This window comes from Onychomys torridus, chromosome 13 (assembly GCF_903995425.1).
Source record: "Onychomys torridus chromosome 13, mOncTor1.1, whole genome shotgun sequence".
In the NCBI taxonomy this organism is placed as follows: domain Eukaryota; kingdom Metazoa; phylum Chordata; class Mammalia; order Rodentia; family Cricetidae; genus Onychomys; species Onychomys torridus.
The window spans coordinates 31,121,430-31,179,227 of record NC_050455.1 but is presented as its reverse complement, the minus strand read 5'-3'; the positions used below and the strand labels follow the sequence as shown (position 1 = coordinate 31,179,227).

Here is a 57,798-nt window from a genome sequence, read left to right as displayed (position 1 = left end):
TTTATAAGAATTCATTATTGGGATCTCTTCCTGCACATGCCCCCTGCTCAGCTGTCTCTTTTCCAGGCATATGCAACAATGTTCAGCTTCTTTGTGGGGCCCAGAGCCTCTAAGCTCCCTGACTTATTTATTTGGCTTTGGGCTGGAAGAGAAGAACCTTGTATATTATAGGACTAGGGAAACATGGAAAGCGGATGTTCCATGATGAATCTGCCTCAACCTAGCCCAAGAACAGATTCTTCATTCCTAGGAAGCAAGCCTTAGGACCATAAGATAAGGAAATAGTTCACCCTGGGGTGATGTAGCAATGGTAGCTCACAGCCCATGGTGGCAAATGTAAGGTGGAACCAGGTAGATGGCACTGGGCCCAGTGGCGCTGTGAGAACAGAAGAGAACCATTTCCAGGGGTTGAGACCCCCAAGAAAGAGCACACAGGCAGGAAGCCGGTGGTGTAACAAATGCCAGAGATGGAGGACAAGGTAATTCTGATGGGAACTTATGGACAGGAGGCAAATACTGATGCAGAACACGAGGCACTTGTTCCTGAGGCAGAAGTCAGTAACACAGAGGGAGGCTGAAAATGCACAGGTTGGAGAAGGTGTTAGGATATCCACCAAAGCAGCTAAAGCAGTTGTGTAGGGCTGGGTCTGTGGCAGTCCTCCAGAGCCACTGGGTGTTCCCAGTACCCTGGACATCTGCTCTTAGGACAGAGGTGATCTCTGCCACCTGTGATGAAGGATGTGAGGACTTTCAGCTCTCCTTCCACAGAACTCTTTGAAGAATGCAAGACAGGGTGTGTCCAAATACATTTTCTCCATCAGGGCCATGCAGGATTTCTTTGGAAAGGAAAGAGCATGCACGCTTCCAGGGTTAGGAAGCAGTGGTAATCTTCAGATGAATTCGCTGATTGCTTTACTTGGGCAGGAGACAGAAGTTCACCCTCAGCTCTTTTACTTTTGTGCATGGAAGCTGCTGGCCAGTCATTTGCTCCCTCATCTGAAAGACAAGGGCAAAACTGCTTGCCTCACCTTCAGATAGGCAACAGAAACCTTTTGTAGGCCATGGCGTTCTATTCATGGAACTGAGGCAAGGGTTTTGGCATGATTGATGGTGAGGGACAGTGGCTCTCAACCTAGGGTGTCCCTCACTGTGGCAAAACGTGGATGGTGGGGATGTGTCTGTCTTGAGACATATTGGGTGCTCACAACCCATCCCTGAGGTTGGTCCACAGATGTGAGCTCATCAGAAAGTATCACTGGGCCAGTCCAGAGAAAGCCTCTCTTTTCTCCACACCACTGAGGTCTCTGGTGTTTCTTTTAGGCTGTGACCTTCTCTATCAAGGACTATCGTGTCCTCCCAGAAAGGGACTAGATACCTACAGATGCACCCTTGGTGCCTGCATGGTGGCTCACTGGGAGGGTACCTTTGTCTTGGGATTGTGGTCTTGTCAATATTTTGCACATTTGATCTCATTCTCAGAACTCTACTCTTTCTGGGATGTCCTTATTATGACCCACAGCTCTGGGGAGATGGGAGACAGAAGTTCAAGCCTGTGGATCTAAAACACAGGAGAATCTGAAACAGAGAAATCAGAACTGCTTTTTCCCCTGAGCTGATCGTGCCTTGACGATCAGACAGGAGATGGGGACTAGTGGTGGGTGGGAATAATGAATGGGCAAATCCTCTGGGGAATTTGACTGCCTTGACACAGCAATGCTGTTCTGTGTCTTGAAAGTAGATGCGGACTCTTGGGGATGCCCATCCTGGAAATACCTGCTTTTTTTTTTTTTTCTTCAAAAAGGGCCAGGCATCTACAGAATAAATCTCATTGTTAACAGTGTCATGTGATTCTACTATGATTCTAAACTCAGACAAGTTGATCTGAAGTTGCTTCCATAACCTTTTAGGTATAACAAGGACACTGGCCACGGCTACTGTGATGATGGCAATTGGGGTGATGACGAACCTGAGTGAGTCTCCTGAGGGCTGGCAATGACATCTGTGTATCTCTTCCAATATTGTGTAGATATGGAAAGAGGTTCAGAAGGGCCGAAGGACTTCTCCAGGGTCACTTTAACTTGCACCCGGCTCACCTCTAGGTCTGGCAGCTACCTCTGCATTCCTTTCTGCATGCCCCCCCCCCCCATCTTCTACTCTTTGAAAATATAAGATGGGCTTATGATGAATTGTACTGAAGTGTCTAAGCAGTTCAGATCAAGCCCTTCAAAGCACAGGGGTGCTTCTGTGACAAGGAACCATCCCTCCTCCCCTCCCTTCAAGGGTTTTCTCATAGACTCCCTCACGATTCAACCCGGGGGCCGGTAAAGAAAATGGGGCAATAAACAATGAAATAAGAGAAAGCAAAAGACCCCCAAGGCCTATCACCAACTATCAGTAAAGCAAGCTCCTCCAGCCTGGGAAAATGTCCATCTGGTGCTCTTAGTTTCAAAAGCTCTAGCTTCACGCGGCATCAATTTTCCCTAATAATGAGGTTTTTTTTCATTCCCACTCTAATGCCACGGCCTTGACTTGAGGGTTCTTACCACATCGATTGCTCATCCATGATGACAGCTACACAGAGAGAGCATTTGTCACTCACCTTCCCTTCTCTTCCTTTCTGTCACACATGACTCCCACTCCAGCACACACGGGAACTGTGTGTAGTGCCCTGCCTCCGCCCCATGCCTCCCACACAGCCAGGAGCAGCTTTTGGAGTTCTCCACAAAGAATCACCTGCTCCCCCATGAGTAAGCTTGTCTCTTTTTACCCCTTGACAGTATCTTTCTGCCCCTCTTCATGGTGACTTCCATGTCCGTGTGCTGTGAGTGTTTCCACGCAATTTTGACAACTTGTACATTTGTGTAAATATTTATCTTGCTTTCATTCTGTCCAAGTCACACACTGAGGGCTTTGAGTAGACACTCTCATTCCCTAATGGATGGCAAGGGAGCTTGTTGGAACTCCATGGTCAAATGAAGAAACTGAGGCACAAAGAGATGCTAGAAGTTGTACAGTCTTCTAGTATCTGGATTCTAGACCTGATCTTTTCTCCTCTTAAAAATAATTAAAATATGCTGGGTGTAGTGGCACACATCTTTAATCCCAGCACTTGGGAGGCAGAGACAGGTGGACTTCTATGAGTTTGAGTCCAGCCTGGTCTATATAGTGAGTTCCAGGACAACCACAGCTACGTAATGAGACCCTGTCTCAAAAAAAATCAATAATGATAATAACATTACATTAAATTACATTTTCCTTTTCCTCCCTCCAATCATTCCTATGCACACCCTCCCCCACAGCTGTTCTTCTTAACCAGCATATTTGAAATCTTTCTGGAATTTTCTGTGTGAAGTTGGGGAAGTTGAGAGTAATTTTGGTTTCTGAAGTTTTCAGCTCAAAGGACCCTACAGAATCAAGCTACATAATAATTTGGGAAGCGGTTGAGCCAAGCGACCATAATAACAGGGGGGCTGGGGGCAGGAGGTGGGGCTCCCAGGGCATTTGGACTGTCTACTACAACTAAAATGCTGGATGATACCAGCGTCTTAGGAAGCAGAGTAGGTCATAAGTTCAAGACCAGCCTGGGAAAAATAATGAGATCCTAACACAAAAACCAAATCAAAGAATAACTACAGAACATGACCTTTCCCTTTGAGGGTAGGAGTGAGTGACCTGCCCTTGAGATTATCTTCAGTATGTGTTTTCACTGCCCACCTCCTGCAGACATTCCTCCAGGTCATTGTGTATTCCTGACATGTCTTTCTCATGTGCTTTTCATGGAGACTTGAGGATCCTGGAGGACAGTTGTTTCCCAAGGTCAGCATCCCTGTCGACTCCATCCTGAAGACCTCTCCTAGAAGTCTCAATCCAGTGGTCTAGGACAGGCACCCAGTAGTTTTCATTCTTACCAGACATTTCAGGTCACCCTAGTGCAAGTTCCTGGGCCACTGCTTAAAGTTACCGCTGCTCTTCCGAGTAGAGCACCAGGAAAAGGATGCAAGCAGCACCAGTGGGGCAGTGGCTGACTTTGCCTCAGACAGCCGCAGGTGGTGGGTAGCATCATTGCAGACCTGTGACCCTACTGTCCCCCCACTTCAGTCACCGTACTTTAGGACTCTGCTCCCGGCCAGTGACGCTAGGGAACCAGCCGTTCCTTCCTACCCTCTCCTGTTTATTGCAGAAGCTCAATAACCTTTGCTTTTCATTTTTAATTTCCAAGTGATGATGGAGACTTGTATCGTCTGCTCTAAGATCTCCTTACCAGGGGGGTCCTTAGAAGACCACGTGAACGGAGGAGAGAGAGGGGGAAGGAAGACAAACCGCACGAAGGGCGGGTTAGAAAAATCGGCTGCCTGTGTAGGCGGCATCTCCAAGCTCCGTCTCCTCTGAATAAATCATGTGGGAAGTCCCTACTTTGCAAGAAGAGGAGTGGCCATCCTCCCCCCTCTTGCGATAAGATCTCCTTAGCAACCTTCCCTGCTGGTTGTGCTCATATTTCAACCACGTAGACACATCACATTGCTTTGAACCCAGCCAGTTCCATCAATTCCTAACATGTCACCAATCTGCAATTAGCCATTTGATTTTCTATGGTCCTTCCTTAGGATGCTTCTGAAGCCCGAGCGCTTCTGACATCTACACGGGCTGGAACCTCTCTGAGGGAAGCAAATGACTCTCTCACAAGTAGGCTTCTTAGTGCCTGATACACGGAAAGTGCCAGGAAGCGTTTGTTCATTGTAATTCCATGAATCCATCTTGGGTCGTTAAGGTCATGCTCCCTAAATGAGCATCTGTGGGCTGGACCACTATATCTCCACATGAAGATTCCCTCAGATAAAATGACAAAATTCAAAAAGCCATATTTATACTTGATGTGAAGGTCTAAGCCTGTCTGTCTGCGTTTGGGAGTATTGGAAAACAACCTGTATCTTACGAGGTGCTAGTAACTGGCCTGTGATGACTAGGTAGACACCACCTGTCCTGTAGGCCCTCACCTCTACCCTGGATGATAGAAGTCACTCCTGAAAATGCCGCTTGCCTTGTCTGCATCCATGCCTGCTCTCCTCTTTGCCAGGACTGGTTGTTCTAGATGAAAGGATTGGATTTGGGCTGAAATGGCATTTCCTCCAGTATCGGGAGGCTATCCAGAAAGGTGCACCCTGACATCCGTGAGCATGACCATGCCATCCTGAAGTGGATCCTGGAACAGGAAAAGGACATTACAAAAACAGGTAAAGTCAGGTTAGCTGTTGAGGCCACACTAATGCGGCCACTCCAATGTCTTGGCTGTGACGAGGGTCACCGTGAGAGTTGTTAGCAGCAGGGGAGGTTTAGGAAGTGTCTGGTCCATTTGGTCACGTTCCTATTAATCTTAAATTATTCCAAAGTGAAGTTTAATATTTAAAGAGACAGACACTGTCAATATGTATGTTCAATAGTCCATATTTAATGTGGCCAGAGTTGTCTTTTAAAGATATAATCCAAGTCTGTCATTGCTGGGCTGGGTCTAACTCAGTGGCAGCAGCAGAGGCTTGCTTACAACATTCAGGGCCCCCAAGTTCCATTCTCAAAAAAACAAAAAACATTCTCAAAAAACAAACAAAAAAACAACAACCCAAAAAACAAAAACCAAGGACATATCAGCTTCCTGTTTTAGATGCGGCATTGAACTCAGGTCCGCACTCATGCTAGGTAAGTTACTCTGCCATTAAGCTTTCCTCACACTATTTATTACAACTGATGCTTGTTCTATTTCAGAAAGTCTTGATCCTCTTCTCAAGAGCCAAATGAGAAGGGTGCAGAGATTTGGAAGGAAGGAGCAGACAGACCCATGATCTCATGACGTGACATTTATTGGGACTTACAGACCGAATAGCAGCCAAGACACATAGATACCAAACTCTGGGCAGGAGGAAGAGGCTCAGCTAGCCAAAGTGAGCTGTGGCTAACCAGAAAAAAAAAAAAAAAAGCTATCAGGTTGGAGAGATGCTCAGGGGTTGAGTGCTTGCTGCTCTTGTAAAGGACTGGAGTTCGATTCCCAGCATTTATATTACACAGCTGTCTGTTACTCCAGCTCCAGGGAATGCCACGCTCCTTTCTGACCTCTGCAGATTTCTGTGAAAACACACACACACACACACACACACACACACACACACACACACACAAATAAATAAATAAAACCAAACCAAAACATAAAACCACTATTAGCCGAACTAACATCAGTCAACAAAGAGCCTGGGAGTCAGTGACTAGCATATCACACTTGGCTGATTCTTTTGATGACTTGGGATGGGAGGAGACTGGGTCACCTACCAGGTAAAATGGTCACAGCTCTGTTGAGTCATCTGTGTGAGTGTGTGTGTGTGTGTGTGTGTGTGTGTGTGTGTGTGTTCCTCTGATTAGACTGCAGGTAGGAAGTTCAGCTTCACATCTCTGCTGTATTCCAGATATAGCAAGGTGGGCAATATAGAGCTGGCATATATATGTGATAATAATTTTGCCATGATTATCACTTCTGGTTATTGGCAGTGAGAAAATTATTAGAAAGAAGGAAAAGGAAAATATCAGGGTGATCAGGTCCTCTTTCTTGAATGAAAAGGGTAAGAGATCAAGCCGTGATGCGGGTAGGGGCGGGATGAGAGACACAGGCACACGCTTTATTAATTGTCAGTGTGTGATCAACACTGAGTTTGAAAAGACTGTTCCTAGGACGTCTCTTCTACCCTAGCCTGCTCAAATACTTCCGATTTTAGTAGTGAATTTATCTGGCATTTCCTCACTAGAATTTCATTATTAAAACTAACTTGCCCGAGAACTCTGCTTGCAGGTATAGCACGGTTGGGACAAAATGAACTCCCATGTATCATGTGAGTCCCAATATTGGCTCAGCCACAGCGTGACAGTGAGAATGAATGGCTATCCTTCTAAGGCTCACAGTGAATGCTGGCCGTTGGGAGAGGAAAGACCCAGGCTGACCACACAGTATGTTAGTCTTGTATATTAGCCAGGGGTCTCTAGGGGAACAGAACTGATAGAATGTATATGAATATGGGATTTATTAGAGTGTCTTACAGGCTGTGGTCCAGCTAGTCCAATAATGGCTGTGTATTAATGCAAAGTCCAAGAATCCGGGAGTTGTTCAGTCCACGAGGCTGGATGTCTCAGCTGGTCTTCAGTATATGCCAGAAGCCCAAAGACGTAGCTCTAATGCCAGTGAAGGAATGGACCTGCCAGTGAGAACAAGTAGGCAAAGAGCAAGAGCTTTCTTCTTCCTTTATATAGGCTGCCAGCAGAAGCCTCCTCACCTTCCCACCTCAAAAGATTGGCATTAAAAGTGGGTCTTCCCACTTCATTTAATTTAATTTAAAAAATCTCTCATGGGTATACCCAGCTGCTTGAGTTTAGTTAAGTCCAGATGTAGTCAGGTAGATAAGCAAGCACAGCCACCACACCTTATAAATTAATGTGCCTGTGAGAGAGGAATGGCTGGGGGAGGGAGAGGAAAGCAGGGATATTTCCCCCAACTCTTCCCCACTTTGTCAATGGAGCTAAAACATAACGTTAATGAATAGGGTTTATAGGAGAAATTCTGTGAGGGCACAGTGCAGAAGCTCGGATTGGTGCTGTGAGGGCTCATTAATTGAACACCTACTTACGTGGTGACCTGGAGTCAGAGCAGAGATGGAGCCACATTTCTTGTTTGAAAAATGCCAAAGTTATACAAACTCTTCTAGTGGGACATCTGTGGTAACCAAATGAGCAAGCCCTGCAATAAAATCCGTAAAGAAAGAAAAATGGAGTCACAGAGAGATGCTGTAGACAGTAGGCTGCCAATCAAGATAGACTTTCCTGAGAGGGTGGCTGGCTGGATATTTGGATGGAGGCAGTTGCATAGAGACAGAAGTTAAGAGCATCTCAGCTAAGGAAGAGAATGGCTGCCTGAAACGAAGACAGCATTAGAGGAAGCCTCTAAGATCTCTGTCCTCTCCTCATCCCCTACAATCACCACTCCCATATGCCTTGCTACTTACTGGTCATGTTTGTTATTTATTAGCAACGTGACCCTGAGCAGCATGTACCATCATTCTAATAAGATAGCTGTAACATGGCAATATGTGTGACCCCAACCTAGCAGCCTTGTTATGAAAAGCACATGGCCTAGCAATGAATAGGAATAATTGCCAGGGAGTGTTTATTGTGTAATGGGGACAACATTGTCTTTAGTTAATCTGATGATCTCTTTTACAAGAGGTGGTAAGCGTTATTGCAGATGAAGGTACTAAGTGGATAGCAGATGAAGATGCTAAGTGGGTGGCTGAGCACCTTGCTTTAGGGCACGGGGTGGTAGAGATGGCATTTGAATCCAGGCACTCTCCTTCCTAAAGTCCTCAGCTTCACCCACACACCACCCCGATGGAGAAGCTGCAGATCCGTGCCTGTGGCGGCTCTAACCCACTGCCTGCACGTGATACCCTCAGGTGTTTCTGCATCTATCATTATTAGGCCTATTTCCTTTCTCTCACTTTACAATTTTGAGTGATTTTTAGAAACTGTAGTTTAGAATGATGCCCAGAAGTCAGAAATCTGCCACTGACTGGAGCTAGAAGCCACATTTCCTGATTTTAAATTCCCAGGTCTTTCTCCTGTAATGTGCCTCCTGGAGTTTTGCTTATTATAATTAAGCGTATTTTGAAAGGAGCCCTCAGAAGTGCTCACTGAATTTGCTCCAGTAGATCCAGCTGTTTGCAAAACAATAGGTCCAATTTTCTTCTTTAATACTGCTTCTATTAACATTTAAAAGATTTTTCCATATTCATTGTTCCTATTTTAAGCAAAAGATCCTCCGAGCATTTCAGTACTCCTCGTCATCTGACGGAACCCACAGGGTTCTGGATCTGCACCCCCTCTGCCACCTGTCAGCCCCGCTAACTGTCTGCACCTGTCTTGTGCCTCCTCATGCCTGTCCTCAGGATTTCTGGGTTATCTGGAGGCTTTGGAAGTGGGGAAGAGTCTTTGTTCTTGGAGAGCTTGTTGGCTTGCATTCTGCCATCCTCATCACATTGGATACCTGGAGTTGAACTTTAACGTTAAACATTAAAAACAGCCGGGCAGTGGTGGCACACACCTTTAATCCCAGCACTCGGGAGGCAGAGCCAGGTGGATCTCTGTGAGTTCGAGGCCAGCCTGGTCTACAGAGTGAGATCCAGGACAGGCACCAAAACAACACAGAGAAACCCTGTGGGGGGAGGGGAGAGACAAAACAAAACAAAACAACAACAAAAAACAACTTTCCTTGCCTGGGATGGTTGGAATTGAGAATCAACCTCTGAGGCAAGAGGAAAAGGCCCAGGGCCTCAGGGCCCTGCAAGGTGATCACAGATGCATGTGGAGAAAGGAGTTTGCGCTAGGGAAGAGGTAGCAGTAAGAACTCCCCAGGCTACTCTGATCTTTCCCTGGGGTTGGTGCAGGCTTAGAGCTAGAGTCCTGGCTGCATGGCGGTGGCACACGCCTTTGATCCCAGCACTTGGGAGGCAGAGACAGGCGGATCTCTGTGAGTTCGAAACCAGCCTGGTCTCTAGAGTTCTAGGACCGTCAGGGCTAAATGGAGAAACCTTGTCTCAAAAAAAAAAAAAAAAAAAAAAAAAAAAAAAGAGGAGGAGAAGGAGGAGGAGCAGCAGAAGAGAACAAAGAGAGTTCTTTTTGACTTCTCTTTGGGCATGAGGTTCTGATATTCAAACACCTACCCTGTGTCTCCTTCTTACAAGTCTAACAGGGGTTTCAAACCCAGCGCAATAAAAACGAACTCCTGACCTTCACTCCCAAATTTGCTCATCTTGCTCGTCTTTACAGTGACAACTTTATCCTTGAAGATGCTCCCATGAAAATGGAGCCTTCCCTAAATGCTTCTCTTTCCCTTACCTGTGCGATCCCATGTTTCATTCATTGGTGTTACCTGTTAGCCAGTACCTTCCCAGTAGATTCTAAGGCTGACTGTTCTCACCACCTTTAATGTTGCTAGCCCCCCCCCCCCCCCCCCCACTTCTGAGGTCTCCTCTAAGTGTCCTGGATCTTCACTCCTGTCAAGAGTGATCCTCCAATGCTTTGGAATACATGTCTTCTATCAAAGCTCTCCAATGGCTTTGTGATTCTCAAGGTGAAAGGTCATTGGGGGGACAGGCATTGAGTACTTTTGAGACTGAGTAGCCTTATATTCTCTATGTAGGTGAGGATGGACTTCAACTTCTGATTCCCCTGCCTTCACCACCTGTGTGCTGGGATTACAGGTGTGCAGCAGCACCCCCAGTTTATAAGAATTAGACCCAGTGATTCGTGTATATTTGGCAAGCACGAAACTACACCTTCAGCCTGAAAGTTCTTTTTTTTTTGAGACAGGGTTTCTCTGTGTAGCTTTGGTGCCTGTCCTGGATCTCACTCTGTAGACCAGGCTGTCCTCGAACTCACAGAGATCCACCTGGCTCTGCTTCCCGAGTGCTGGGATGAAAGGCGTGCACCACCACTGCCTGGCGAAAGTTCAACTTTTTAAAGCTTATTTTTACTTTATTTGATTGTATGAATGTTTGCCTGAACCACCTGTGAGGCCAGAAGAGGGCACTGTTTCCCCTGGAACTGGGGTTACAGATGACTGTGAGCCTCCATGTAGGTGTTGGGAACTGAACCTAGATATTCTGCAACAACAAGCGCTCTTAACCACCCCACTGAGCAGTCTCTCCAGCTTCAAAAGGTCAGTTTTTAACGTGGCCTCCGGGATGCCTGCCCTTCCCCATTGTTCCTCTCATCTAGCTGATCTCACAGACCACTGAACCTCAGCCACCTGGTCTCCTTGCTGCTCCTCTGCCTGTCAGTTGGAATCCTGTCTTGGGAAAGAAGGTTCCTTTGTCAGGAAAGCTTTGGTCCCAGTCATGATGGACTGACTCCCTTAGCAACAGCAAGTTCCTGCTCAGTCAAGCCTCCGCACATCCCAGCCTCAGCTCCCAGTCCCCACTCACCCCGTTTTGTTCTCTGAGAACATATTATCACCCTTTGAGACATTATGTAGTTCACTTAATTAGTTCTGTTCATTGCCTCACGCCACAGCTCCCCACTGGAATGTAAGCTCCAGGGTGCAGAGGTCTCTGCTCTCCTGTGTATTTTCGGTGCCTTGATCAGCACCTGCCACTGAAATATATTTGTTAGAGAAATGAATGCTAGGCATCAACACAGTGCCCGACTATATTTAGCTAGAATCATTCCATTGCAAAAAGACAGGAAACCAATCTGAGTGGAGGAGAAATGTGACTGGATCACTTCCAAGACTCCTGGAAATCCAAGGGCACCTCCATCCAGGAATGTAAATGAAGCCATCAGACCCTGGCCCGAATGCCTGCTGTCTTTGCATCCTCCCTGGTGGCTTCATTCTCAGGCAGGTTTTCATTGCCACCACGGACTGCAGGTGGGACTAAAAGGAGAAGTCGTCTAGAAGCGCACAGGCTGCGGTTCTTCCAGTTAGGTGGGATTGGAGTGTGTTGTGGGTGGAGAAAGTACTGCTCTAACACTTCCCTCTCATCCTATGAGTCTTCTTACCAGCCTGCCTCAAGTCAGGTACCAGGACCAACCACTGTGATCCATTGGGTTGAAATGCTCCCAGTGGCCAAGATGGATCAGCTGGCCATCTCTGGAGTAGAGTGGGAAAGTCAAGGCATCAGGTCCATGAGGGCTCCATGGGTTGAGAGAAAAGGCAGGCGGTGTGTGTGTGTGTGGGGGGGGATGTACTTATGTAAAGAGAGATGTAGACATCACGGTCAGGTTCACTGCTCATTCATCACACCAGAGTGATCTTTGCAGGACATGGTTCTGGTTGGTGCCTATTAACAGCTGACAGAAAGTGACTTAAGGGAGACAGGAACTACTTTGGCTTCCCAGTTTATTATAGCGGGGAAGGCATGATGGGGTGACTTGGTCGGAAGTTTATGGTGAAAGCTTGTTGCTTGATGGAGGACCAAGACACAGGGGCTGGAAAGGAGCACCACAGCCCTCAAAGGCCTGCCTTCAGGAACCTGCTTCTGACAGCTGTGTCTCCCACACCTAAGTTTCCATAACCTCTCAAATAGTGCCACCTGCTGAGGACCAACTATTCCAACACAAGAAGAACCTGTGGGGTAACATTTCACAATCAAACCACAACAGGTTCCTTATCAGCATAGATATCAAAATCCCTGGTCTGGCAGCCGAGCGCCAGATTTAGGAAGCCTGAATCTCTTCTTCTGGCTTTGCCTCTCTACCTCCTCTTTTGTTCTCTTTGCCCAGAAACACCAGGGCAACGTTTAGCACCAGAGCTGCCATTTGTTCGTTCGTGAATCTATACACAACACTAAGCACTTCCTATGTGCCTCCAAGCTTTTCTTCATTTAGTGGCTACTCCCCTGGAGGCTCTGTGCCTTCTTTCCCTGTGAAAGCCAACATGTTCTCCACGGCCCAAGGTAATTCTCCCTCTCTCTATGTCCTTCAGAATGATGCCATCTCTCTGTCTTACTCCATGACATTTTACCTATTCTCTTGGAACCACTTTGGTTGGGTGTTCTTGGATTCATGTTACAGTTGTGCATACAGATTTCTCCATTGGGGTCTCCGTTCTTTGAGGGCTTGGGAATTACTTCTTACACATCCAGGCAGTTAGAGGATGTTATACACGTAGTAGGAGTCTAATAAAAGCTTGTGAAATGAACAAATAGAAGACTGAAGGGATTGGGAGATGGAGTTTCATTCCTTTGTCAGTCTGTGACATGTGTTTTGTGCAGGACACTGGGTTTGTAAAGTCATGGGTGTTATTGATTTTGCTTTATGGTAATCTGAACTGGGCATTAACTCTACTTTCAGAATCTCTGAGAAGTCAACTAACTTTTTGGCTGTGCAGGAAATAAAGTGGCAACCGTATGAATGAAGGTCCCATACCGAGTCTGTTAGTTACAGATATTTGGTGGCAGGTGACATCAACTCAAATTAACAGGCACAAAAAGGAAATTATTACTCAATTACTGGGCAAGCCCCAACGAAATTTATTTCACTATTAGGATAAGAGTTTTTACTGCATCAAGTTGATAATAGAAAAATAAATAAATAAGTAAAAATGGGGGAAAAAAAAGAATCAAATTGCAATCATATATCTTGACACATACCCATAAGCCCGGGACTTGGGAGAGAGAGGAAGAAGTTCAAGAGTTCAAGCTACAAAGCAAGTTCAAGATCAGCCTTGGGAGCTACGTGAGACCTTTGCTCCCAGGCACCCAACACCTAAAGTTGATCCCTGTCAGGCATTGTAGTACATGCCTGTAATCAAAGCACTCTGGTGGCAGAGGCAGGAGGATCCCGTGTTTGAGGCCAGCCTGCTCTAACATAGCAATTTCTAGACTAGCCAGGGCTACAAGGTGAGACGTCTCAGAACAACAAAAGTGGGACTCTGAACCACACTCTCCACCTCACTCCACCAGCTTCCCCTCTCCCCGTGCATTTGGTAAGAACCCCACCTTTCCAGTCCTTACCTGTCTCTTCACACCCAACATCCACCCTGCAATCCCATTAATGTCACCTATGTAATCCAGCAATGTCTCTGGACTGCCACTGCCAAGCCATTGCTCTTAAACCATTCATTCAGACTCATTCATAGAATCCAGAACCTGTTACCATGATCAAGACACAAAAATGGGCTCATAACCCTCCAACACATTCCTCTGATCAAACCTGTGGCCACCTTTAATTCCTGACAGCCACTGTTCCTTGTTTCCCGTCCCTCCAAGCTTCACCTTCTCAGAGCGTCCTATAAACAGCAGCATGAAGTAGACAACCGCAGCCCAGCAAGTCTCACTATGTCAAATGCAGAGGAGAGGGACTACTGGGTCATATGGTGTACTGGACAGTTTACGTCAGCTTGACCGAAGCTACAGTCATCGGAGGAGGGAGGTCCAATTGAGAAAACGCCTCCGTAAGATCAGCTGTAGGCCAGCCTGTAGGGCACTTTCTTAATTGGTGATTGATGGCAGAGGGTCCAGGCCATTCTCAGGGGTGCCACTCCTGGATTGGTAGTCCTGGATTCTACAAGAAAGCAGGCTGAACAATCCAGGAGGAACAAGCCAGTAAACAGCACCCGTCTGCCTCCAGCTTCCTGACCTGTTTGAGTTCCTGTCCTGACTTCCTTAATAATGAACAGTGATGTGGAAGTGTAAATCTGATAAACCCCTTCCTCTAAAACAAACAAACAAACAAAAACAAAATTAGCTCTGCTGTGTTTCTTCTCAGGACCTTGATCCACTTTCCTGTGGTTCAGAGAGGTTAAGCAATTTACCTAAGGCAACCCAGGTAGAGGGGCTGTGCTTTAGTCCCTGCATTGCCTTGTGCTTGTGGCGATGTTTTGAGGTGTACACATCCCTATAGATAGATTTGGAACTATGTAGTCAATACCTATTTGTCGTCCCCCCCCCCCCCCCCCCCCCCCCCGGTGGGGGGCATTAGGCTATGTAGGAGTTTGTTTATTACTCAAATCTGCATAATGTGTGGGATCTCGGGACAAACTATCCAGGTCCAAATCCAGATTTCATCATATATACCTCCATCACCCTGGGGTCTTTTCTTACATCTCATGTGTACAGTGGACATGATTTTAACATGTACTTCACAGTGTTTCGATGAGGGTATGTGGGAGACAATGCTTCAAATCCACATGACACGCGTTCTTAGTAATGTCAGTGTCCCTGATTCACTGCTACATAATTTAACTAGAGAGCAGGATGAGACATGAAACACTGGGAGAGATGTATTCTAGAATATATCTAGATTTACAGTAACAATTGTTTTTTTCAGGATCCTGAAGGGGACTTAAAAAAAAAAAAAAAAAAAAAAAACACTTATGTGCCTGCTTGTCAAATTTATGGAGAAAGATGCACATTTGTGTTTTAATGTGTGCTTTCAAGTAGATTTTCAAATGGATACAAACTTTGGAAAACTTGAACTTTCTGCGTTCTGAAACAGTGGCATCTTGTTACATTTCACTGGACCCACCGGCCTATTAAGTTTGGATCAGACCAGGAATATCTCTGGCCTGCTGATTGCTCTTGCCGGCCTGGCCTGCTCCTCACCTCCTTGATTCTGCCTGTTTCTCCACACTCCACTTAGGGAAAGGGACCTTCCTCCTTGGCTGCTTGGATCAGGGCTGGAGCCCAGGCTTCCAGGAGGTCCCTAGACTTTGTCCTAGTAACTTCTGTGACGACTCGACGTCAGTTCACCCTCCTTCCAGCAGGTGGCAGTCTTCACCCTCTAGCCCTTCATCAGCCTTCTCCCCGAAAGATGGCTCTGTACCCATCAGACCCAATGAATGCTCTCAGGAGAGCGTAATTTCCAGCTTCTTCTTACTACTCTGGAGTGCAGCTCACAAATTTAATAACTGTCTACGAGTCTTCGTTCAACCAAACAACACAGCTTTGCTTTAACATAAAGAGAAATGAAAGAAAAGTAATGGAAATGAAACAGTGTACCTTTTAGTAGCAAACGCTTGGGTGCACTTCATGTGGACATTATGATGAGACAGACGCTCGGCTCACGGATATGACTGCTATGAGGGTAATAGTGCCAGCGACGTTTGATAAAATGGCAGTGTGTGTGTGTGTGTGTGTGTGTGTGTGTGTGTGTGTGTGTGTGTGTGTGTGTGTGAGAGAGAGAGAGAGAGAGAGAGAGAGAGAGAGAACACAGAAGAGAAGAGAAGAGGAGAGAGGGAGGGAGGGAGGAATCTTCCTATGTAGTACAGACTGGGTTTGGCATGAAATCTGCGATACAACTCAGGCTAGTTTTAAAGACACAATTCTCCTGCCGCAATCTCTTATGTTAGGATTACAGGTATGTACCACCATGCCCCACCTAATTGGTCCATTAAATGACTTTCTAACATGGTGGACAGGTTTTAGTAGCACTTTGAACAAAATTAAAAACAAATTTACTCTAATGTGTGCTTTTCAATTTCCACAAACACATATCTAAACCCAGCTCCCACAAATAAAATAAAATATGACATAAATCAAGTACATTAACAAATGGCTAGGCTCAAATGAACCCTAATGTGAGACAGTGTTTTTGTTATGTAGTGTTGTCTGTCTGTCGCAAGGTGTCTGGAGTCCTTTGCTCTCAACCTCTAAATGCCTGTGGAAAAGCAGTGCTAAAAATAAATTAAAAATAAATGTTTCCATAAATTTTTGGGATGCCCTCTAGGGGGCACTACTGGCCTCATTAAGAACGTAAGAGTACTGGGGCTGCTACAAGCTGTGTGAAAGGTTAGTCACAAGCCAGTTGTAACCACTGGCCTCACAGTACAACCAGTTCCCATAAAGACCACACTCTTAATTTAACTTACATAGGAATAATTTAGGATTGCAACAATCCTAATGGTGGCCACAATTTGGACATGCAAATCCACTTTCTAGCTACATACTTCATAAGATTTGGGTACGGATCAAATATTTATAATAAGGTTTGGTGAAGTAATGATGTGCTCTATAAATGTAACCAGACACAGGAGTTTGAAGTGGTAACAAGAGAGGGTGTAAGGTGCCTTGTGAGGAACTTTTTACCTGGGATGGCATGTCTAAATGAGACAGTGGTAGATATGTTGAATTGAATAAACATCAAGAGTAATTTTATCTCTTCCTTTTTATTATTAAAATGCCGTTACCGGAAAAGTTAAACACATGCCCACAGCTTGTCACTTCAGCTGGAAAATGCTGGGATAGAGAAAACTCCAAGGCAGTGTTTTGTTTTGTTGTTGTTTTTAGCTTCTGAGATTTTCTTCTTGCTTTCTCTCTGACGGGAATACACAGCATGATGGAAATGAAGGAACCGTGAAGATGGTTTTATTTATTTACTTATTTTGATTTTTCAAGAAAGAAGTTTTTTTTTTTTTTTTTTTTTTTTTTTTTTTTTTTTTTTCTGTGTAGCTTTGGCTGCCCTGGAACTCACTTTGCAGACCAGGCTGGCGCCTTGGGAACAGAGCCTTCGAATGGCGGGGAATCCTCAAAGTGATTACTAATAATTGTTGTTGTTGTTACTTATTTTTCAAAACAGATTCTTATGTATCTCAGGTTGGCTTCAAACTCTATGTAGCCAAGCATGACCTTGAACTTCCTATCCTTCTGCTTCTACCTCTTGAGTGCTAGGATTACAGTTGTGCACTATTATGCCCAGTTTTTTTTTTTTTTTTTTTTAATCTTATGCTTATGAAACTCTTTTGCCCACATGCATGGCTAGGTAACACTCGTGTGCCTGCAGAAACCAGGAGAGGGTTGTGAACTGCCACATGGGTGCTGGGAACTGAACCCAGGTCCTGTGGAAGTAGCCAGTGCTCTTATCGGCTGAGCCATCTCCCCCACCCCTGCGCTCCCAATCCAGTTTTCTGAAGGGCTGGAAATTGAATCCAGGACTTTGCTAGCTAGGCAAACACTCTACCAACTGAGCTACATCCCCAGTCAGTGATTAATTTTTGATGAAGTCTCAGATTTGGGCCTGTGGTTCTGGGAGGGGTGATCGTTTTCCACACACTCATCTGCTTCTTGTTGTTGAGATCCTTCGTTGTATGTTCTGACGTGGGAGTTTGGTCTACGAGACTAGGGCCTGTGCCAGCCCTGCTCAGAGACAACAAGGAAGAAGTATTTCAAAGCTCAGGAAGACAGCTTGTCCCTGCTGGAGATACTCAGATAAGGCTGTGGCTCCATTTCAAAGCAAACTCTGGGCTAGCTTCCACACAATGCTGACAGCCACCCTCTAGGTTACAGCCTAGCCAGGGAGAGGCCTCACCTGATCGGGTATTTGCAACAGTCATTTATGGGTTTCAGAGTATGGAGAGGCTACACTTGTATTCCAGTTTTAAGGAACCAGTTTCTCTCCCTGGGAGGTCAATCTCACATCATAAGATGGATGTCTTAATGGTGAGAGGCATGAGCTTTGAGGTCAGACCTGAGTTCAAGTGACGACTGTGGCATCCTGGCTGTGGGGTCTAGCTCAGGTAACTTAACCTCTCTGGGCTGGAGTTTCCAGTTTCTGCTTAGGAACATCTCCACAGGCAGGCAGCCAGGGAGGAGCAGGTACATTACAGAGGGACATGAATGGCAGGTGCGGAGAACTTTCCTGCAGAAAATCCTTTTAGGACAGTGTCTTTCAGCTGGCTTTGCTCAGAATTTGGTCCCAGGAAATCTAATTTTAAAAATAAAAGAGTTTTGTGGGCACTGTATTTTTGGAAATAGCGTGTCCCCAGAGAGACTGATAAAGAATGACAATATAGCAAGCCTTCTGAGAAGTCTTCGCTGAAGAAATCAGCTTCACTTGGTTTCACTCAGGGTTTCCCACATTTATCTCATTAGGATTATCCCCCATCCCCCAAAGAACAATCAAGCCTATGAATTGGTTTAAAAAAAAAAATGACCCAGAAAAAGTCTCTCCCTCTAAAGAGCCCCCGAGTCCCACTTTTAGCTGGACTCCTCCTCAGATTTTCCTGTGGTTTGGATGGGGGAGGTGGGACAAGCCATCAGGCTGTCATAAGCCATGGACATCCACTCCCAAGGGAGCTCAGACAACCTTAGGTGTGTTTTTAAAAGGTCACAGGAGCTTAGACAGTCTCTTGGAAGATCGTGGTGGGTCTTTCTACCTTAGGTGGCTTAAACTGTGTTCCTTGTGTATTTTGTAAATCCTCACAAACTCTTAGAGTTCTCTACAAATGATCAACAGATCAACAACAATATTTCAAAAGGAGCTGAGGACTGTTGCTTACAGAGAGAGAGAGAGAGAGAGAGAGAGAGAGAGAGAGAGAGAGAGAGAGAGAGAGAGAGAGAGGGAGGGAGAGAGAGAGAGATGGAGGGAGAGAGATGGAGGGAGAGAGAGAGAGATGGAGGGAGAGAGATGGAAGGAGAGAGAGAGAGATGGAGGGAGAGAGATGGAGGGAGAGAGAGAAATAGCTTGTGAGCAGATTAAAAGGACATAATTAATTTATAAGCCCTACCCTGATTAGAAAAGATAGATGTGGAAAGATCACTAAAGGATAATGTTCAAACTCAATTTGCAATAATTGTACATTTCTTTCACCGAGACACATATCTGATATAATCTCTCCGATCCCCAAATACACATAACACAAATCTCAGTAAATGGCATCAGACAGGACAGGATAAAGATACTGTTCCTAAAAGGATTTGGGTCTAAATCAAAATGCACAGAAGCAAACCGAGCTACCTCTGAATTCTTTTTGTTTAAAGCATAATTTCTGCCTAATTATTACTAGAAAAATTTCAGCTGTAAAACTCTAGGGCAATAGTTTAATAATTCAGCCACCTGGAAATGTCAACATTTCTCCATTCTCGAATCCTATACGCAAATATATTTAAATATGCACGTACGTATATTGCAGGGCTAGTTTTTCCATATTAAGTTGCAGACATCACAGCACATCACCTTAAATATTTAAGCATGTATCTCTTACATAAAGGACATTGTCCCATATGATCACCTGACGTTATCTTGCCTAAGAACATTGACAATAATTCTGGAGTTGTGCCTGGTGCCAACTCCACAGTCAGATTTCCTGAAGAAACAGTCAAAGGTCATATATTGTATTTAGTTATAACAATTTATTCTTTGTAAATCTGGAACATAGTTCTCCTACCTCTAATGTTTTCCTGATCTAATAACCCTTGGATGAAACTAATGTTATGTAGGTGTCCCACAGAGTGGCTTTGTTTCATGTGCTCTTTCCCTTTGGGTCATTCAGCAGGTTCTTCTATGCCCTTCCTGTAAACCAAGAGCTAGGCTTACTTAGACACATATGAAGGAATTTGGTCTAGACTACCTCAGGGTGGTATTTCTCTCTCTCTCTCTCTCTCTCTCTCTCTCATGTGTGTGTGTGTGTGTGTGTGTGTGTGTGTGTGTGTGTGTGAGTGTGTGTGTGCGTGTGTGTGCCAAAGATTAACTTTGGGTGTCATTCCTCAGGACACAATCTCCTTTGTTCTTTGAGACAGAGTCTCTCATTGGCCGGAAGCCTACCAAGAAGGTTGGGCTGGCTGACCAGATAGCTCCAGGGATCTTCCCATCGCTACCTCCCCAGTGCTGGGAATTCAAACGTGTTCCACGATGCCTGGCTTTTCCAATGTGGGTTATGGGACTTGAACTCAGGTCTTCACACTTGCAGAGTGAGCATTTTACCAACTGAGCTCTTGTTAGTACCCTGTCCCCAGGTGACTACAAACAGAGCCCCTGTTTAGGATGACTGGGGTTTGAGCTCTCTGTCTAGTTTGGATTCAGGCAGAAGAAAAATGGCAGGATGTCGATTGTTGGAGATTCAGTTTTCTTCAGCCAAGTGTATCGATTCATCTGTATTTTTTAAAAATGTGAAGCACTTCTAATATTAAAACCAATACTTATTTATCACAAAAATTTTAGAAAAATACAGTAAAGTGCCAAAAAAGAAAAAGAGAAAAAAGATGACTGCTGATGTCCATTTTAGGTAAAATTACTAATGTTTTATGTATCCACTCTTTCTGTATCTACTCTTTTCTGTCCTATAGCTTTCTATAGCAAATCCTACATTACTGAACATAAAATTTAGTTATATTTTCCTATTAAATTAGTAACAAAATCATTTCCCATATTTATTTTGAAATTTTTGTAAATCTTTCGAAAAATGACTACATGGTCTTTTTGTATTGTTGAATTCTTACTGTTGAAAATTCAAGTTTTTTTTTCCTGGGCACAAGTAATGTTATGGAGAATATCTTTATCTAGATAAATATTTTTCTCCTTTGAAAATTATTTCCTCTGGAGAAATTATTGGGCTGAAAGGAATGGATTTTTAGAATTTATTTTCTGCCTGATTATCACAGTAAGGTGAGTTTATCATTGGCATGTAAAATATAATAAAACTGGGAGAGAAAAAAAAAAGTGTTTAGCATCCTCTGCCCAGAGGCAACTGTTATTAGCAGTTTGACATGATTTCTTCTGATAACGGCAGTTATTTTCTTCCTTAGTAAGACTCAAGGGTATGAACGTTTTTTAAGGTTTTCAATAATACTGCCAAGATTGCTTTCAAGTTTTCAGTTTCTTCTTCTGGGAGTGTATGAGTTGTGGCCACTCTGAGAACACAAACATTTAAAGGTTGTGGAGCAAGCTTGCTCATTTCCAAGCTCTCCACACCTTTACTGTGACTCACTGAAAGCCGACGAGCCTGGGAAGGGCATGAAAAAAACTCCTGGACAAATACGACTCAGAAAACTCATTTCCAGGTTTGGATCTGGTTGAAGCCCATGTTTCCGAAAGGCTGCCTTTGTTAATGGTGTTTGTTGTGGGGTATTTGGACATGCTTGGTTGTGACAGGTAGCTATGGACCTCAGCCCACTGGATCAGCTTGATGAAGACAGGCTACCAGCCATTTACAAATGTAGGTAGAAGGAAACAGCGCTCTAGCAAGGGCTGTCCAATGTTCTTCGTGATGTGATGCACATGGAGAATGATAATATCTTTCTATATACTGGAGATACAAACAAGTCTGCTGTAGACTTGGGCCCCACCAAGCTTTTCTAGAGGATGAGAAATCAAGATTTCAGGCTCCTGCAATTGGTTGTTGTACATCTATCTGGGCCAGTTTTGTATCCAAGTGAGAGGAATACATCTTCTATATCTTCTGATGCTAGGAAGACAGAACCAGACTGCCCCCTCTCTCTCTCACACACACCCCATACTAGTTTTATTCTCCCACATAGTTCTTACACCAATTACACTTTTTCCCTGTCTCAGGGCACTATTCTGGGAGGCTGGTGGAATCTTCAGGAGATGAGGCATGGCTGGCAGAAGTTGGTCACTAGCAGAAGGCCTGTGGTTCTGCAACTGTCTACTTCCTGTCGATTGCCATGTGAACAGATACTGCCACACACCACAGCCTTGCTGCTCTGGACTGGGCCATTCCAACATGGCTTCTATGCCAGGATGGACTGAAGTCATGAACCCCAAATAGACCTGTCCACCCTCAAGTTGCTTCTGTCAGGAAATTCTCTCAGTACAATGCGAAAGAAATGAATGTACCCAGGACTCCGACACTTCCTTGTAGAAGATGCATGCTTTTCTTAACAGCTTTACATGTTACCTATGACGAGTCTTAGCTATCCTCTGTAAAATACATCCAGCTCCTGCTGAGAACGTTTTCTTCCTTAGGCTTCTCTTATTAGAAACCTTTGGACAACTGAACACTTATTAACAGAGTTCTAGCATGGATCAGGCACTTTAGTAAATGCTGAGGACAGAGAGCTGGCACAGATAGCTTAGGGCTCTTATATGCCCAGAACATAGGAGACACAAGAATGGCAAGGGGAAGTGGGAAGAACTTCATCAGAGATGGATCCACAGTCTATGAAAAACTTCTTCAGGCAGTGGGGAGGCTTCCAAAAGCAGTATGTAGCACAAATGAGGACTAGAAATCTTGTCCACCGATCCCGAAACAGTACTGGATCAGAGACAGAAACCTGAAGTTTTAGGAAATGGATGAGATCCTTTTGTGTGCCTTTGACACTAATATCAGGCAGTACCAGGAAGCATAACAGAGGCTGAGGATGTGAAGGAAGGAAGCCAAGGCTGGATTTTGAAGAGTTTTGTCACGTGCAGGCATTAGAACTTGTTTTCCAATGGATCTCTGGTAAGATTTCTAACTAGCAACTGGCATCCGTGAATCATTGGCGGGGGTGGGGCTTGGGGGTGGGGGGGCACTACTCCCGTACTAAAGGTATTAATATAGGCAATGGAAGGAGGTTGGATTGAAAGTGTCTAGGAGGCAGCTGCAACTTTGAAACACCTAGGAAAGAACTGTAAGATGACTACTTCACAAAAACCCCAACACCAGGCATGAGAAGCACTCTTCTGTGTTGTTGGCCAGGACTGCTCAAGACACTCCCAAAATATACAGCCAATTGCTGTTGTCTTTGGCTACCTCTAGAAGTGGAAAGGAAGTCCCTATTGCTGAAGACATCAGGCATTTCTGAAACAGGGCCCAGGAACCCCTGAGCTGGAACTGACTTGAAAGCACCCTCCCTGAGGACTAGCTTTCATGGGGCCAGAAGGTTCCATGCAAGCTTTGGCAGGAGGGAGGCAACCAACCTATACAGTCCTACTCATATAGGATGCCTAGGAACCACATCAACAAGCAGCACAGCACAATAACTCTAAGGATGCAGTGATGGCATGATTACCTAGACTACCAACAGCTCTCTAATTGTACTTAAGATCCGCTCAACAAGAGGGAAACCATGCCCACACTGGGAACCTAGCTAACCACTTAGTACTAGTAAAGTACTGGTTATTAGAGGAGAATCTACAACCACTAATTTATTAAACCAGCATAAGAACAATCTATAAACATTAGTTCTTCTACCCACAGATAGTGCAATCTTCAACCCTCATCAAGGAAACTTCTGTTTGCAGCAGACAGAGACCATGATGGAAAGCCATAACCAATCAGAATGCAGCTTTGGAGTCCAGTCCCAATGGATACGTCTACGAAACACCCCTGCACCTAAAGCTCAGAAAATACTAGGGAAGAGGGGGTGGGGGGAATGGCAGAGCCAGAGGATCAGGGAGGTTGCTCTGAGATGGTGTCTCTTCGTAGTATCAGAAACTACATTCATAAAGTCTCACCCCCAAGTGTGAGCTGAGCAAGGGTGACATCAATGAACACATCACACTGAATGAAGAAAAGCCCACAAGGTCCCAACTCTACACAAAAAAGTACAGGCAACTGAAGAAAACTGGGAACAGCAGAGGTGGGCTTCCCCAGGGAGGAGCACACCAATTGGTTGTCCAGTGCCAAATGGTCAGCCCTGAAAGCATACATATGGGCAGCATTATATGGACTGAACATGTTGTATTTAGGACTATATAATGTATATACATACACACATGCAATAACAATTAGGAGAGAGAGAGAGAGAGAGAGAGAGAGAGAGAGAGAGAGAGAGAGAGAGAGAGAGAGAGAATGGGAGTGGACAATGTTGTAAGTGAATTACCAGATTGGGTATTAGTGATGGAATCCATAGAAATGGCTGAGGAGCATGAAAGTGCAGCTTGGGCAAGTAAATAAATCGTTGTGCCACTAACAAAGATAGAAAGATTTTATCTCATCAGTCCAGCTCCTTGGATCCAAACCAGTCCTTTAGACTCAATTCAGAGAGCCTTTCTTTTTCCTCCTTGTGTTCTTATCTCTTTAGCAAGCATTCCCTTTCTAGAACAGTCGTCTGATTCATCAGTGGACACTTTGCTCCCTAAGCACGAGGTTATCATTTCACGTGCGTTAGGTTTGTTTTCTGTACAGGGTTGGAGGACAGTTCACAGGTCCCACATCTCAGGTTTCTCCGACAGCCATCTCATTCACTATCTCAGAGATGGGAATTTGATAAGTCCCACTAGACTATAGGGACCAGTGCAGCCGCTGCACATGAAGACTTTTATTTATTTATTTTTGTGTCTTCTATGCTTGAGTGTTTTGCCTGCACATATGTCTGTGTGGCACATGTGTGCCTGGAGAATGTGGAGGTGAGAAGAGGGTGTCAGAACTCCCGGAACTGGAGTTACAAATGGTTGTCAGTCACTCTATGGGTGCTGGGAACCAAACTCGGGTTCTCTGGAAGAGCAGCGAATGCTCTTAACTACTGAGTCAGTTCCTCAGCTTCTGGATCCTTTGATTCTTCCTTTTCTAAGAAGAAACCCCAAGAAACTTCTTTGTATTCTGAGCCTGATAAGACCCTGAAAAACTGGGGGCCAGGCCTGGCTTTAGAGTCACATGGACAGGTACTTGAACCTCCTCACTAGATTATAGTTGTTTTGGTAATGATAACAAGGTGATTGCTAATTGATCAGGGTCTAATCTTTACAGAGTTGGTAACTTGATCATTGTAATAAATGTATTCACCCCCAGAATAAGAAAAGCCTGAGCTTGAGTGAAGTTAGGGGTACGCTTGAGACCAGGAAGAAGACTCATTCTGTCCTCTGTTCCATCCACTCCACACAGCCACGATCACCTGCCTTTTCAGGAGGTCTATCAATATTTAATGTGTGGGTGTCAGTTGCTGTAACTGAGCATTCTCCAGAAACAACTTGAATTAATCATATGCACGAGGAGAGCAAATAAAATGCCCCGAGCCTTGTTCTGCTGGCGACTGGGAAGCCTGGAGACCGCAGCCAGAACTTTCTGCTGATGGAGGACCCCGAAAAGAAACTGAATCAGAAGAGCGACAAACCCAGAAAAGTACGATTTAAAATCTCCTCTTCCTACAGCGGCCGAGTGTTGAAGCAGGTGTTCGAGGATGGGCAGGAATTAGAGTCACCCAAAGAGGAATACCCTCACAGTTTTCTCCAGGAGGCCCTTGAACCAATGGATGGGGTTTATGGGTCAGGGGAAGCCCCCAAGCCCCGGCTGTACTCCCCTAAGCTGACTGCTCAGAGGATCAGCGTGTTCAGGGATGGCAGTGCCTACGCTCTGGCGGGGAGCCAGCCTCTGTTCAATAACTACAAGGCGAATGACCATAAGGTTGGTATTGTGTGAGGTTACGGGCTCATAGGGCAGGCTCCTTGAAATATGTCTAGCAAAATGCCCAAGTGCTTCTTCAGGTACGCATCTCGCTCAAGTTCAGCTACCGGCCAGAGCTGTAGGTTCATCAAATGGGGAGCTGTTATTAGAATAATATTTTTCGGACAAAAAATAACACGCAGGTTGACTACTATTGGAAAGTGTGCCGAGCATAAGCAACGTTCAAATTCCATCCAGGGTAACACACTGTAATTGGGTCTTTGGCTGAGTTTCCTCCGTGTGTAAATTAAATAGAGGTGCCGTGGTTTTCAGGTTGCCAGCCTGTCGTTTTAGAGAATTATGCAGCAGTAGGTCATTTCGTTTCCTGAAAGAATTGAATATTTGAAGGTACCCATTTTGCTCCAGCCAATTACTCTGCTGTATTTTATGTGTGTCTTGTTTTTTTCCTTCTTCTCCTTATCACCTTCGTACTGCCTGTTTTTTAAAACTGTCGGTCTATTTATTTAGTTTTGCCTTCTCGGTGCTCATTAATACGAGCGCTGGGTAGCTGGAATCGTGGGAAGAAATGGCGAGAAGCAAATCAAACAGGGGAAGTGTTTCTTGGGGAAGAAATTTGAACTAATAGTTCAATGACGCAAGCTCCTCCTGTGGGTTTCCTTAGCATCTCTCTCAGGGATAACCAGAAGCTCCTGCAGGATTCTATTTTAAGCTAAAACAAAACAGGAAATACTCAATGATTTCTAGAATCTTAGGAGATGGCTTTGTGCTCATGGCCCTGGAAGTATGAATGCTGTTTCTCTTAAAGAGTACATACAATTATGTAATATATCTAAGTTATTAATGGTAACTATGCCATGATATGTCCTCATCTTGGAAGTGTTTTTTTAGATAATTATTTTAAATCATTTTTATTGTTCGTTTCCTAAGAAAATAGGTATTGCAGGTACATGTTTTGGACTTGTTGATAATGGCAAAAGGATAATTGTAATATCCACAGTTATCAAAACTAACACCAGGTTCATTTTTGTATGAGAAGTTGAGAATGAAAATCCCTTGTGTTAGTGGAATGTTTTATGTGTTACAAAGTGTTGTCATGGATTGTCTTCTTCTATGACCATCATGTTCTCTATTTACTGCATTCTCAAAGGGAAAAAGGCAAGGTATGATCGTTTCTATATTGTGAAGGAGTAAAATTATGTGCCAAGTTGATTAAAGATCACACATCATTATAGAGAATCTAAGGTGTTGAGTCAGAGTAGGAATCTGGATCCCCTGGTTTTCCATACTTCAATCTCTATGGCATGTTCCTTTTTAACAAACAAGTTCATTGCATAGTAATAATGATGATGATGTTGGCGATAGTTGTTATTTATTTCTGTCACAAGTATTTAGCTATGCTTTGTACTTACAATAGTCCTTTGTAACAGTATCTTATTTGGAAGTTGAGATTTAATAAAGGCATAGTTCATACAATTCATGATAATTTGTAACTCACATGCCAACTTCAGCAATGTAGGAATGATTTGACATAGATTTACAAAGCCAGATTAGAACACAAATATTCCAGAGGACATGTTGGATTCCTACTTGGTCTCATTATGCCTTACCTTCTTTGTTGTTCTACCAATGGCCACATCCCCCTGTCATCAAGCTCTGAGTGTGACAGGGACAATGATGGACCTGTGCAGCCCACCTACTGAAACAGTTCAGGATGGTATTCCTGAACAACAAGGAAACAGAAGCTGGGGCTTCATGACTTGCCAACAGCAGATGGAGCAGTAAATTAACTCCTCATAAATGCTGCCTATGGTAGCGTGATGGGTTGCAGTTAAGTGCAGTGATTCACTTAAGCATTTGGAACTCAGATATCTGTCCACCACTATTCACAGGAATTCACAGTCAATTAAAGGTGGAAACAACTTATATGTTCATCAGTTGATGAATGGCTACGCAAGAAGTGGTATAAACACATAATGGAATATTACAACACCTTAGGAAATGTTGATTGCTTCAACATGGAGGAAGCATGAATACATTAGGCTAAATGAAATAAGCCATGTACACTCAGGCAAACCTGTACCATTGCGGCTACATAATGTACTTATGGCACACGTTAGTGGAGACAAAAAGTAGATGGTGGTTGTCAGGCTGGGGGTAGAGAAGATGTTGCTGGTTATGGATTCAGCACTTTAGTTTGGGGAGATAAAGGTCTGAAGATAAATGTGGTACAACAATGTGAACACCAGGGAACTCTACACTTATAAATGGTTAAAATAGAAAACTGTATGTTATGGGTTATTTTACTCTAATTGTAATAATAAAAACAAATCATGGGCTCTGGTGTCTGTCAAAGTCCAGTACTACCCACTTCCTATGTAAATTCAGACAAACTCACTTTGTTGAACCCCAGTGTCATGATCTTGGCCTGGGAATAATAGCAATACCTTCTTAGGAGGGCCATTAAGATGATTAAAATAGATTAATTCCTGCGAAGTGCCTGGCACTCTATATATGTTTAGCAAATGGTTCCTACCATCATAGTGATGAATAAGTTCTTAAGGAAATGTTGAGTCTACCTTGTATCTTATGTGATGGGTAGCAAAGGTGATGCTAGATAATAAAAATACATTAAGGAATAAAAACTCACTGAAATGTATAGGGTTCATAAAATTGTGGACAGGGAAAGAAAGGGAGGTAACATTTACTGAACACTCAATTTATATGTATTAAATGATCTCGTAGTTAAAATGTTTCAATGAGAAATAAAATTTCAAATTGGGAAAACAGACATTTACAGGGTTTAAAGGTTAAAATAACCTGTCCATCTAACATAGTCATCAAATAACATTTGAATAAAATTAGAATTGAGTTTCCCTGACTTCAAAGCCCATTAAATTTCTAGTATCTAACAGGACTTCTCTGCATTCATTAGTGTCTGGATAACTGTTTCTAGGCATGTGGCTACAGAAACCAGCATAGTTACAGATACTCTCCCATGTAAACTGCCATTCTAGACTATATGCAAAAAGCTAAAAGGTTCTTGACTCCATCTGGCCCTCTGTACTAACTTCAGTTACACCCAGAGAATTTGCTTAGACACAGGGGAAATCTGGCTGGCAAGAGGACTGAAATTAAACACATTCAGAATGATTGGGGCCCTTCATCTTCGGAGTAAAAAGTATTTGCTGTCTTAGATGTTGACCGGTTTAGGGTCAGGGAGTCGAAGCAGGTGATCATCCATTCTTTGAGCACATTGAGAGTTTAGTCTTCAAGAGAAGAAACTGAAAGAAAAGAGCCCTAGATGTGAGGAAACTTCCTGGTAACTGAACCTTTTGGCTGTTACAGGAAGTAGAAATAGAACCTTCCAAAAGTACCACCACCCTTATCTCCCCGATGCCAGAAACTGATAGTCCAGAGTGTGAAATGGGAATCCAGTGTGCATAAAACAATAGGGAATGGAATCTGCTACAGGATCCCTTGAAGAGGGAGAAAAGAGGGCCAGACATGAAGCCTGCAGCTTAAGTAATCATTGAAAACCCCATGGCTATTTCCAGGAGTCTGAATGCTGACATCTTCCTCATATTAGAGTTTAACTGAATACTTTAAATGTGAGAGCGGTGAACTGTGGCATCATTTAAGTAGACTGGGTTTATACAGTTTTAGAGTCAGGAAAAATAACCCATGCTGGGGTGTGTGGCTATACAGCATGAGTGTGCATACATTATTGAAAAATGGTTTTTAATAACAGCAGTGATGATGCCCACACTTGCATATTATCAAAAGCTTTTTGTAAACCCCATTTTTCTGTATCTTTCATATCATTTTGCATCTCCAGAAAGTGATATCATCCTTAGGTACTAGAGTAAATATATGCAATCATGGGAATAAGGCCAGCACAGAAGCCCACAGAGAGGTCAGGAAGGGCCCTAGAGCTTGGTGTCTCACAGAAATCCACCTGCCTTTGTTTCCAGAGTTTTGGGATTAAAGGCATGCACCACCATGCCCAGCTAGCATTAACCCTTAAATTATTAAGCTTGACAATGTTGGAAGCCCCCAGTAGGGAGAATGGATAATGTGTGGCAGGACCCAGGAGTTTCAGCACATCTGTGTACTACCAGTGTGGAAGTATTTCTGCATTTAAGGAACCAGCTTGTCTGTGCAAGTGCCTACCAGCTGGATGTCAAGACACAAGCAGATGACCAAAATGGAGTGCATCAGAGTACATGACTGCCCTGTATCTTGCCACTAGTAGACATCAGATCTGGACTCCAAGGCTGTTTGTTTCCTTCCAAGATGTGTAACTGGGCAGAACTGTATGTTCCTGGTCAAGTGGTACCTGAGCATTTACTCTTCTGGTTGTCTTTCCCTCTCCTGTTCTACTTCTTTTTCCTCCTCTGCATCCTGAACTCTCTGAACCCAAGGCCTCATATAAGCTAGGCAAGCTCTCTGCCACTAAGCTACAATCTTACATCCCTGTCCTCCATCCAGCTTCTTTAGTGTACTATAGCATTTCCCTTTTCCCCCCATGAGCAAAGCATTAGGTAACACATGGTAAATCCATAGATGGAGACATTAGCTATTAACAATGATTGTTTGGAAATATATAGTCCATATTATTCGAATAACAAAACTGCATTATGACAGGGTATATTTACTGACATATCTGTTGTGATTTGATACATATGATATATATAGAGAGATGCGGGAAGAAAGGAATGCATGTGAATAGTGCAATATATGTGTTAAGAATATGGGAGTTTGAAGCCAGGCGGCGGTGAAACATGCCTTTAATTCCAGCACTCAGGAGGCAGAGCCAGGCAGATCTCTGTGAGTTCAAAGCCAGCCTGGTCTACAGAGAAAGATCCAGGACAGGCACCAAGACTTCACAGACAAACCCTGTCTCGAAAAACCAAAAAAGAAAAGAAAAGAAAAGAATATGGGAGTAGGCATGGTGGTACATGCCTTTTATCCCAGCACTTGCAAGCTGACACAAGTGGATCTTTATGAGTTTGAGACCAGACTGGTTTGCACACTGAGTGTCAGGCACCACGGCTACGTAGTGAGACCCCATCTAAAGAAAGAAGGAAGGAACGAGGGAACGGAAGAAAGGAAACAAGAAATATGGGCTTTAGAGACTGGAGAGTTGGCTCAGTGGTTAAAAGTACTTGCTGCTCATGCAGTGGCACCAAATTCAGTTCCCAGCACCCACATGGTGCTCATAACTCCAGTTCTAGGGGGTCCAAATGTCCTCACTGACCTCTGTAGGCAACAAGTGTGTACGAGGTGCACATACATATGCATGTAAGCAAAACACTCATACACATAAAGTAAAAAGAATGAATCTAAAATTAAAAAAAGAGATTAGGTTTGAATCCCAGTCACAGTTTCCAAGTCACTCTGTCACCTTAGTGAGGTACTTGACCCCACTGAGACTTACTCCTCACTTGTAGAGTGTGGCTATCATAGCATTTACTTCACATGGATGTTTGGTAGAGAAGTGATATCAGTAAAATGCTTAGTATGATGTCTGGAACACAAATAGTGTTCAGTAAGTGGTATGAGCTAGTGTTATTTATGCATAGTCAAATGGAGAAATATTTGTATAAGGCTAAAGAGTCCCATTGCATGTGCCCAGCTCTGCACTGGCTGTCCTGGGGTGTCTTGGCTGTTCTGGTGGGACCAGAAGCTCTGGATTCTGACCTCTACAGTCCTGCCCTCCAAGTAGTCCAAACTTCCTTGGTTCCTATCCTCAGCAAGAAGGAAAGTGACTCTTCTTACTTTTAGAAAGAATAAATGAACCTTGGAAGGAAGCCTTGGGTGGGATGAGTCACAGGTCAGATGAGTACAAAGCCCTTCTCTCCTGTTTCTTGGACAGAGCATTGGGCAGGTTCTGCAATCCTGAGTTTGGTGACTGCTGATGCTCATTCTCTGTTTCTCTAGCCTCCACCTATTATAGACTTTGGGAAGATAATCATCTATACAAACAACTTGAAAATCATCCGAACCCCGATGGACAAAAAGGACTTCATGAGGAAAATCCTCCAGAAGGAAGAGGTTGCTGAGGAAGAGGCTCTGATGAGCACAGGAGAAAATGATGGAGACAGGGAGCAAAATGACAGTCCCCTGCTGGAGACCGAAGGCACATTTCTCCATAATCAGCACACACAGGTGTGTCAGCGCCACTGATCCCCCCAGGCTGGCCTGCAGCAATAGCCTGCAGATTGCTCTGCTTCTGCAATACCTCCCTAAACAGTTCTGAAGAACAACACTTACAATATTTGTTGAAGTGTTGAGGGGGTTTTAAAGTCTATTGGCTTGTAATGGCATAGTCTTAATATAAATTCACATTTATATTATATCATATATTGTTATAGTCATCATTATAAATTCCTATTTTAAATATTTGTAATTTTTTGGATGACTTCTTTTCATATCTGATTAGAAATCTGTTGTTTTGATGAACTTATGAACACTGGGTTTCAGAGATAGAAAAAAAACAGCTCTGTTCTATTTTATTTGTTTATTTTTCTGAGAAAGGATCTAGAGCTCAAGCTGGTCTCAGACTCCCAACATAGCTAAGAATAATCTTGTCCTTGACCCTTTACATCTACCTCCAGAGTGCTGGGATTACAGATATGTGTGCCACTGCACTACGTTCATATGATGCTGGGCATTGAACCCAGGGCTTCCGGCATGCTAAGCAAGCACTCCACCAACTGACCTACATTCCCATCCCCAGCTCTGTCTTTTCTGATGCTTGCAATATACTGAATCTTTGCAATATGCTGAAAATGAATAGTCGAGCCATAAGTTGCTGTCAGCACTCCAGGGTTCCTTGGATGCAAACTTTGTTTCTGTGGGACTCACTCTAATGTCCCATGAGTTGGACTGGAAAGTGGAAGAAGGGCTTTGGGGACCTGAGTGATGTCCCTGCTCTGGGAGGACTGAGGTCAAGAGAATAGAAAAGTCATGGTCAGTTTTGAGTGATGACCTTAGGCCAAGGCACCAGGTCTCTCTGCTCTCATTTATCTACCTTACATGGTTTCCTAACTCTCCACATTGCTTTTAAAATCTATCTTCTCTGGTCCTCTCCTACTCCATCCCCTCCACCAGAAAGAACATAAACCTCTTGGACTTCAGGAAGAGGTTCCTGAAGTTTGGTTCATGTCCACACTTTGAGCTGACTTCACACCCAATGCTTTTGAAAGGAGGATCTCTGTTTCTGTCACTCCCTTCCCAGCCCTTCTGCCCCTCAGAGCTTTCAATGGTGTTTGTTCTATCACGTGGGCTAAAACCAAATCTCTTCATGTGTTTTAGAAAGCCCCGGGTTGTCTGGCCAGTGCTGGCCTCTCTGGTTTTATCTGGCACACATTTCTTGTGCCCTTGCTCCCTGTCCTCCCTCCACTGCCCATCTGTCCATCCCTCATAGGTTCTTTCCACTCTCTTGCCAGAGGCAGATCCCCTCTTCACAACACCACAGGTCTTGCATCCTATGGCCTTTAGTTCCTGATATCTTGATGGCTCCCATGAGGATAACATACTCAGAATGAACCCGTCAGAATTTGTACGCCTCTTCACAGTTGCAACTTTACTTTCATTTTTGTGATTATGTGGTTAAGGTTTGCTCATACCTACCAGGATTTGATCTCCACAAAGGCAGAAACTGTATTCAGGTCGGATGCAACATTGCAGTTCTCATGTTTTTGTTTGTTTGTTTGTTTGTTTTTTAAAAAAGGCTGTCATATAACTGATGCTCAGTCAATATTGTGTGTGGAAAACATAATGGGATTTGGAACCAGGCATTAGCTGGAAAGAAATACTCTACGATTGCTCTTCTTGTCTTTTGCAAGAAGTATGTAGAACCTAGCATGCCAGGGGATGACAACCTGAACATTGTGAACATCACCTTTCTTCTTTATACATCTTTAATTCCATTGTTTCACCTATTGTGTTATAACTTGGGGGGACTCCTCCCCTCCACACACATAGAAGAGAGTAAGAAATGGGAAGGTGCAGGTCACCCCATAGCCCTGAAAGAAAAGCAATGGCAGGCTCCATGTGACAATTACCTTTCAATTCAACTTGGAGGAATCCAGATCTTCTTTTTCTGTAGTGCTGTAAACGAGGGCACAGTTGTGTGGCAGAAGGTTGCCAGGCAAGGTTACGCTTCCCTTGTCTGTCCTTTAAACTCTGTTTTAAATTACTATTTGTTTGTTCAATCCCTGGTGTAATAAATGCCCAGACAAGTTTTATTCTGAAAGAGAGGGTCAAAGAACATCAAGGAGACCCTTCTGGCTAAGAGACACTTTGCTCTGCTATATGCAAACGGGGAGAGAGAGCACGATGAAACTGTAGAGCAAGGCAGAAAGCCGGGCCACCTTGAACCTCTGTGGACTCTAAAAGCAAAGGAGAAGAATAATGGAGTCGAGCCTCAGCAAAATGTGCAGGGGGAGGATTCTGGCTCTGTGCTCCGTGAGAATGTAACTGTAAACCTCTGGGTACTTTAATGCTTCATGCAGCGATCTCATCTTTGAGATCCTAAGATAAGATAATAATAACAGCAATTGCTACTGATTGCTGAAGGCCCATGAGAGCCAGCTACTATTCTCAGTGTTTATTCATCCAATAGTTCATTTCATCCTTGTGAAGATCTCTTGGAGCGTGTCTTACTCTGCACCTGGGCAAACTGAGGCCCAGAGAGGTCAATAACTCGCCAGAGGTCACTAGAGTAGAGACGGCAGTCAAATTAGGTCCATGTACCAAGGTCATGATCACAGCCACTTTGCTCTGCAGACTCTGGCTTTGTGCCGGTCACTGTCTTCAGAGCTGTGCAAGCCTGCATGTCTGCAGGGAGCCCAGAAGTCTCTTTTTCTTGGTCATAGAGTGACCTACCAGAGCAGGAAGTGAATTGAGAGGCTCTGCTAGGATCTTGAGCCTAAACTGTGCTATGCAACTATGTTTTATACCTGGAGTTAAATATTGTGAGAATAATTTTAAGAAGAGGATTCCTGCACTTGGGGCCTCTCTTCTTTCTGTTGGGTTGACGTGTCCAGCCTCGATGTGATAGTTTTTGTTTTATCTTTTATTATTTTATTTTGCCATGTTTGGTTGTTATCTCTTAGAAGCCTGTTCTTTTCTGAGGAGAGACAGAAGGGAGTGGATCCAGAGGGAGAGGAGGTGGGGAACGCTGTAATCAGGATACATTGTATGAGAGAGAAAATAATCTATTGTTGTTGTTTTGTTTTTCGAGACAGGGTTTCTCTGTGTAGCCTTGGCTGTCCTGTATCTCATTCTTTAGACCAGACTGACCTGGAACTCCCAGAAATTCACCTGCTTCTGCCTCCCAAGTGCTGGGATTAAAGGCGTACACCACTCCTGCCTGACTAATAATCTGCTTTCAATAAAAGGAAAAAAGAAAAAAAAAATCAGAGGGCTTCTCACACATGGTTATGTTTATTTACTGGAAGGCGAACATGTGAAGAAATATTGTGCCAGGCACTGCTCTAAATGTGACTCTGGATGTCTGGGAAGTGAGGATGAGGCAGCTGGGAAGCTTTTTGTCATGGACTCAGGAAGGCTCAGCGGCTGAGGGGGTAGCCCTGCACGAGGCTCCTGAAAGGCGAGAGTGGGTGGGTAAGTCTGTTTAGAAGGAACTGAACAGCTGACATCTGGAACAGGTGGGAATGGGCAGCGCTGTGTAGACATGCCTCAGGACAAGAGCCTAAGGCTCTGTGAAAGAAAAGAGGTTTAGATTTAAAAAAAAAAAAAATTATTTTAGATCCGCTGAGGTTACTCTTGCTGTATCAGGAGGGCAAGTATTTGTTAAGAGGGTTTGCCAAGTTGTTTTCCCTGAGATGGTGAGGATGATAGGCAACTCAACTGGCTTGAATGGAGAAAGTGTCTCACAAGAAGGGGTAAATTTGTACTGGAGTTGGTGCACCTGGGCTAGGAACGCGGGTGTGGGAGAACCTGAGATGGGTGAGAAAGGATGTTTAGAAGCTGAACTGGACAGGCTCGTTAGTAAGTTGACCTGGCATCAGTCTGGTTTGCAGCCTGCTCCTCGGGAGATTCAGTTTATAAAGAGTGTGAAATTGCTGATTTCTGTGAGACGTCTCAGACAGATTGTCTCAAGACATAGCCGAGGGGCATTTTCTGGAGACAGGAGATTATTGGCTGATTTTTATGGGGAGCTTAGGATATGTAAGAGGACAGGAGACTGTGTTTGCACGTGCAGCCTTGCTTAATATTCCAGGACTCAGAGGGTGGGCATTACCAGTCCTGTTTTATAGGTAGAGGGACAGAGTAGGAGAGGCTGAGTGAAGGGTCCCGCTGCGCCGCCTGCATCAGACATCAGCCTCTGCATTCTAGTCTATTGACTCCACAGCCAGAGCTTTTCTTTTTTATTGATAATTTCATACACACATGTAATATGTTTTTTTTTCTCTTTTGATATAGGGTCTCACTATGTAGCTCTGGCTGACCTGGAACATGCTATGTAGAACAGGCTGGCCTTGAACTCATACATATCTGCCTGCTTTTTCCTTCCTGAGTGCTGGTGTGTTACTAGGCCTATCCATATGTAAAGTGTTTTGATCTAAACTACTCACCACTCCCCACCCCTCAACCCCTCCCCTCAACCTCCCCTCTTTACTTCACAGTCTTTCTCTCTTAAAGAAAACACTCTGAGTTGACTTAGTGCTACCTGTAAGTACACAGGTGTGGGACCATCTACCCGAACACAGGTCGCCTTTCAAGGGCCGGATCCCTGAAGAAAATTGACTCTTCTTTCCCCAGCTGCCATCAGTTTCCAGTAACTTCTCACGTAGGAATGGGACTTCACGAGCCTTTACCCTGCCATCACAGACGAGGGCTTTTAATCATCGGGCCTTCCATGGCTCTCAAAGAGAATAAAATATTAGAAGAACTCAGAGCTAATTCATTCACTCACCCTGCCTGCCAATTGCAGAAAACATCCCTCCTTGAACACCTGGTAGTGGACAGTCAGAAGGAGGGGTTATGTGGACTGTCTGAGGAGCATGGAGTCCGGTGCTCAGTTCCAAAGCATCAAAACCTGCCTCCTCTTCTTCCAGGCCATGTGTCTGACACTGCCAGGGAGCTTCATCCTATGGCATTTTCCTACCACACTCGGGTGATGGTATGCACTGGATGGGACACAGGAAAGCCTTGGGAAGGAAGCGTCTGGTTCCTTTGAGCACCTGCTGAGGTTTGTTACACAGGCTGGTCATTCTGTCTGGCAGGGAGAAAAGTCACATCTTCCCTTTATGGAGCTGGTATCAGTTGGGAACAAGGGTAATCAAGAGCAGAGAGTTGAAGAAGGCCAGATGTGGTGGCAGAAGATGTTGTGCCCATGATGTTCATCTGAGAAGTCCTCTCTGATGAAATTGCCGTTCTGTAGCCTGGCCATTTCCCACATTAGCATTGATGGGAAACATTTTCTCCAATTCTGCTCCCGTCTTTGCCAAGACCTAGCACTGTTTTGATCTCTGTGAAAACTGTAGGCTTGAGCCACTGGTCTAACTGGAGCCTGGCTTGTCTCTTGCAGGATGGGTTGGTCCCTGAGGACAACTGTCTCCACTGCCAGGGGTCCGGCATTGCCACCTGTTCTCTGTGCCATGGCAGCAAGTTCTCAATGCTGGCTAACAGGTTCAAGGAGTCCTATCGAGCCCTCAGGTGCCCTGCCTGCAACGAGAATGGCCTGCAGCCTTGCCGAATTTGCAGCCCGTAGTCTGTAGCCCTGGTTTTCACATCTGCTACATTGTACTCTCACATGCTACTCCTAATAAATCATCCCTCTTCCTCCTACTTCTCTCAGAAAGGGAGCTACTGCAGCTGCAGTCGCCCCTACCACTGGCAAATCTCAAATCATTTGATGGCATTTTGTGGAGCCGGTAACATCTCTACATGGGTCTAAGTAACAGGGGCACTTTTGAATTAGAATCTGCTTTGGAACTGGATCTAAAATTATCCTTCCAGGAACACGTGCATGCCTCTCACTTGACTTAGCTCAGTCTTCCCCCTGCACCAGTGAACAAATAAATAAATGTACCCTTCAGGCAGCAGGTTGAAGTCATTTTCCGGGCTGGGAGTTATTTTGCAAAATGATGTGGTGAGCAAGGAATCAAGAAGTGGATTTCCAATGAACCAGATTCTTGTTGCTCATAATGCATCTGAAATTGTCATTGGTCAAATTGAGTTTCTAATGAAGCAGAAGAGGGGAGGTACAGCCAACCCTGGTGGTCCTGGTCCTAGCAGGCTTCTGCCAGCAAAATAGCATGCTCATCCCAGAGAACTGTGAGCTGAGGAGGCCCTCTTTCTGTAGCTGCTCCTATGTGGCCAAGTGCTCTGGCACTGGCTAGGCAGGCAGGGAGCTGCACTCCCACTCAGGTGCGGACGATACATGATATTTCTGTGTGCCTCTGCCTGGTGAGGTTATAAGCCTCGCCAAACCTATTTGTGATAAATTTGGTGCTCAAGCACATATTTGTGATAAGAAATCTGTGAGCTCCTTAGTAAATTACTCAACACACAGGTCTATTTCAGGACTACGATCTAGCCAGCGTCTCTTTGGAACGGACAGCAGGTGTTCCATGCTGATCTAAGGAAACTCTTAAGAGGGCTGATCGTTAGACGTTGTGTTTCTACCACCCACACATGCGCATGTGAAGGACTCTTTCCTCTTAAAGACGGTTATTAAGTTTTAAAACCACACTTGTTGATGAACTTTTGTAGCTTGCACACCCACTCTCCACGCTCAGAGAGAATGACACCAAAATCCGTTATCTAGCGAGACTGGCTGCTTATCTCTGATTAATAGTTCTGACTTCGTAGCTTAGTGAGTGATTCTTCAAGGTTTGTTATTCTCTTGGATTCTGTTAAATCCACAGTGGGTTACACGTAGGCGATATGAATACTAATAAAAAGACGCAGACGCCCTTGGAAGCCACGATGCTCTTGTCTGCTTCCTGTTGCCCATGTGAGTCCTTTGTGTCTGGTGCCACTGTTTCCTGCCTCCCTGCGTGTCTCTTACAGCTGTTCACCTCTCTGCCTTTCCCCGCCCCCTCCCTTGTGTGCACGTGTACACACACACACACACACACACACACACACACACACACGCAGCAGTGCTGTAGGTGCTTGAGGCCTCAGGTAACCCAAAGATACCAGGCCTTTGGCATCTTGTGGGTCTTACAGTTTAAGGGGAGACAGACAGACGTGCAACAGGTAGTTCAAGTGTAGCATAGCTTTACTAGGATGGACTAATTGCAGGGTGGGATTAATGCCTTTAGAGTAAAAGGAGGGTACATTGTTCGCCTTAGTGGGTTGTTCTTTCTTTTGGTGCTGAGGATTGAATCCAAGGTCTAGCACATGCTAAGCATGTATTTTACCTCTGAGTTATCTTTAGCTACTTCCTTGGTAGATTTAGGGAGGCTGCACAGAGAAGAAGATGTGAGAAGTGTTGGCTTGTCTTTATTACACATACCACACACAGACACACACACACACACACAGACACACACACACAGAGACACACACGACTGTCATTCCCTCACCTGTCCTGCATGCTCTTAAGGGTGGCTAGCTTTTTAAATAATCACACACTAAATATGTCTATTAATGGCCACACTAATTATGTTATTCAGTAGGTAGGTATTTATTATTGTGATGGAAACACAACATCTGACCTCCTCATAAGGCATTAAATATATAAAACCTTACTTCTGGGTCACTATAAACTTCTGAAATCATGAGCCCAAGCCAAATTTTCTTCTTAAAAAAACAAAATACCCACTGAGCATCAAGGATATAGAAGTAGGCAAAAATACAAGATCCTAGTTTCTCTGGAGCTTATATTTTGGTAAGAGTATTAGATGCCTAAATACATATGTTTATGTAATACTCACATATGTGATAGCTACAGAGAAATATACATTTATACACTACAGCTATATACAGAATGTATAGCATGTTAGAAAGGGGTAAATCTGTGCTCAAATAAAGCACCTCACGGGACTGAGAGCTGGAAGAGGTTTTGCACGAGTGACGACGTTGAAAAGTGTCTTCAGAAAAGGCCCCAGCGGAACTGTGTTTCAGTGAGCCCTGCAGATGTCTGGGGTAAGAGTAGATCCCATAGAGGAAACAACCATGCTAGACTTACAGGAAGGAGAGGGGCCAAGAAACCAGTGTGGCTGCAGGCAGTGCACTAAGGGGCAGATGGGGCAGAAGAGAAGATGTGTGGTGTGTGCATGTTCACTAGCACGTGAAATATGTGTGCTTGTGTGTTGGGTGGCGGGAACCTTTCTCAGAAGCCGTGGTAAGAACTTGGTCCTCTGGTCAGTCAACTGTCACATGCTCCTCTTCTATACTTTACCCCCGACACGGGGACAGGAGCCTGAAAACTACATTTCCCAGACTCCTTAGCCTGATGGCATTCAGGCAATTTCTGCCAATGAGAAGCGCTGGCAGGAGGCTGCGCATGGGAGGAAGAAAGACACCCCACCCCACACCCCACCCCTGTCCTTCAAGCCGGGCAGCTTTTGCCACATGGCTTCTGTTCTAGCAATTAAGAATCTTTGTAACCAAATCTCGTAATGCGTTCCCCGTTTGAAATGTCGAGAACGTGCATAAATGTTTGATCAGAGGAGGATCACGACGCCGTGTTTTAGCCGCTGGGCTGCTGTGTTGGGAAGGGACGGGGTAGGGGAGAAGTGGAGGCTGGCAGGGGATGATGTCTGCGATCCTGGTGGTCGCTCACGGTAGCTAGAGCCTGTGTAGTACCAAGTGGTCCAGCTATGGATGTGTTCTGAAGATGGAACCATGGGGTTTGTTTACTGCCCTTTGTCTTTAGAAATCTTGTTCTGTATTTGTCTCCTTAATAACTACTCCAGAATATACACTTCCTGATTTGTGAACTTCGTGCCCGGGGTGGGGGTGGAGGTGGGGGGTCGGGACTGAGGACGCTTTGGGGCAAGGTAGACTGGTCCTGGTAGGACTCTTAAGAATCCCTACAGTTGGGAACAAGTGTGAAGGTTCCAAAGCATCCTCTTGACAATGCTGTGATTACAATGCCATGTCCTCTCAAGTGCAGGATTTTTTTTTTTTTTTAAATGAACAAGTGACTTTAAAAATACAACGTTTCACAAAGTATGATGGCCCAGGCCTGTAAGCCCAGTGGTGGGGAGGTAGAGGCAGGAGAATGCTGAGTTTGAGATCAGCCTGGGTTATATACAGTGAGACCCTGTCTCAAAAGCAAAACAAACCACCACCACCACCACCACCATCACCACCACCACCACCACCACCACCACCACCACCACAAAACTAAAACAACCAACCAACAAAACAAAGCCAAACTAAACTTTAAAATCCAGAAGTAAAACTGAGCTGTTTTTACATTGGGTTTCCGTTATGATCCAGGCATGTGCAGCACCCCTTAGGAAATAAATGCGGAAAAAAGAATTAGTATTTATCACTAATAAAGTTACAGCATTGGCCCTCTAAGTCAAGGGATACGCGGATTTGACTTTACAATCTAGGGACAGCACTGATGCTGTCCATTGCTATTCCCTTCGGTGCCTTTCATTTTCTCTGCCTGGCAAAGGTTAGCCGGGTGGGCCTGTCTGGATGGGTGTGTACATGTTCATTTACTTCATTGAACAAACACATATCAGCCTTAATGGCCACATGATCTTATTCTTAGTTCTTTCCACTTCCCTGGCTCCTCTGGTCATCTTCATAACCAAGTGCATGCACTACTGTCCTCTTAGCCCCACCCCACCCCGTGGCGGTGCAAATGAAAATGTTCCCTGTAGGCTCTGGCATCAGAATCTTAGAAGGTTTAGCCTTACTGGAGGATGTTTGTCCCTGGGGTAGACTTTGAGGTTTCTCTGCCTTCCCATCTTAGTCCACTCCTATGCTCGCTGTGAATGGAACGGCTCATGCCTTTGGCCATCATCACTCCTAGACTTCACACACAGGATCTTTGGCATCCAGGGACCTCCTTTCCCAGTTCTGCCCTGGGTGGATGATAATTCTATGTCGCCTTCCTTGCCTATCTAGCGAAGTCAAGAAGGGCCATACCCACAGGTTGTAAACCTTTGTTTATAGAGAAACTCTATTTTTTTAAATTATTTTTTTATTTTTAAAGAAGGCCTCATTTATGTCAGGTTGGCCTCAAACTCACTGGGTAACCAGGGATGACCTTGAACTTCTGATCGTCCTGTCTCTCCCTGGGAATATAGATAGGTGTGTACCAGCACATCCAATTTTATACAATACTGGGATACCAGGACCTTGTACCTGTTGGGCAAGCACTCTATCAGCTGAGCTACAACCCCAGCCTCTCTGCTTTAAGAAAAAAATAATTAATTTTTGCTTCCAGAAAAGATCTCCATTGACTTATCCATTTAAAAATATTTTGGAAACTTCATTCAGCATCACCTTTATGATTCCAAATTTACCTTCCTAACATAAACTGACTCCAAACATCAGTTAAGTTTGAGTCCTACAGAAGATGATGGTTTCTTATTCTAAGTCTTCCACAAATATGAATCATTTCAGCAATATAGTTATTTAAATGAGCGCCAGCCACAGTTCTAAAAAAAAAAATTACTGTGGTTCACTGGAGCTTAATTGGAGTGAAGTTTATGCAAAAAGTAACTCTGAAAGAAATGTTCACAGTTGTTTTTATCACCTGTCCTCATTAGCTGAATCGCCTTCTTTCCTAATTAAACATAGTAATTACTGAGAGTTCATAGTCGTAATTATTTGAGAGAGAAATGGAGTTATGCTAGTGCCAAACCTGTGGCATATAATCCTTGCCTGTATCAGAGAACATGCAGAACCCTGAGAAAAGCAGACCTGGAGACACTTCAGCAGTGCTTCCTCACTGAGTTGGTCCTGTTGACACAAGGTCAAAGTTTACCTGCTTCCCAGAGCTTCCTCTCCACATGGTTCCTTTAGCATCACGGTCAGCCAGCTCCTAAGCACCTCTCCCCCATCAGTGGCTACTTCCCAGGAGACTGGGACCATTGATGCATATGAAAATATATATGGCTGATAACCAGCCATATCTGCTTTTATAAATGTAAAGTGTAGATTTCAAGGCTTCCTCCATGTCAGGAATGCAGAAAGATGAAAGAGAGATGCTTTCCTTCAGGGGTAATTATACTCCCACAGGAACCCATAGATTTAAATAGATATTCGCAAAACGGAGTGGCAGGTGTCAGAAAGGGAAAAGAAGGAAGTAAAGTCATTCAGCTAGAGTTCCTTTCTGGAAGGCACCATGCCTCAGTCGTCACTGTATGTGCCCCATCTTCTCATAGTGCCCAGTACACAGGCATTCATTGAAGAGTTGGCCACGTGTTGTTTGTTGAGACACATCTGGCTTCACCCCTTGGCTTTTAGTGTGCTGTTTGTTATCTTATGTGTCAATACCTTATGAAAGCTTCACAGGTGGATAGCTTTTAAAGTGACTCTGAGCCAGGCATGGTGACATACACCCTAATCTCCCCCGCACTGAGGCCAAAGCAGGAGGTTCTTCAGTTAGAATCCAGCCTGGGGCTCACAGCAAAACCATGCAAAAAGCAAAACAAAACAAAACATAACAAAACAAAAAACGAAAACACTCACAGTGAGGCCCACTTCCTGGATTTGTACCCTTCTGTAATCACCTCCCTTTAAGTGTTGGTGGCCCAGAAGCTTTCTTCTAACAAGAGGGCAGGGTCAAAATGTGATGCCACCTTTGAGATTTGGTTATAGAGAACAGTAACTCTTTCCCTGGCTCACCCAGGCCATATGTGGCATTTTGGATAAGTCCATGTGACAAGGAGTGCTATGTGGCCTCTAGCAACCTGTTTGTGACCACAGGAGGGAGCTTGAAGGGGCAACCTAACATGACTGCATGACTGTTACCTGGACAACAGCCCTGGAACCAAAACCACAGGCTCCTGGCTCTGACTTTCGAGTTAGTAAATGTTTCAAGATAGCATGTAAAGGGGTGGGGATTTAACCCAGTTGCTAGAGTGCTTGCCTAGTGTGCATGAAGTCCTGATGCTCTCCTAAGCACTGCACCAAACAAATGGATGTGGTAGTGCATACCTTTAATCCCAGCACTAGGGAGGGAGGTGGAGGCAGGAGGATCAGAAGTATGTCATAGTCAATTAGAGGCCAGACTGAGATGCATGCGACCTTATCTAAACAAACAAACAAACCAAAATATACACACGGGCCTCTGCTGACTCCTTTGTAGGAATACGTAATTAATACAGAATAAGAGTACCTTCTTTCCAGCTCCTTGCTGGGTCTTTGATATCCCCAGTTTTTTTGCAGGCCGAGGGACACTCATGACCATTTCTGTGATTAATGCTCAATTTATTAAGCTCATGAACCTGATACCTAAACCCCCAAACCAAGTTGTCATGGAGCTTTTAAACACTGATTAAAATTTTAGAAGTAACCTTGAAAAATTTAAAGTAGTCATAATTTCATATTTAGGATTCCAACACTCTAACACCCAGTGCATGAACAGATAGAGATGGAAGAACCTGGTTCTGAAGCTGCATCCTTCTACTATGCAGCATTGGCACCACAGACGGGGTAGCTGTTTTTCTTTTTAAATTTCTGTGCCTGTTTTTCTATGCTCATTTGGACAAATGCTTGGGGCTGCAGTCTAATTATTATTTCTTTTGCCTTCTGGGGCCGCCAAATTCTTAACAGACTCAAAAGATTATCTTATCTTTTGCCCCCGAGACTGGGACATGGTACATGGGTGGATTAATCCTTGCACAGGTTTATTTGTTTCTCCTGAGATGATTTTAATCCAAATCACCTTTTCCATCATGGCTTTTCTATAGTTCATTGACATCTGTCATATCACCAAGACTATGTCAGGCCATGTCTTGTGCCTAAGGCTTAATTTTGCAGCCTACTGTCTACTCTTCAATATTATCTCTTGACAATTGTTACATAACTGATAGCTTTGTTGGAATCAAATATTGATTTGTTCTCTTAGCATTAGAGACTGACGTATTTCTTATTATCACGGAGACTTAATCTCTAGAGTTGAGGAGCTGAGTCTTCGGTTGTGAGCTTTGCAGCTGATAGCTTGTTATTTTGGAAACCACTGTAGAACCTTTACCTCTCTGGTTCATGGATAGGGTCACTCAGATGGAATAGCTCTGCCTGATTTTGGTTTACGGTTTCCGTGTTCACTCTCTATAAGCAGCGAAACAAAGAGAGATGACTATGTCTCATACACACAAAATTAGTAGAAGAAACACTGATCACTTTTTAATATTAAAATTAGCAAGGACTATATTCACCATTTTCTACTACAGTGACCTTTGGGCCAGATGCCTTACTAAGCTTTCTATTTTGCATCATTTCAAATCCCCAGTCTTTCACAAGACTCGTTCCTAGAAGGTATGGTGACGGCAACAATAGTGATTTTGATGCTCAAATTGTAACATCACCTGAAAGCTTCTTCCTCTCCTCTTCTTAAAAAGATAAAATAAAAATAGGCAAGACCAAGCCATAACCCCATAGGACAGTTGGGTGACAAAGATTTAGGAAGATGAAATGCACCCTGAAGGAATGGAAGCCAGTGTGGCTGGAATGAGCAAGGCTCTCAGGAAGGATGGGATAGGTTGGGTAGCACTGTTTGATTTTTGTTGACCTGAAAATACATTTAATTTGCTTCATTTTTGTTATCTGTGCCTTATTTCTACAATACATTTTAATTTTTTTTTATTAAATGGAGTTACATGAGACCATTTTCATGCAAGTGTAAGATACTTTGAGCATAGTTTCCTTTTCTTTTTTCCCCCACACTCCTCCCATCAGCCCCTTGGTTGCCTAGACAGTCTCACTTTTACTTTCATGTGATCAATACATAAGCCTACACTTTTTAAAAAGATTTATTTATTTATTATGTATATGGAAGAGGGTGCCAGATCTCACTATAGATGGTTGTGAGCCACCATGTGGGTGCTGGGAATTGAACTCAGGACCTCTGGAAGAGCAGTCGGTGCTCTTAATCTCTGAGCCATCTCTCCAGCCCAAGCCCACACTTTTTCTTTCAAACACTGGCACTGTACAGTGGAGGCTTCAGGTGGCCTCTGACCCTTTACAGACCTATGGTGATGTTCTTGGAAACATTTTTATCTTTTCATAACAAAAGGACAGTGGGAAAAAATGCCCTAATGTTTTCCTCTGGTTTTCAGTCACGGACTTAGGTATCCTTGGAGGGATTGTGCCTCTCTTCAGAAGAAAACCACATGGAAGGCCTTGTGCTAGACTCAGAATGCACTAGAATGCTGGAGTAGGTGCTGTGCATGTTGTTGATGGGTCACTCAGAGCTGAAGAAAGACTTTTAAAGGTCATGATTTCCCACTGACATTCCTAATTTAACTGTGTACCACGTAGCCATTCTTTTCTGTTTCTGTGTTACACAAGGTTTCATCAACTTCCAAACCTCTCTCCTAAACTTTCTTTCTTTCTTTATTTATTTATTCATTCATTCATTCATTCATTCATTCATTTATTTATTTTTGTATGATGAAACAGCTAAACAGAGCCAAGACATACCTTCTACTGCGCTGTCCTCTTCGGTGCAATGATCTCCAAACTTTTGTCACTCAGATAATTCTTATTTTCCCCAATGTTTTCAAACTAAGAATTCTGTATTCTTCTATTATAGTTTTCTTACTATTCTGACTTCATTAACATTAGGTAGCCCAGGCTAGCCTGAAACTCATGAGAGCCCTGCCTCAGTGAGTATAGGGGGTTTGGGTATTTACTCTCATATCCGGCTAAGATTTTATGTGTATTAGTCATCAGTTATTTGGCGATTGAGAATTTTCACTTTAAGTGGATTTTCTTAAATACATCTGTCAGAATAACAGAATTTCTCCTCAGCTTTTCAAGTGTAAACTGGGTAATAACAGTGCCAGCCTGTGGTGGTTAAATGACTTAATGTATGCAAGGTACTCTAAGTAGCTACACAACGAGTGACTGGCACATATATTCAGTACTCACATCATGATGAAATAATTGTCATGTTTTGTTGAATAGCAGCCCCATTGCCAGAGGACTTGTTTATACTCTGTCTTATCTGCATTGCATGATGATTTAGCATTTAGTGTTCCTTGGGTGTTCTAGATACAATTATTAAAAATAGCTGCATCTTTTGAAATTCAACCAGTTTCAATATTTTATCCATAGTTTGAAGGTGGGAAAAACAATCTCTCCAGGAAAGCTAAGCCTAGATTGTTAGCCTTTTTCTAGTTAGGATTATTTTTCTTAAATCTATTTTAACTGTGTATGTGTGTCCATGTACATATGTGCACATGAGTGCAAGTGTCAATGAAGGCAGGAAGATGGCATCAGATCACCTGGGACTGGAATTACATGCATATGAATCTCCTGACGTGGATGCTGGGAACCAAATTTGGGTTTTCTGCAAGAGCAATGCACGTACTTAACCATTGGGCCATCTCTCCATTCCCAGCATTTATTTATTTTATTTTAATCTACAAGTCACAGCCTAAGGTACATAGTGCCTTAACTAAAAAGTAGGCTTGATACTACATTGTTATGAAAATTGCATGGTATTTCAGATAGTTGGTCTAGGGTTCACTGAAACCCTAGGTTTCTCTAAATCATTAACACTTCATCAGAGTGATGGTTTGGATCTTAAATGTTTCCCAAAAGCTATGTGTTAAGTACAGGCATGGCTGCCAGCCACTAGCACTACTGACAGACAGTGGGACTTTTAGGAGCAGGAGTCTATTAGAATAAAGTTAGAACATGTGTGGTAAATCTCTAAGGGGATATTAAGGTTCCACTAGTCTTCTCTCTTTGTGTCCTGGATACCATGAGGCAAGCAGCTTCTTCACCATGATGCCATAGGCCCAAAGGCCATGGAGCCAATTGGCCATGCACAAAAACCTCTGAAACCAAAGGCCAGAATAAAATGTCTCTCTTTTTGAGCTGTTGATGGTCTTGACAGTGTGTTTATTCCAGTGGTGTAAACCAAACTCATAAAGTATCAAACCGAGGCCACCTGCTGACGGGATGTTTGCGGGCTTTGGGTGGGATCACTTCCTTGTTTGTATCCAGAGCAGGCAGAGCTTATTTCCCTGAAGACTTTCTTGATGTCTCATTGGTCCATACTGGGCCCTGTGCCCACTGCGTTTCTCCTCTGGCAGTGGAGGTGATCCTCAGATCCACCAGGAGCAGCCCCAAAGCTTTCTGTCTTGGGAAATGGTGCTTTTTAGGAGTGAGGCAAGAGTCCCCAGGAGAGCAGGATTCTATTTGAAGATGGAAAGGCAGAACAAATTCTGATAGACACCAGACAATTTACAGTCTACTCTTCGAAGGAGGAGCTACACTAGCCTTTCCTTTATACTATAACCTGTTCTTTGCCAGGCGCACAGACAATACTTAACAAATACCAATGGAAAGAGTGTGCTGTCAGGGTGGACCAAGAGTTACTCATTCCCTTACACTGGTCTCTGAGTCCAGTTTCTGACTCTCAGAAGTGCTTGACGCAGGAACTAGCATCACTGTCTTTTTCTTGTTTGATTTCCATCTCGGCAACTCCATTCACCTTCAGGTCACCTGGATGAGGGATAGACTGGCCCTTTCCTCTTGAGACCCCTTGATGAATTATTAGCTCCATTCATTCCAAGATCATGGGGCACCTTTTGGCTGTTTGGCATTATGCTATGTTAGATAGTTAATCTTTTGAAATTTATGCCCAGAAAAGTTTAGTCATCCTCTTTGTTATAGCTCTGAGGTTAGGGAAGCAGCTGCTGATGCGTTGATTAGTATCTTGGGGTACGGAATGTGCTTCTCATCCTTTGACAGTTGCTCACTCTATCCTCTTTCTTTTCTTTTCTTTTTTTTTCCCCCAGAGCTGAGGACCGAACCCAGGGCCTTGCACTTGCTAGGCAAGTGCTCTACCACTGAGTTAAATCCCCAACCCCTCACTCCATCTTCTCAAAACTCTGACATCATCACTAGACTGTTGTTTCATGTAGAAAATAAAGGTTGACTTGACCTACTGGTTTCCGTGAGCAGCTCAATGGGAGTTATCCTAGTAAAGGACGTAGAGAAGTCTATCACCTCTGGGCGTATGGAAGGATAACACTGGGGTGCGTGTCACAGACACGCTGCTGCATCCCTGGAACTCACTCTTTAATGCTCACACTCGGCCTAGGAAAGAGGATATGACTTCTGGACAGAATTAGGGTACCAAGGAATCATTTTATTCTGCATGGGAATAACACTAATCAGAAATGCTCTTTTGGGGACTAGGGATGTAGCTCAGTGGTAAAGGCCTATAGGAGGCCCTGGGTTTGACCCTCATTACATCTCTCCTATTTCCTACAACAATCCCAAAGGAGAAAATGTTGAAAAAAAAAAAAAGCTTTGTCTGGTGGTACATATGTGTAATCTCAATATCCAAAAGGTTGAAGTGGAAGAGCTTGAGTTTGAGGCCAGTCAGGCTGACAGTGAGATGCAGTCTCAGAAACAAACAAACAAAAATGCTCCTTTGATTTCAATGACCCTGCTCTTCATTAAACTGACCCAGAAGAAGCATTTCCATCCTCCACCACCCCTTTTAGAAAGGATCTCACTATATAGCCCGGGCTTGACTAGAACTACTATGTATCCCAGCAATCTCCTTGCCTCAGCCTCCCAAACGCTTACAGGCATGTACCATCATGCCCCACTAAAGTAAGTCATTTTACTACTACTTTTTCTTTGCTTTTATTGTGACAGGGCTTGGTTTGGTAGCCCCAGCTGACTTGGAATTTGTTATATAGCTGAGGCTGGCCTTGAATTTGTAATCCAGCCTCAGCCTCCAGAATGATGGGATTTAGGTGTGAGTCATCATACCTGGTGAGAAGCATTTGCTTGAGGTTAATCTTGATGTGGCCTTTTTTTTTTTTTTTTTTTGGTCAGTGGGGGGATATATCTATATCTATATCTATATCTATATCTATATCTATCTATCTATCTATCTATCTATATATATATATATATAGTCATGGGAATCTTTGAAAGGAGTATGTTCTCTATTATCATATTTACCTCTTGAGTTCTATTTTCCCACAATTTCCTAACTCCCCAGCTTTCTCTTGTGCAGTGTGCCATTTCTTTGGAAACATCAGTGTCTTTGTGTGTTAAGGCTTCAAAGCATCCCAGTTTTCTTGTTCCTCCAGTTTTCTGCACATGTAAGATTCTCTCTTATCTTTGCAGACCATAATTTGGCGAAATTAGATCCTGATTGCTCTGGATGTGTGACTCTCTTCACACTTGAGTCTTTTCATCCCAGCCCACGAATAACCACACTAATGACGTAGCAGCACTCTGCCTACACCTCTTGTGGCCCATACTCTCACCTCCTCAGGGCCTCGCTGGACCTGCCTTTTGCTACAGGGGACTCATTTATCTGGTTGTCCTGTCAATAGAGATTCCTGAAGAATTGAAATGGCCTCCCATGGAACCAACTATGGGACCACATTGACCCTCTGTCTCATCCTGTATGCTTTACTTCCTCAAGGTGTATCTTCCCAAAGCACCTCTTACTACCCATGCATGCAAATCCTCATCTAGAATTCTGTTGCCAGGGAAACCAATCTAAAGATAAACATGTATCTCCTCAGATTGTTGCAGATGAACTGTATATGTGAAAGCTTTGGGGAAGCACTGAGGCTTGGGAACAGACATCATTTGCTAGCTGTCATTATTCTTGAGTGGTAGGTACTTCATTAGCTAATAACAATACCATTCCAGTCAATCTCATCAATCAGTCCTTTGGGGGAAAAATGATTAGCTAAAGCTACTGTTTTAAAAGAGCTAATTTACTTACTCTTCCTTTGCTCTGGGGCTCCTTGTGGTTGGTCACTGTGTCTCTTCTATTCTTTTTCCTTCTTCCCACCCATTCCACCCTTCAAGACTTTTTCTGTTTATCATATCCCACCATCCTTGAAAAATGAGTTGGGACCTAGGGATGCAGCTCAATGGTGGAATGCCTGTCTAGCATGTATGTTGTCTTAAGTTTTGATATCTAGCCATGCAAAAATATGTAAACACAGGAAGAGAAAAGACTTCTTTAAAAAAAACTTTATTATTATTATTATTGTTGTTGTTGTGTGTGTGCATGATTCGTATGTGGGCATGAGTGTGCCATGTGTAGATGTGGAGATCAGAGGACAGCTTTGTTGATTCACTTGTCTCCTTCTACCTTGAGGAGGGTTGTGGGGATGGACCTCATTTCATACATTTATGTGGCAAGTGTTTTTAATTGCTGAGTCCTTTTGCCTTCCCCAATGAAAGACATCTTGAGGTTACTCACATTAAAGGGCTGTGCTTGGGGGAACTCATGGGTATGCCATGGGCTTAGCATATATGAGGTTTCTAGATCAATGCCCAACATCAAGAACCAAAACCACATGAAATTTAATGTATTGTTCCTATGTCTCACTACATTTAGTTGCCTTTTTGTTTTTGTTTTGTGTAGATGTAATTCTGAATGGTTTTATTAAATAAGACACACAGAGCCAAATGCAGAGTTAAAAGTCCAAGAGGTCAGAGCAGTAGCCAAGAGTTAAGCCCAAGACCCCCTTCTTACCCCTTGCTGTCATCCTTCCCATCAGAAACAGACCTACATCCTGTATGTCTGTCTTTTTACTGACTTTCTGTTCTGTCTTCTCATTGCTTGTAAACCCAACCACATGACCTCCTCGTCACTGCCTGTCTATACAGACCTACAGGTATCTATGGTTGGTATTGAGATTAAAGGTGTGTGTTTCCAAGCTGGTGGTGTCCTTGAACACACAGAGATCTGCCTGTCATGTCATCAGGATTAAGGGCATGTACTATCCACTGCCAGACTTCTGCTAAATGGCTTGTTAGCTCTGACCCCCAGGCAACTTTATTTATTAACATACAAATAAAATAACATTTCAGCACAAATAAAATATCACCATAGTTTTGTTTCTTTTGTTTTAAATTTATGGCCCAACTTCTCTCTGCCTCCTATAGGCTGGGCAAGCATCATTTCATTTTAAGTTCTCTCTCTCTTTTTTTTTCTCTCTCTCTTTTTGTGAGTGTGTATGCATATGTGTGCACACACATACATTTGTGAGTGTGATCATGGACATATGTGCTATGGTGAGTATGTAGAGGTCAGAGGACAACCTCAGGTATAAGTTCTCACCCTCCACTTCCAGGGTCTCTCTGTTGTTTGCCACTGTGCTTTGTACATTGGGATAGCTGGCCCTCAAGCTTCCAGGGGTTTTCCTTTCTCTGCCTCCCATCTTGTCACAGGAATGCTGGTATTACAGAGGAGTGATGTTGCACCTGGCTTTGCTTTGTACTGGGGATTCGAACTGAGGTACTCATGTTTGCACAGCTAGGGCTTTACCCACTTATTTATCTCCCTAGCTCCGCCTTTGGATTTTAGTCATTATTATTATATTATTGTATGACTGCAGATGACCTTCAGTAATTTCTGGCCTTCAGTCTGGTATGAGACAAGTCTTTTAAAACCCATCTTCTCAGACAAGAATTTTCTTAGAGGCTTTAAAAATGCCACTAATGGTGTGAGATGGTTGGCTTTTTATTTTATTTCATTATTATTATTAGTAGTATTAGTATTAGTATTATTGGTTTTTTGAGACAGGGTTTCTCTGTAGCTTTGGAGCCTGTTCTGGAACTCGCTTTGTAACCCAGGCTGGCCTCCAACTCACAGAGATCCACCTGCCTCTGCCTCCCAAGTGCTGAGATTACAGGCGTGCACCACCATGGCCCGGCAGATGGTTGGCCTTTTAAAGGATGTAATTTTACCAAACAAAATGAATGAAATTCTTTTTGGATTTTTTCACAATCAAGGTGAAGACAAGGTAAGTGCGAATAGCAGATTGACTCTGCAAGGTCTCAGGAGCTGGGCTGATCTTGGGACAGAAAACAGGTTAGACAATAAAGTGTCTGCTTTCTTTCTTTTAGCACATAAACTCATGGCTGCTTATCCTGTCTTCAAGCGTCCTGTTAGGTAGGAGTCTTAACTCTCAAATTAAGTTAAGTACGGAAGGAGAGGATTAATGGAGGGATCTGTTGAAGTTCAGAGAATCTAAAGAGAGACTACACAAGAGGATGAATGACCGGAGGTGGAGTTCAGCACCTACCTTCAAGATCTCTTTTGTCTTTCATCTCTGCTAGTCCCCGCCTGGCATTCTGGGTTAAAGTGTGTTCTCTAAAAATGGGTTGACACTCCAACTGTAGTACCTCGAATTCGATCTCATCAGGAAGGAAGGTCCCGGCAGACGAGGTGTTTGCCAGGATTCACAACAAAGGGTAGTGGGGGAAGTAAACCATCGAAATGTGTTTTCTCAGTGCTCTGCAGGCCGTGAGTCTGAAATGGGAGCTGTCAGCAAAGTGAACTTCTCTGTGGCTTGTAGATGACCCTTCTTCCTCTGTCCTCACAAAGGCCTTTCCCCTGCACGTCTCTTTCTCCTCTAATGCCACAGACGTGTTGGATTAGGGCTCAACTTTATAACATTATTTTAATTTAAACGTCTTTCAAAAACCCCTATCGCAAAGTATAGTTACATCACTAGGGCTATAATTCAATGGTAGAGTATGTATGAAGTCTGTGTGAGATTCTGGATTCCAGCCCCAGTACCCCAAATAAATGAACAGGTAGGTAAATGCAGTTATAGAAGGGTTAGGACTTCAACATGGGCATTTTGTACCAATACAGTGTAGTTTGTAACAGTTGAAATCACTAAGTCATTAGGGTAGCCCTCCTCCCTCAGAGGATTTTGTGGTTCTAAGGACTGAACCCAGAGCCTTCTGAATGCTATATACCAAGACCCAGGTTAGTTTTAATTTAATCTAAGTGACATCATTATGAAAGTGTAGACATATAAGTAGATGTGTAGAGGGAAGACACGTGAAGCCATAAGGAGAATACCATCTACTGGTAATGACTGTGTGAAGCTTCTGGGAGCCAGGGAGGCATGGGGCAGTCCATTGTGCTGATGACATTTTTATTTCTAACTCCTGGATGCCTTAAGTACAAGAAAACACATAATACACTTTTGCTGTTAACCAGTCAGAATATGGTACTTTCTTATAGTATCCCCAGAACATTGATACAGCTTGGTTCCTACTATACACGGGTGATCTTATCCCAGGTGATGGCCAGAATGACCTTTCCCTTTCTCATCCAACTTCTCATCTTTCACCCATCAGGCTATCTCTACCTTCAAAATAGAGCTAGAACTCCAACATTGCTCATTTCTGTACTGTACCACATGGTCCCATGTATCACTGTTTCTTTTCTGAGGTACCACAATTACCCCCTTGAGTTATCTGAGTTATCTCTCTTACCTCTCCATAAAGAAAGCAGTCTGCATGATTTTGCTAGAATAGACTGTACATTGTTGAGTCTTAGAAAAGTATACTTCAAAATGTGGTACTGTGGCAAGCTATGAATTTATTTTTAATTTATGATTTATTGTGACGAGTCTTATGGTGTAGTTCAAGTTAGCTCTGCCACCTTCCCATTTCAATTTTCATAGTTGCTTAGATTATAGGTGTGCACCACAACACCCAACTTCTGAGTATTTTTGTATTAAAAGAACTGGAATGGGGGGCTGGAGAGATGGCTCAGAGGTTAAAAGCACAGACTGCTCTTCCAGAGGTCCTGAGTTCAATTCCCAGCACCCACATGGTGGCTCACAACCATCTGTAATGAGATCTGGCACCTTCTTCTGTGTACATAATAAATAAATAAATCTTAAAAAAAAGAACTGGAATGGGCAGAAGGCTATCTTAGAACTAGTAGCTTTGTACACTTAAGGCCCTGAGTTTAATCCCTAGAACTAGGAAAAAAGAAGTTAGAAGACCTTGGATGCTATCCAGGACTAGGTATTCTAAGCTTTTGAAGAACTAGGAACTTCCTAACTTTCTCCTGTTTCTTTCCCCCATGACAGACTCTGAAATTCACTTACATGCTTGGGGCAAAACCAACTGTAATTGCTTAACCTCCCCCCTGGAAATCTCAATTAAAAATTGGGAAAGATGAGCCACGGAGGAGAGAGAGAAAGTGAGTTTGGTATCTCACAAAAGCTCTTTGGTGAGCTCTTTGATGTCACAAAGACATCACACATGAGGTTGACCACCTAGGGTGTCTTGGCTGAGAGTAGGCCTATAGGCTCACATGTTTGACTGACTGTTTTTCAGTTGGTGGAACTGTTTGCAAAGGATTAGGAGGTGTGACCTCATTGGAGGAGGTATTTCACCGAGGGTGGGCTTTGAAGTCGAAAGTCCATGCCATTCCCAGTCAGTTATCTCTCTGCACATACTTGGTATTTGTAGATAAGATATTAGCTCTTAAGCTACTGCTTCAGCCCTGTGCCTGCCTGCCTGCCACCATGTTCTCCCCATGATGATCATGGACTCTAACCCTTTGGAACTGTGAATCTCCAAATTAGATGCTTCCTTTCATAAGCTGCCTTGGTTGTCATGTTTTGTCATGGCAATATAAAAGTAAGACACCAGCCTGGACAGATGGCTCAGAGTTTAAGAGCACCAACTGCTCTTCCAGAGGTCCTGAGTTCAATTCCCAGCAACCACATGGTGGCTCACAACCATCTGTAATGAGATCTGGCGCCCACTTCTGTTTACATAATAAATAAAAAAATCTTTAAAAAAAAAAAAGTAAGACACCAACAAGTTTTTAAATACGTTAAGAAACAAATTGGTTTCATAGTCCTTTATTTTTCCTTGGGATGCATACTCAGCAATGAAGAGTTCTAGTATATAGACTGGAAGTAACTCTATCACATGGTCACAGGCCTAGTGCTGTTTAGCTTGGCATGCATTTTTACCTTTAGACTGTTTTGATGTCCTTGAACTGAGCAGGTGGCATTTGTTTTTAGACCAGCCATTCAGCCAATCAACGTCAACAAGAGCTGGGTCCTTTAACATTTCAGGAAACACCTTTGGCCTCTAGTAGTCACTTAATCAGAGGTTGGTGAGCAGCTGCCTAAGGACACATTCAGGGAGAAACTGGTGATGAGAGTAGAGTGGGCACCCAAGTCCCCATTCTGTGGTAACAAAAACAGACAAGGGCTAAGGGAACTTTACCCTCTATCCTTTGAAGATTTTTCAAAATGAACTCACACCAGGAAGATAAAAAGAAGAAAAGGCACACACATATATTAACATGAAAAGGAGAAAAATCACAGGAGTGGAAATAACCCCATCTCAGCATGATTCAGAAACTCATATGCTTCTCTTCCACCAGGCAGGGAGGGAAGCAATGGATAAGGCAGACAAAGATTTTAGGATCAGTAATGGTTGACAAAGAGAGCTGAGTGAGCCTAGAGCAACACACATGGCCAGGGTCAAAGTCCACTGTGCCTGCAGAACAGACAGTAGATTAAAAAGGATTCTTTGTCAGATATTGTGTGAGACTGAAATAGAAGACAATGGTGTGTGAGGAAAAGGCCTGTCTGATTGTGTTGCTAGATCAGTATTTCTTCCTGCTCTATGAGTTCAGTTAATGAGCGCTCAGGGCAGAGACCAGAGGTAATCACTTTGTCTTCGGTGGCTCCAAACTTTTGCTGACAAGGGAACTAAACAGCCTTTCCCTGCCCTGCTGGGAGGAGGCAAGATGAGGTTCTGGGACTACTGCTAAGATCTTTTCCTTTCCTTCAGTTAAACTGCTTACTGTGCCAAACTTACCTTGTTTTGGGGATATCATCCTCAACAGTACAACCACATAATATACTTCTTCAAGCAAATGATTTCTGCTTTGTGGGTCTGTATAGGCTCCCAGGATATTATGAGTGTGTGTGTGTGTGTGTGTGTGTGTGTGTGTGTGTGTGTGTGTGTGTATTGAGACAAAGCATTATGTAGTTCAGGCTGGTCTTGAACACTTTATCTTCCTGCTTCCACTTCCCAAATCCTGGGATTACAGGCATGCTAGGAGATGTTTTTACCCCTCTGTAAGGAAGGGTTGGTGATATCCTGGAGTTCTCCCATAGAGACACTCATCACAAGTAGGAGCTATGGCACCTGGCCCACTCATCACTCAGCATTTCAAAGAAATGCTGCTAATAAGTTTAGTAAGGTGGGGCTTCTGCATCTGTTTTCCCTGAAATGCAGCATTCCCCTTTAGATGGAGGGTCATGTGACTCAGGAAGCAATGAAACTTATAAGAGTCAAGAATCTCAGAAAGTTACAGGACTCACAGGATCTGTCTCCAGGTCACATAGGCAGTTGCACAGGGAGAGAAGACTCTTTGGTGGAGCTGCCTGCTACCTGCGGAAAGAGTGCCAGGGGTGGAGCTTCTGTGAGATGTCACCAACTATGAGTGGGCTTCTTAGTGATGCAGGTGCCTTTTCGCAGTAATTCATGCTGCAGCAAACCAATTGGTTCATCAGGCTGGTTTTGGTGGAACCGTTTATTTACTCTGGCATTTGGTCTTTTGTTGGTGCCCTATGTGAAGTGAACAGATGTTTGTTCATGTGTCCCTGGGAAAAGTTATGTAACTCAGGGATTAAAAATTAACCATTGTTCCTGTGTGTGTGTAGGAGTATGTGTGTGTGTGTGTGTGTGTGTGTGTGTGTGTGTGTGTGTATCAGTCCAGCAACAATGGAAATCAGAATGGAGGTTCCTCAAAAACTAAAAATAGACCTAATCACTATGGGGGATTTACCCCAAGACTTCAAGTTAATATACCACAAAGATATTTACACATCAATGTCTATTGCAGCAGCAGTTTCCCCAATAGTTAAGTTATGGAGTTGACCTAGGTGTCCATCAACAGGGGAATGGATAAGAAAAATGTGATGTATGTAGATGATGGAATTCTGTCCAGCCATAATGAAGAGCACAGTAATGTTATTTGTAGTAAAATGGATGCCATAGGAGATAACTGTGAGAAGTGAATTGAGCCAGTCTTAGAAAGAGACACATATTTTATTATGTGGTTCCTAGATTTTATATAGACATATAAACTAACATATGCATACATGACAGGAAAGTATAGTGATTGTAGAAGACAGAGAAATCAAGATTGACCTAAGTTGGAAGCTTCTTCTCTGTTGGCTAGCTTTTGTAGTTATGTAGGGAGGTGTTATGTAGGCTGCTGGTGGTGAAAAGTCAATGGT

At 43.7% G+C, this 57,798-nt stretch overlaps 1 protein-coding gene and 1 long non-coding RNA gene across 2 annotated transcripts; one reads left to right on the top strand and one right to left on the bottom strand.

Annotated features, from left to right (window-relative positions):
* Window positions 1–7,204: 7,204 nt before the first annotated feature.
* Window positions 7,205–15,640, bottom strand: LOC118594899. The gene is made up of 3 exons (XR_004946429.1): window positions 15,525–15,640; window positions 7,659–7,768; window positions 7,205–7,229 (listed from the first exon to the last, which is right to left on the bottom strand). It is a non-coding gene; the product is annotated as an uncharacterized LOC118594899 (long non-coding RNA).
* Window positions 15,641–25,188: 9,548 nt separating this feature from the next.
* Window positions 25,189–37,667, top strand: Grxcr2 (glutaredoxin and cysteine rich domain containing 2). Its single transcript, XM_036205154.1, has 3 exons — window positions 25,189–25,585; window positions 31,526–31,753; window positions 37,149–37,667. Exons 1-3 carry the CDS (start codon window positions 25,253–25,255, stop codon window positions 37,329–37,331), a joined length of 744 nt encoding a protein of 247 aa, XP_036061047.1. The 5' UTR covers window positions 25,189–25,252; the 3' UTR covers window positions 37,332–37,667.
* The last annotated feature ends 20,131 nt before the right edge of the window (window positions 37,668–57,798 follow it).

Coding starts and splice junctions, on each gene's coding strand:
- Grxcr2 (XM_036205154.1), top strand. CDS start 25,253: ATGGAGGACCCCGAAAAGAAACTGAATCAGAAGAGCGACAAACCCAGA. Junction 25,586..31,525: donor ACAAGGCGAATGACCATAAG/GTTGGTATTGTG, acceptor CTGTTTCTCTAG/CCTCCACCTATTATAGACTT. Junction 31,754..37,148: donor TCCATAATCAGCACACACAG/GTGTGTCAGCGC, acceptor TGTCTCTTGCAG/GATGGGTTGGTCCCTGAGGA.